Genomic DNA, 72,089 nt, shown 5'->3' with positions numbered 1-72,089 from the left:
ATGGGATAGGTACACAAAGAAAGAAACGGGGCTACAAGGGGTGGGGCAAGTTATACCTATTGATGTTAGGCGGTGTCAAGCACACGAACTTGCGATGATCGAGGTGGTGTCGATGATGGTGTCGAAGTTGCGCCGGAATCCGGGGTGCCAAAGGTGTCGTCGCGGTGTTGGTGTAGGCGCGGAAACGGAATAGACAACCAATGCACTCCAAATCGAAAACCGAGCAAATTAAGTTAATGCCCGAAAAGTTGGGTCAAAACGAGCGGTCAAAAGTTGGGCTCCAAAAATCGTAAAAAATTAGATGTGGGTTATGTAGATTGTCTGGAGGATGTTGTTAAAATTTGGAATCAAACAGGCTCCGAAAGTTGTCAAAATTTGGGGCAAAAAGAGGGGCGTCGGGGCGGAACTTCCGGCCTTGTTTTTTTAGATAAAAGGCCTAAAGGGCCCGACTTTAAATTAATAAAGCCCTCAACCGGCTAGGATATAATGGTGTTGCTTACACGCACTTGAACAAGTTTAAAAGGAAAGCAAAGCCCTATAGGAACTAAAAGCACCGGGAGCCGCAAGCAGGTCCGAAGCAACAACAGCAAGTCCTGGAGCGCCCCTGCACATCCAGTGCAGGTTTGGACATTGGCAGGAGTTAACCTGCGTCCCTAGACTGCCCAACCTCTGCTGTGGGGGAGACTACACATTGACACTCGGAACCGAATTCCATGAGGTCGCGCCATCGAAACACCATCTTGCACAAGCCACGAAGAACTGCCACGGACGGAAGGGACATAGGCGGAAGCACCAGCACCAAAAGGATGAAGAACCGGCTCAAAGACCACCTCGCCGTGCTGCTGACGGAGGAGGGACCATTCCCTCCTCACCCAGGCTCGAGGGTGTCGACCCAACAGCAAAACAGGACAGAGAAGAGGTTTAGCACCCAAAAAGCTTTGAACTTGCTGGGAAGCGCCTCCGACCTTGCCAACACCAAGCCCACACCGCACCATCGTCAAAGACTCCAAACTATCAACCCCTCCGTCCCGTCATCCCAAAGCGGTGCCTCCAATGAGGAGAACGATGCGGAGCGCCGTCGTCGCTTGGCCAAAGCCTAGGTTTTCACCCGGGGTGGAGGGGAAGGAAGAGGTAAGGTAACCTCATCCGCCCTTCAAGAAGGAGAACGGCAACCAAAGTCGTCGTTGCGGATGTGGCTGACGAAGCCAGCCAAGAGTTTCCCCCGGAAAACCACCTGAATGCCTCGCACGGATGCGGATCAGACAGTCCGAAGACCATCTGAGCTGGATCTGGCGCGGAGAAGAAGAGCCATGGAGACATCAACAGAACAGACATAGAAAGCGCCAGGGCACGACTACACCGCGACAAGACTTCCGCCAGCTCCTCGCCGTCCACACGACCTAGAAGACCAGCTAACACCAGCGAGCGCCACCCGCCTTCCGATCGACGCTGCCACCCACCGTCTAGAGCCGCCGCCCTGGGAACCACGCAAGGCAACCCAAAGAACTGAAAAGCACCGGTCTTCACTGCCGAGAGGTCTCCGGAGACCGGAGATGCCGGAGATGGGGATCCCCTTCCAGATCGACGGCAAGCAGCCCCCTTGGCTGCTAGCGTCAGGGATCTGGGACGGAGGTGGGCAAGCACAAGGGCCCGGGGCCCCTGCCCCGGCCCTGCACACGGCAGCCAGATGGCCACCCTGCCCGGCCTCGTCAGAATCGCCGCCCGGAACCGCCGCGCTACCATGGCCACGTACGGCCCCGCGTCGGGTCGGAATCAACCCCCGCAGTCCGATCTGGACCCTGCGTGCGTCGCCCGCCGACGACCGCAATGAAACGTCGCCATGCCGCGAGCACGCGCAGCACCTGGAGCCTCCACGCCGCGGACGAGCCGCCGCGCCACCGCGCCCCGACCAGCACGGCGCCCCCGGTGACAGCCTCGGCCCGCGCCGCCACCGCCGCGCGAGGGGGAAGGAGAGGCCTCGGCGACGCCTGCTGGTGGCGGCGAGGGAGGGAGGAGGAGGAGGAGGAGGGTGGGAGAAGGAGGCGGCACCTAGGGTTTCGCCCTGCCGCTCGCGGGAGCGGGCAGGGACGAAATGAGTCTTGGTTCTCGATTACGGGATTTCTCAACTTCCGGCCTTGTTCCGGTCAAGTTCCGGAAATAACGTGAAACCTGTCCAGGGGTTACTGTGAGCAAAATATGCAATTTCGGAACTTGGGCGGATGTTGGGCGGAAGTACCGGCCGAGCGGATGTACCAGTGACTTTGGTCGGAACTTCCGGTCTTGGAAAGAAATCGTTCGCTGCGCGGAAGCTGGAGGAAAAATGGGGAATCAAACGAAATCTTTGGGCAAAGGATACAGAGGCGCGTTGTGGCTTGCGCGTGGTGATGCGGAACTGTGATCGAGCGTGTGGGGTTTGGAGTGAGGAGCGGCCAGGGCACGTGGTGGTGGTGTGCGCGGCGCGCGTTGGTGCCGATCGAGGCAGGGGCGGTGGGTGGCCAGGGCGAGCGGGGGTGGCGTGCGGCGTTTAGCGTTCGGTGGTTGGAGGCCGTGGGCCTTGGAGCAGAGCTAGGTGGGCCAAGGTGGGAGTGGCGGCTGGGCCTGAGGCGTGGCCGTGCAGTGGAGCGACGTGGCTTGCGGAGGCGTTCCAGGATGGCGCTGGTGGCGATCGAGCCTGGGAGCTTGGGCGTGCAGCGGCGGTGGTTGCAGCGAGGAAGATGGAGCTAACCCGATTTTGGGATTTTTGGCCGGGCGGAAGTTCCGCAAGGAAAGGCCGATAGTCTCGGAAATGCAGAAAATTTCGGATCTGAATCACAGCGACGAACTGCACGAACTTGGGGCGGAAAATGGGACGAACAATGTCGGATTTGGCGAGAAATAGATGGAATTGACTGGGGAAAATTGGAGGGATGGTAGATCAACACCAAAAACAATAGATCTGTGGACCAAAACCACAAAAAACGCAACAAATCCTGAGATCCAAATTCGAGCTATTTTTTGGGGCAGAATTTTTGGGGAAATTTTTGGGGAAATTTTTGGGCGAAATTGGTGGAATCGGAGGGTCAAATCCGTGGCAACCTTTGCTCAGATACCATATGATACAGGCTAAGACATAGGGTGTGCCCGATCTTCACGGATTGACCCGGGTGAGTCTGATTGCGGAGGGGGGTTCGCGGGGAAGTGGATGAACGCGAAGAACTCGATACAAACACACGCACACACACAAATCGGTTATCCTCGTTGGCCCGAACCACCAACCGATAGAATTGCGAGAGAAAGAGGAAAGGTAGAATCTCTTGCAAAAGATCGACAAATCCAAATAGAATTCCCAAAGAGCAAAATACCAACTAAGAATAGAGTTGCAAAGCAAGAGATTCTCAATTGATAGAATTACTAGAATGGAAAAAGATCCGGATAAGGAGGGATACAATAGATGGTTAATCTAAGGTGGGGGTTTCCCAAATCCACTAAGGGATAATAGAGGCATAATCCAATTCATCTAAACATCATCTCTCCCTCATGAAGGTGGGGGTAGGTTCCTGTTTATAGGTAGGGAGCCGAAGGGGTAAGTTACAAGCCAAAGGGGTTGTGATCTGGCTGAGGTTCGACAGGCCGGAAGTTCCGGCTCCTGGGGGCGGAAGTTCCGGCCATCATGAGCGGAAGTTCCGGCCGCAGCTCTTTAGTGCGAGCCTCTTAGGTCTTGACAGTGTCTGGGCGGAAGTTCCGGCTGTGTCAGGCGGAAGTTCCGGCCTGGAGCGTCCAGCTCCTCTTTCTCCTTCTCTTCCATGCTTCCGTGACATCGGCCTTGCGTCCTCGGGTCTCCATGGCATCCTCTCTTCCCTCCGTACTTGTCGTCGAGTTCCTATCATCAAGGTATGACGGAGTATGAAGTAGTATATCGTTCCACATAGGCGATTGTAGGCACGCATAAAGGAGAAGATTCACCTTTGCGTGTCGTCTTGGCAATGAGGCATATGATGCGGTGAAGACCGAAGGTCGGGCAGCATCAGACGGCCTTGAAGACCGACGGAGCATCACGGGGAACCACCTCCCGCGGACTCAAGTACTGAAGCGCCGCCAGTATCTCCCCCGCGCATTGGATGATGCGCGTGGTCGCAGCCTGCAAGCACTCACGCGGGGTCGCCGACTCCACAAAGTCACACTGGCCTGAAAACAAAAATTCACGAAGTCAGCGCTCGCCATACAATGTACTCGCCACACTCGAGGACTGGCCCCCGGTGCGGACTCGCCACGCTCGGGGACTAGCCCCCGCTGCGGGCTCACCACGCTCGGGGACTGGCCCCCGCTGCGGGCTCGTCACGCTCGGGGACTGGCCCCCGCTGCGGGCTCGCCACGTTCGGGGACTGGCCACGCTGCAGACTCACCACGCTCGGGGACTGGCCCTCGCCGCGGACTCATCACACTCGGGGACTGGCCCCCTGCCGCGGGCTCGCCACGCTCGGGGACTGGCCCCCGTTGTGGACTCGTCACGTGGCAGGTTCCTACGCAACCAAGACCACCACAATGCACTTGAAGAGGTCAAAGATACTTACCAAGGAGTTGCCATGACATCTCGCGTACAAACGCCTCGAAGCTTGTCTTCTCTCCCTGCAACGCAAGGATTGTGGCCTCCGAGGCCTCCTTCTCCGCGGCAAGATCCTTGGCCTGCTGCACCTTCAAGGCCGCGAGATCCTCCCGCAACGTCGCCGCCGATGCTCGAGCTGCATCTCTAGCATCCTGCGTGGCCGCAAGCCTTCCCTTGTTTTCATCAATGACGTCCTCGAGCTCCTTGCCCTTATTTTCCAGGACCTTGGTGAGGTTCGCGGCTTTCGTCTTCGCCTTCTTCGTCTCTTCTTCAGCCGCCTTCGCCCGAAAGTCGGCTTCACGGTAGAGGGACTCCTTGACGTACCCTTCGCGCGCTTCAGCGAGCGCCCTCTCACGCGCCTCTGCTACAGACGAACGATGAATATGAGAAAACAATAAAATAAGAGAGGAGCAGAATCACAGTACTTCACCGACCACGAGAGGGAGACAACTTACTACCAATGGCAATTAGTTGGCGGTTCTTCTCGGAGGCATCCTCCACCAGTGTCGTCAGTTGCCTCACCTCAGCCTGCACAGACACACAAGTTCACAGGAAGTCGTCCGGTTATGAACGAAACATAAGACTCGACTCGCCCCTTCAGCCCAAGTCGACCCTCGGGGACTGGGGGGAACCGTACTACAAGCCAGGCAACGCTTACCACGTGGACGTCACTGAGCGCCGCGTGCAACTCTATGAACGATAGGGTCGAAAGCGGCGGCCGGCGAGGCTCGTGCACTTTGTATCCCCGCACTACCGCCTCAGTCGACGGTGCCTCCTTCGCCGGCGCATCAGGTTCGCTGGGACGAGCCGGGTCCCTCGTGGCCTTCGTACGCCGCTCCTTCATCTTAGCCTGGGAACCGCTTCCCCCGGTAGCGCCTCGCTCCTTCTCCACCACGGGAGGGACGACGTCCAGACCCTGAGCCATCGCCGGCTTGGTCTCCGCCCCCTTGGCCTCGACACTACTCGCACTCGCCGAGGCACCGCCCCCAGCGACTGGCCCGACTAGGCTGGCAGTCGTACCCGTCGCCTTACTCGCGGCGACGGATTGCTCCCCCGACGAGGCCAGGCCCGCGGGGTCAGCTGTCGCTTTCTTCATCTCGGCGGCCTTCTCCGCTTCGGTCGCCCTCGTAGTCGCTGCTCCACCAGCTGAAACGACCTTCTTCAGGACCTTCTTCTTGGCCCTGGAAGGAATCAGTGTGAGCTTCTCATCGGCTCGGCGAAGAATGGGCAGGACGATGTAAGACATGCTTACTTCACCGTCGGGAGCGCCTTCACGCCAGGACCTACTCGAGCCCCGGCATCAAGCCAGGCCTTGAGGGGCCGCTGGAGTTCAGTGGCGCCCTCAAGAACGGTCTGGCCCAGCCGCTTGGACCGCGGTTCGTCGGCCCCTTTCGCGGGCCCCTTCCCTGATACGTCTCCAACGTATCGATAATTTCTTATGTTCCATGCCACATTATTGATGTTATCTACATGTTTTATGCACACTTTATGTCATATTCGTGCATTTTCTGGAACTAACCTATTAACAAGATGCCGAAGCGCCAGTTGTTGTTTTCTGCTGTTTTTGGTTTCAGAAATCCTAGTAAGGAAATATTCTCGGAATTGGACGAAATCAACGCCCAGGGGCCTATTTTGCCACGAAGCTTCCAGAAGTCCGAAGACGAAACGAAGTGGGGCCACGGGGTGCCCAAACCCTAGGGCGGCGCGGCCCCCCCTGGCCGCGCCGGCCTGTGGTGTGGGGCCCCCGTGCCCCCTCCTGACTTGCCCTTCCGCCTACTTAAAGCCTCCGTGACGAAACCCCCAGTACCGAGAGCCACGATACGGAAAACCTTCCAGAGACGCCGCCAACGCCGATCCCATCTCGGGGGATCCAGGAGATCGCCTCCGGCACCCTGCCGGAGAGGGGAATCATCTCCTGGAGGACTCTACGCCGCCATGGTCGCCTTCGGTGTGATGTGTGAGTAGTCTACCCCTAGACTATGGGTCCATAGCAGTAGCTAGATGGTTGTCTTCTCCCCATTGTGCTATCATTGTTGGATCTTGTGAGCTGCCTAACATGATCAAGATCATCTATCTGTAATTCTATATGTTGCGTTTGTTGGGATCCGATGAATAGAGAATACTTGTTATGTTGATTATCAAAGTTATATCTATGTGTTGTTTATGATCTTGCATGCTCTCCGTTACTAGTAGATGCTCTGGCCAAGTAGATGCTTGTAACTCCAAGAGGGAGTATTTATGCTCGATAGTGGGTTCATGCCTCGCATTGACACCGGGACAGTGATGAAAGTTCTAAGGTTGTGTTGTGCTGTTGCCACTAGGGATAAAACATTGATGCTATGTCTAAGGATGTAGTTGTTGATTACATTACGCACCATACTTAATGCAATTGTCTCGTTGCTTTGCAACTTAATACGGAGGGGTTCGGATGATAACTCGAAGGTGGACTTTTTAGGCATAGATGCAATTGGATGGCGGTCTATGTACTTTGTCGTAATGCCCAATTAAATCTCACTATACTCATCATGATATGTATGTGCATGGTCATGCCCTCTTTATTTGTCAATTGCCCAACTGTAATTTGTTCACCCAACATGCTGTTTGTCTTATGGGAGAGACACCTCTAGTGAACTGTGGACCCCGGTCCAATTCTCTTTCTTGAAATACAATCTACTGCAATATCGTTTCTACTGTTTTCTGCAAACAATCATCTTCCACACAATACGGTTAATCCTTTGTTACAGCAAGCCGGTGAGATTGACAACCTCACTGTTTCGTTGGGGCAAAGTACTTTGGTTGTGTTGTGCAGGTTCCACGTTGGCGCCGGAATCCCTGGTGTTGCGCCGCACTACATCCCGCCGCCATCAACCTTCAACGTGCTTCTTGGCTCCTCCTGGTTCGATAAACCTTGGTTTCTTTCTGAGGGAAAACTTGCTGCTGTGCGCATCATACCTTCCTCTTGGGGTTCCCAACGAACGTGTGAGTTACACGCCATCAAGCTAAATTTCTGGCGCCGTTGCCGGGGAGATCAAGACACGCTGCAAGGGGAGTCTCCACTTCTCAATCTCTTTACTTTGTTTTTGTCTTGCTTAGTTTTATTTACTACTTTGTTTGCTGCACTAAATCAAAATACAAAAAAATTAGTTGCTAGTTTTACTTTATTTGCTATCTTGTTTGCTATATCAAAAACACAAAAAAAATTAGTTACTTGCATTTACTTTATCTAGTTTGCTTTATTTACTGTTGCTAAAATGGCCAACCATGAAAATACTAAGTTGTGTGACTTCACAACCACAAATAATAATGATTTCTTATGCACACCTATTGCTCCGCCTGCTACTACAGTAGAATTCTTTGAAATTAAACCTGCTTTACTGAATCTTGTTATGCGAGAGCAATTTTCTGGTGTTAGTTCTGATGATGCTGCTGCCCATCTTAATAATTTTGTTGAACTATGTGAAATGCAAAAATATAAAGATGTAGATGGTGACATTATAAAATTAAAATTGTTCCCTTTCTCATTAAGAGGAAGAGCTAAAGATTGGTTGCTATCTCTGCCTAAGAATAGTATTGATTCATGGACTAAATGCAAGGATGCTTTTATCGGTAGATATTATCCCCCTGCTAAAATTATATCTTTGAGGAGTAGCATAATGAATTTTAAACAATTAGATACTGAACATGTTGCTCAAGCTTGGGAAAGAATGAAATCTCTGGTTAAAAATTGCCCAACCCATGGACTGACTACTTGGATGATCATCCAAACCTTCTATGCAGGACTAAATTTTTCTTCACGGAATTTATTGGATTCAGCTGCTGGAGGTACCTTTATGTCCATCACTCTTGGTGAAGCAACAAAGCTTCTTGATAATATGATGATCAACTACTCTGAATGGCACACGGAAAGAGCTCCACAAGGTAAGAAGGTAAATTCTGTCGAAGAAACCTCTTCCTTGAGTTATAAGATTGATGCTATTATGTCTATGCTTGTGAATGGTAGGCCTAGTGTTAATTCTAATAATGTTCCGTTAGCGTCATTGGTTGCTCAAAGAGAATATGTTGATGTGAATTTCATTAAAAATAATAATCATAATGATTCTAGGCCATATCCTGCTAATGGTAACTCTTATGGTAGATATGCTTCACCTAATGAAGAAAAGATGCTAGAAATTGAAAGATCCACCAAGAGCTTTATGCAATCACAATATGAGCAAAATAAATTGTTTACCAAAACTATGAATGAGCAATCTACCTTGTTGAAGAATATAGGGAATCAACTTGAAAATCTGAATAGGGAGATCTCGGGGTTGCAAACTAAACTTGCTAATGCTGAAAACCGAATCTCATACATGTCTGCATCACAATCTTCTTTAATTAATAAAATGGCTGCTAAACCTGAGGATTTAGATGATAAAATTACTACTACAGCAAATGCCATCCAAGTTAGAATTAATGAGAATATAAGATTAATGGCTGAACTGCGTGCTAGGTGGGATAGAGAAGAAAATGAAAAACTAGCTAAAGAGAAGAATGTAGCTAAAGTTTGGACTATTACCACCACTAGTAATGCTAATGCTACACATGTTGCTGCACCTCCTACTAATAATAATAAAAGAATTGGTGTTAGCAATGTTTCCACTTCTAATGCAAAGCGCGAGAAACTGCCTGAAACTGCTAAAACTGCTGAAACTGCTTGTGATAAAGTCGCTGAAATTTTTCCAACATTGGGGATGATGATCCCATTGCTTTAGATTATAATGGTTTGAATTTTGATGATTGCCACATCTCTGAAGTTATAAAGTTCTTGCAAAAACTTGCTAAAAGTCCTAATGCTAGTGCTATAAATTTGGCTTTCACACATCATATTACAAATGCTCTCATAAAAGCTAGAGAAGAGAAACTAGAGCGCGAAGCCTCTATTCCTAAAAAGCTAGAGGATGGTTGGGAGCCCATCATTAAGATGAAGGTTAAAGATTTTGATTGTAATGCTTTATGTGATCTTGGTGCAAGTATTTCTGTTATGCCTAAGAAAATTTATGATATGCTTGACTTGCCACCGCTGAAAAATTATTATTTGGATGTTAATCTTGCTGATCATTCTACAAAGAAACCTTTGGGGAAAGTTGATAATATTCGCATTACCGTTAACAATAACCTTGTCCCCGTTGATTTTGTTGTCTTGGATATTGAATGCAATGCATCTTGTCCCATTATATTGGGAAGACCTTTTCTTCGAACTGTTGGTGCTATCATTGATATGAAGGAAGGTAATATAAAATATCAATTTCCTCTCAAGAAAGGTATGGAACACTTCCCTAGAAAGAGAATGAAGTTACCTTTTGATTCTATTATGAGAACAAATTATGATGTTGACACTTCGTCTCTTGATAATACTTGATTCACACTTTCTGCGCCTAGCTGAAAGGCGTTAAAGAAAAACGCTTATGGGAGACAACCCATGTTTTTACCTACAGTACTTTGTTTTTATTTTGTGTCTTGGAAGTTGTTTACTACTGTAGCAACCTCTCCTTATCTTAGTTTAGTGTTTTGTTGTGCCAAGTTAAGCCGTTGATAGAAAAGTAAGTACTAGATTTGGATTACTGCACAGTTCCAGATTTCTTTGCTGTCACGAATCTGGGTCCACCTCCCTGTAGGTAACTCAGAAAATTAAGCCAATTTACGTGCATGATCCTCAGATATGTACGCAACTTTTATTCAATTTGAGCATTTTCATTTGAGCAAGTCTGGTGCCATTTTAAAATTCGTCAATACGAACTGTTCTGTTTTGACAGATTCTGCCTTTTATTTCGCATTGCCTCTTTTGCTATGTTGGATGAATTTCTTTGATCCACTAATGTCCAGTAGCATTATGCAATGTCCAGAAGTGTTAAGAATGATTGTGTCACCTCTGAATATGTTAATTTTTATTGTGCACTAACCCTCTAATGAGTTGTTTCGAGTTTGGTGTGGAGGAAGTTTTCAAGGATCAAGAGAGGAGTATGATGCAACATGATCAAGGAGAGTGAAAGCTCTAAGCTTGGGGATGCCCCGGTGGTTCACCCCTGCATATTCTAAGAAGACTCAAGCGTCTAAGCTTGGGGATGCCCAAGGCATCCCCTTCTTCATCGACAACATTATCAGGTTCCTCCCCTGAAACTATATTTTTATTCCATCACATCTTATGTGCTTTGCTTGGAGCGTCGGTTTGTTTTTGTTTTTGTTTTGTTTGAATAAAATGGATCCTAGCATTCACTTTATGGGAGAGAGACACGCTCCGCTGTAGCATATGGACAAGTATGTCCTTAGTTTCTACTCATAGTATTCATGGCGAAGTTTCTTCTTCGTTAAATTGTTATATGGTTGGAATTGGAAAATGATACATGTAGTAATTGCTATAAATGTCTTGGGTAATGTGATACTTGGCAATTGTTGTGCTCATGATTAAGCTCTTGCATCATATTCTTTGCACCTATTAATGAAGAAATACATAGAGCATGCTAAAATTTGGTTTGCATATTTGGTTTCTCTAAGGTCTAGATAATTTCTAGTATTGAGTTTGAACAACAAGGAAGACGGTGTAGAGTCTTATAATGTTTTCAATATGTCTTTTATGTGAGTTTTGCTGCACCGGTTCATCCTTGTGTTTGTTTCAAATAAGCCTTGCTAGCCTAAACCTTGTATCGAGAGGAAATACTTCTCATGCATCCAAAATACTTGAGCCAACCACTATGCCATTTGTGTCCACCATACCTACCTACTACATGGTATTTTCCGCCATTCCAAAGTAAATTGCTTGAGTGCTACCTTTAAAATTCCATCATTCACTTTTGCAATATATAGCTCATGGGACAAATAGCTTAAAAACTATTGTGGTATTGAATATGTAATTATGCACTTTATCTCTTATTAAGTTGCTTGTTGTGCGATAACCATGTTCACTGGGGACGCCATCAACTATTCATTGTTGAATTTCATGTGAGTTGCTATGCATGTCCGTCTTGTCTGAAGTAAGAGAGATCTACCACCTTATGGTTAAGCATGCATATTGTTAGAGAAGAGCATTGGGCCGCTAACTAAAGCCATGATCCATGGTGGAAGTTTCAGTTTTGGACATATATCCTCAATCTCAAATGAGAAAATTATTAATTGTTGTTACATGCTTATGCATAAAAGAGGAGTCCATTATCTGTTGTCTATGTTGTCCCGGTATGGATGTCTAAGTTGAGAATAATCAATAGCGAGAAATCCAATGCGAGCTTTCTCCTTAGACCTTTGTACAGGCGGCATAGAGGTACCCCTTTGTGACACTTGGTCAAAACATGTGCATTGTGATGATCCGGTAGTCCAAGCTAATTAGGACAAGGTGCGGGCACTATTAGTACACTATGCATGAGGCTTGCAACTTGTAAGATATAATTTACATGATACATATGCTTTATTACTACCGTTGACAAAATTGTTTCATGTTTTCAAAATCAAAGCTCTAGCACAAATATAACAATCGATGCTTTTCCTCTATGGAGGACCATTCTTTTACTTTCAATGTTAAGTTAGTTCACCTATTTCTCTCCACCTCAAGAAGCAAACACTTGTGTGAACTGTGCATTGATTCCTACATATTTGCTTATTGCACTTATTATATTACTCTATGTTGACAATATCCATGAGATATACATGTTACAAGTTGAAAGCAACCGCTGAAACTTAATCTTCTTTTGTGTTGCTTCAATGCTTTTACTTTGAATTATTGCTTTATGAGTTAACTCTTATGCAAGACTTAATTGATGCTTGTCTTGAAGTGCTATTCATGAAAAGTCTTTGCTTTATGATTCACTTGTTTACTCATGTCATATACATTGTTTTGATCGCTGCATTCACTACATATGCTTTACAAATAGTATGATCAAGGTTATGATGGCATGTCACTCCAGAAATTATCTGTGTTATCGTTTTACCTGCTCGGGACGAGCAGAACTAAGCTTGGGGATGCTGATACGTCTCCAACGTATCGATAATTTCTTATGTTCCATGCCACATTATTGATGTTATCTACATGTTTTATGCACACTTTATGTCATATTCGTGCATTTTCTGGAACTAACCTATTAACAAGATGCCGAAGCGCCAGTTGCTGTTTTCTGCTGTTTTTGGTTTCAGAAATCCTAGTAAGGAAATATTCTCGGAATTGGACGAAATCAACGCCCAGGGGCCTATTTTGCCACGAAGCTTCCGTAAGTCCGAAGACGAAGCGAAGTGGGGCCACGGGGTGCCCAAACCCTAGGGCAGCGCGGCCCCCCGGCCGCGCCGGCTCGTGGTGTGGGGCCCCGTGCCCCCTCCCCGACTTGCCCTTCCGCCTACTTCAAGCCTCCGTGACGAAACCCCCAGGACCGAGAGCCACGATACGGAAAACCTTCCAGAGACGCCGCCAACGCCGATCCCATCTCGGGGGATCCAGGAGATCGCCTCTCGGCACCCTGCCGAGAGGGGAATCATCTCCCCGGAGGACTCTACGCCGCCATGGTCGCCTCCGGTGTGATGTGTGAGTAGTCTACCCCTGGACTATGGGTCCATAGCAGTAGCTAGATGGTTGTCTTCTCCCCATTGTGCTATCATTGTCGGATCTTGTGAGCTGCCTAACATGATCAAGATCATCTATCTGTAATTCTATATATGTTGCGTTTGTTGGGATCCGATGAATAGAGAATACTTGTTATGTTGATTATCAAAGTTATATCTATGTGTTGTTTATGATCTTGCATGCTCTCCGTTACTAGTAGATGCTCTGGCCAAGTAGATGCTTGTAACTCCAAGAGGGAGTATTTATGCTCGATAGTGGGTTCATGCCTGCATTGACACCGGGACAAAGGATGTAAAGTTCTAAGGTTGTGTTGTGCTGTTGCCACTAGGGATAAAACATTGATGCTATGTCTAAGGATGTAGTTGTTGATTACATTACGCACCATACTTAATGCAATTGTCTGTTGCTTTGCAACTTAATACTGGAGGGGGTTCGGATGATAACCTGAAGGTGGACTTTTTAGGCATAGATGCAGTTGGATGGCAGTCTATGTACTTTGTCGTAATGCCCAATTAAATCTCACTATACTCATCATGATATGTATGTGCATGGTCATGCCCTCTTTATTTGTCAATTGCCCAACTGTAATTTGTTCACCCAACATGCTGTTTGTCTTATGGGAGAGACACCTCTAGTGAACTGTGGACCCCGGTCCAATTCTCTTTACTGAAATACAATCTACTGCAATACTGTTCTACTATTTTCTGCAAACAATCATCTTCCACACAATACGGTTAATCCTTTGTTACAGCAAGCCGGTGAGATTGACAACCTCACTGTTTCGTTGGGGCAAAGTACTTTGGTTGTGTTGTGCAGGTTCCACGTTGGCGCCGGAATCCCTGGTGTTGCGCCGCACTACATCCCGCCGCCATCAACCTTCAACGTGCTTCTTGGCTCCTCCTGGTTCGATAAACCTTGGTTTCTTTCTGAGGGAAAACTTGCTGCTGTGCGCATCATACCTTCCTCTTGGGGTTCCCAACGAACGTGTGAGTTACACGCCATCATTCCCCTCTGGAGGCGAGGTCATCTCTTCTTTCTCCTCGCCCTCCAGGGCACCTTCCTCCGGAGGGATTTGCGATGAAGAGGTCGCTCCTCTCTTCTAACCGCGAGGGAGCCAGACGAAGTCTCTCTCCTCGGAATCCGATTCGGTGTGCTCCCCCTCATCCTCAACCTCGTCCTCCTCGGCCTCCTCGCCTTTGGTCATCTCCGGAGGCTCTTTCCCCGCGAGCGGGGGAAGGTGGTTGGCGATCTTATGCCACCTATGCGCCCCAATCAAGAGAGCATGTTAGAAACCTCGCCGACCCCGGTCATTCAACTCATCCACTAAAAGGGAAGATCGATGCCTGAGGCGCCGGCCTATCCTCGGAGAAAGGTTGCATCCCGTCGTCGAGAGAGGTGAAGGAGGCTTTGGTAACCTTGGCGAGTGCCTTCCGGTACTCATCCTCGCTGAAAGAACATCTCCCACATATTATGTTTTGGAGTGTTTGATGTCAATATATGTGATACACTAATGTTTGATGAAGTGGTGCAGAGATTACATGCATACATGTTTGTGAGTGTCTTGTGTGGAAACACAAGTCAAAAGGAAGCTGTCAAGGATATACCAGGCCGGATAATCCGGGCCAGATATTTGCAAAATATCCGACCCCTTTTTTTGGCTAAGGACTCAAGGCATTTCGGCTCAGTACTGCCCCGGACATTTCACCGGACTTTTGACCGGAAACTCCCCAGGCCGGACATTTTGGACCGGATAATCCGGGCTGGATATTTGCAAAATATCCGGCCCCCAAAATTTGGCTAAGGACCAGAGGCGACGCGGCTCAGTACTCCCCTGGCATGAGGCCGGATTTTTCACCGGACATTTGACCGGAATTTCCATCAGGCCGGATTTTTTGGGGGGGGCGGATTATCCGACACCAACTTAGGCCGGATTATCCGGCCCTCGAAAGCTCCCAACGGTTGGATTTTGAGAGGGGGTATTTATATCCCCGTTCTTCTTCCTTCCAACCTGCTCAATCATTGGAAATATTCTGCCAAGCTTCAACACCATTAGATCTCCTCCCTCACCCAACCAAAGCTCTTGATATTTGGAAATTTGAAGAGAAGACACCAATCTACATCCTCACCGAAGCGATTTACATTTCCCCCCTCATATGCTTGGGGGCCCTCTTGCTAGTGTTCCTTTTTGGATCCCTAGTTGATTGTTGTTGATGTATTGTTGTTGATGTATTGTTGTTGATTGTTGTGTTGTTACAGATTTGGGAGTCTCCAATTTGGTTGTGGATGTGTGCCCCAAGAACCTTGTAAAGGCCCGGTTTCCACCTCGAGGAAATCCCTTAGTGGAAGTGGGCTAGGCCTTCGTGGCGTTGCTCACAGGAGATCTGAGTGAAGCCTTCGTGGCTGTTGGTTTGGCTTTCGTAGCAACCACACTCCTCCAAACGTAGACGTACCTTCTTGCAAAGGAAGGGAACTACGGGAATCATCTCCGTGTCTCCGCGTGCTATACTCTCGGTTACCTCTATCCTATTCTATCTTCTTTATATTGCGTAGCTATATCGTGCTTAGTTGTTAGCTTTGTCATATAGGTAAATTCACTTAGTTGCATATATAGAGAATTTACCTTTGTGTCAAGCCTAAATTGAAAAAGAACTAAAATTTGGTTAGCACCTATTCACCCCCCCCCCTCTAGGTGCGGCATACGATCCTTTCAATTGGTATCAGAACCTCGGCTCTTATTTTGGGCTTAACCGCCTAAGAGTATGCCGGACGACGAGCCTACGGAAGGGGCCGCTAAGATGGTCTCCATGGATGATATCAAGTCGTTGGAAACATCCTTGAGGTCCTCCATGGAAGCTCAAATGGAAAGCATGAGAAAAATGATTTCCGAGCTTTTGACTCCGGTCCCTCCCATGGCTCCGACTGTAGAGGTAAAGGAAAGGGGGAGTTAGAAGAGGGAGATGCTTCTGCATTACCCTCCTCTACCAAACCCTTGAATGGTGATAACTTAACCACTATTAAATCCCCCATTGCATCTCCTAGGAGAACTAGTGGAGGTGAGAGCTACAATCGAGTGGCTTCGCCTTTCTTATCTCCCGATATACCGGTTCCCCATCCTCATATAAACATTTGGGGCGACCCACCTAAGTTTAATGTTAAAGATTTTGATACTTGGCAATTTGAGTTTCGTTCTCATGTACGCAGTGCCTCCAATGAACTTTGGAGAATCATCGTGGAAGGCTTCAAGCCCTACAACCCCGACAAGTTGACTAGAAGAGAAGCGGTCGATAGTCAACTCAATGACACTGCTTTGCACATGATTCAAACTAGTGTGGGGACAAAGGAATTGTCTCGTGTTCGGAATTTCACCACCACCAAGGAAGCTTGGGATGGTTTGGCCGCTAGTTGCATTGGAAGTGATAGCATGAGAAGGAACAAGTACAATTCTCTTCGGAATCAAGCCGAAGGATTCTTGAGGCTACCGGATGAAGATCATGAAGTCATGTATTGAAGACTTCTCACCGTTGCCGATGCTTTCCGGAATGTGGGTGCCACCCACATCAATGACTTCTGGATCAAGGATAAATACATCGATTGCATGATGCCATTTGAACCCATTGATGTCAAGACTCTTGTTGGGAGAGAATGCTTTTCCTCTCTCACTTCTCAACAAGCCGTGCACGAGATGCAAGCTCTCAAGGTACTTGAGCAAAACTTTCGTGATTCTCGCAATCGAGCTCTTGGGATGTCAAAAGGGTCCAACCTTGCCTTGGCGGTCAACTCCATGGAAGATGTGAACCCTCAAGAACCATATAGGGCATCTTGGAGTATGTCCTATCCGGAAGACTTGGAACTCCACTACAATGATCACATGGCATTCCATGCAAAAACCTTTTGGGTTGACCCATCCAAGGCCAAGGAAGACAACATCAAGAGAAACAACTCAAGTGGTTTCACAAGCTCGGGCCCAAAAACAAGATCTTGCTACAATTGTGGTGACAAGCGCCATTTCATCGCTCAATGCCCCTATGAGCATAGGGAAACTAATGGTGGAAGGATCATTCCCAAGGACAAGAGCAAAGATTCAAAGGGCAAAGATTCAAAGGCCCCCAACAAGAAATTCTATAACAAGAGCAAGAAGGGCAAGAGGCCCTCAAGGATTGTGCTAGTGACTAAGGAAGAATATTCTTCCGATGAAGTTGAAAATTCTAGTGATGAAGAAGAAGAAAGCTCAAAGGAAGTGGCCGCCATTGTCACTACCAACATTCCCTCTTCATCTCTCTTTGAATCCCCCAATGAGAATCCTCATATCAAGAATGCACATTGCTTCATGGCAAGGTCCACTTTGGACACATCTATTGTGCTATCAACTCAAGAAGAATATACCTCCGGAGATGATGATGTTGATGATGAAGAAGATGCAACCTCAAATGGATTGGTTGCTCCTGCCTCCCTCTCCACTAACTCTTCATCACCAAGTGAATCCCCCAATGAGGTCATTCATGTGGAGGAAGAAAGTTGCCTCATGGCTAAATCTTCCGAGGTATCATCTCCTAACCCCTCTATGCCTAACATTTCAAATGATCTAGGGGTTGATCTTGCTAGTCTAAAAGTGAAACAAGAAATGCTAGATTTTGATGAGTTCATTCTTAACTTACAAGGTGACACTAGAAAGCATGTTTCCAATCTCATGATTCGTATAGCACAACTAAATGATACTCTTGAGAAAAATGTCAAATAGAGAGACTCTCTTGAAATACATGCTCTTAAAAATGCTCTTGAGGAAAGTAAAGAAACCATAGCTTCTATTGAAGAGAGGCTAGAAAATCTTGAAGAGCCTTAAGATAAAATTAACAAGCTCACCAAAGCTAGAGATCTTGCTAGAGCTAAGACTAAAGTGCTTATAAAGGAAAAAGCCAAATTTGGTGTTGATCATGAGAAACTTGTGAAGGATCTAGATGAACTAGACAAGGCTCACAAAGCCTTGAAGAGTGAATACTCTCTCCTCTCCAAGTCGAATGAGCAACTTCAAATTAGGCTTGCTTCATATGACATACCTAGTACCTCTACTCCTTCATGTGATCATGCAAATATTATTGAGGAAAATGCTAGGTTGAAGGATGAACTTGCTAAGGCATCCTCTCCCCAAAGTAAACTTTCCTTGGATGATCTTTTGAGTAAGCAAAGGTCAAACAATGGGAAGGAGAGACTTGGTTATAATGCCAAGGCTAAGAAGGCAAACAAGCAAAAGGCCAAGCCCGCACAAGAGAAGAAGAAAGCCACCACTAATGGTGAAGCCCCTAAGGGAAAAACCATTAATGATGATGATGCGTGAATTGCTAACCCTCACTATGTTCTATTTAAAGATTATTATGGTGATGTTTATGCTAAATATGTTGGCCCATATTATGGTTATGTTTCTTGGTCTATTTGGGTCCCAAAGACCCTTGTTGCTAACAAAAGAGGACCCATTGAGAAATGGGTACCTAAATCCAAGAATTGATCTCATGTAGGACTATGCCGCCGGAGGTTCAAAATGGGTACTTGATAGTGGATGTACAAGTCATATGACCGGCGGCAAGAACCTCGTCAAGGAGTTGAGGCCCAATATAAATAATATCACCGTCTCCTTTGGCGATAATTCTACATCCGAGGTATTGGGTTTTGGCAAGGTTGTGGTTGCACACAACATTATTCTTGTGGATGTCATGCTTGTCAAAACCCTTGGTTACAATTTACTTTCCGTTTCCGCCCTTGGCAAGATGGGTTTCGCCATCTTTATTGATAATGATATTGTGGTCCTCTTGTGGAGCAAGACTCTAAAAGTCTCTTTCGTTGGGTATCGCGAACACAACTTGTATGTGGTGGACTTTTCGGGGACCACCACGACAAGTGCGATGTGCCTATTCGGAAAGGTGGATGTGGGTTGGTTGTCATCGCCGCTTGGCCCATGTCAACATGAGAACTTTGCAAAGTCTTCACAAGGGGAACCATATTGTGGGACTAATGGAAAATGTGTCTTTTGCCAAATATCATGTTTGTAGGGCTTGTGTTGAAGGCAAAATGCATGACTCTCCGCACCCAAGCAAGACTATTATCTCTTCCAAGAGGATCTTGGAGCTCCTTCATGTGGATCTCTTTGGTCTTACCTCTCATGCAAGTCTTGGTGCGAAGAAATATTGCTTAGTAATTGTTGATAACTATTCAAGATACACTTGGGTCTATTTTCTCAAGAATAAAGATGAGACTCAACAAATCTTCATTGGCTTTGCTACCAAGGTGCAACGCCAACACAATCTCCTCATTATGGCAATAAGAAGTGACAACGGCCCCGAGTTCAAGAACTATACACTCAATGATTTTCTTAGTGATGAGGGGATTCGACATCATTATTCCGCTGCATACACCCCTCAACAAAATGGTGTTGCGGAGAGGAAGAACCGGACTCTTATGGATATATATATGGCAAGATCTATGTTGGCAGAGTATAAATCCTGCCATAAATTTTGGGCCGAAGCCATCTCCACCGCTTGCCACTCCTCTAACCGGCTCTATCTCCGCAACGGCTTGAACAAGACTCCATATGAAATACTCACCGGGAAAAAGCCTAATATCTCATACTTCAAGGTGTTCGGGTGTAAGTGCTTCTACAAAATCAAAGGAGTTTGTTTATCTAAGTTTGCTCCTAAAGCTTTGGAGGGTATATTTGTTGGTTACGGTGCCAAACCTCACACTTATAGAGTCTTTGATGTATCCTCTGGGATTATCATCGAATCTTGTAGTGTGAAGTTCGAAGAAAATGATGGCTCCTAAGTGGGGCAAGTTGATGTTTGTGCAGGTGATGAAATACCTCAAGATGCCATAGTAAGAATGGGTGTGGGATTTTTCCGCCCCGTTGAGGGACACGGTGTGGCGTCTCGGGAAGGACTATGCTCTACCACGGTGGAGCCCTCATCTTCTCAACATCAACAAACCCCATCTAGTGAATCAAATGATGCACCAACCCAAGAACAAGACCCTCCCTCTTGTGTGCAAGATAAAGGTCAAGATCAACCAAGCATTCATGATGGCTCCAATGAGGATCCATTCAATTTGTGTCATTCACCTCCTAATGTCCAAGATCAAGCACATGATGTTGAGCACTCTCAAGAAATTGAGGAAGCTCAAGTTGAAGGTCAAGACGGGGACCCAAATGATCAATTTGATCAAATGATACCTCCAAGGCCAAGAAGAACCAAGGAGGAGATCGAGGCCCGTCGTCTAGCAAGAAGAGAAAGGAATCTTTAAATTCGTGAACACACACATGACAAGGTCCTTGGTGATGTAAGGGAAAGTGTTTCCACAAGAAGGCGATTGGCTAATTTTAGCAATCATCATGCTTATATCTCCTTAGTGGAACCCAAGAAAGTATTTGAAGCCCTTGAAGATTCGGATTGGTTGGAAGCTATGCACAAGGAACTCAACAACTTCAAGCGCAACAAAGTGTGGACCTTAGTTGAGAAGCCAAAGGGGCGCCGCAATGTTATAGGCACCAAATGGATTTTCAAGAACAAGCAAGATGAGTTTGGAAATGTTGTGAGGAACAAGGCAAGATTGGTGGCCCAAGGTTTCTCTCAAGTTGAAGGAATTGACTTTGGAGAAACTTATGCTCCGGTGGCTCGCCTTGAGTCCATCCGTATCCTTCTTGCTTATGCATCACATCATAACTTTAAGTTACAACAAATGGATGTGAAAAGTGCATTTCTTAATGGTCCTTTGCATGAAGAGGTTTATGTTAAGCAACCCCCGGGGTTTGAGGATCTCAACTTCCCTAACCATGTCTATAAGCTTGATAAAGCACTTTATGGTCTCAAACAAGCTCCTAGAGCTTGGTACGAGCACCTTAAAGAATTGTTGGTAGACCGTGGGTTTGATGTTGGGCTAATCGATCCCACTCTTTTTACTAAGAGGGTCAATGGGGAGCTTTTCGTTTGCCAATTATATGTTGATGATATTATCTTTGGCTCTACTAACAAAGCTTTTAATGATGAATTCTCAAAGCTTATGACCGATAGGTTTGAGATGTCTATGATGGGAGAGATGAAGTTCTTCCTTGGTTTCGAGATCAAGCAATTGAGGGAAGGAACCTTCATCAATCAAGCAAAATATCTCCAAGACATGCTCAAGAGGTTCAAGATGACCGAGTTGAAGGGAGTAGCCACTCCTATGGTTACTAAATGTCATCTTGCACTTGATCCCAATGGTAAAGAGGTGGATCAAAAGGTATATCGCTCCATGATTGGATCCTTGCTTTACCTTTGTGCATCTAGACCGGACATAGTGTTGAGTGTTGGTGTGTGTGCAAGGTATCAAGCTTCTCCTAAGGAGAGCCACATGATGGCTCTCAAAAGAATCTTTCGATTTTTGGTTGATACCCCAAGATATTGTATTTGGTACCCTAAAGGCTCAAGTTTTATTCTCAATGGATACACCGATGCGGATTGGGCAGGAGACAAGGATGATAGGAAATCCAATTCCGGGGCTTGCCAATTCCTTGGTAGGTCCTTGGTGTGTTGGTCTTCTAAGAAGCAAAATTGTATATCTCTCTCCACCGCCGAAGCCGAATATGTTGCCGCCGCAAGTGGATGCACTCAATTGTTCTAGATGAGGCAAACTTTAAAGGAATACAATGTCAGTTGTGACAAAGTGCCTCTTTTATGTGACAATGAAAGTGCCATCAAGATTGCCTCTAATCCGGTGCAACATTTAAGAACGAAGCATATTGAGATCTGGAATCATTTCATTAGGGATCATGTTGCCCATGGTGATATTGAGCTTATCTATGTTCCTACCAAAGATCAACTTGCCGATATATTCATGAAGCCTCTTGATGAAGAAAGGTTTTGCTATTTGAGGAATGAGCTAAATATCATTGATTCAAGGAGTATAGCTTGACCATCTTGCAAACACACCTTTATCTCAAAACTTTATTTGGTTTAGATGTGCGCATGGAAATAGGGGGAGTGCAGTTTAAATTATTGAGCTATCCATCCCCCCATAATGCCAACATTAAGAAATCATTCTCTTTATATCATATGTTGATATGTGAGCTTCAATGATGAGTAGTGGTTTGGGCCCAAGATATATCTTCGCGGTGCCATGCCACAACACTCATATATGGTGGCCTAGGCCACCACACTCTTCTTTGTGAAGAGTTGGAGTTATTTGGATCTTAATGATTTTATTTGACACACTCCTTGTTCTTATGGGAAATCACTCTAGTTTGGCCTTATTCGCTCGTATCTTGCAAACTTGAGTGATCATGTACCATTAACAGTTTGAGCTTTCTAAACCCAAGCCTACACTCATCTATAAGCCATTTCCATCTTGCTCATATGTCATGTTTTGGTAAAAACTTGGAGTTTGAGGATTTTCGGTCGGATGATCTAGGTTGACCCATCTTATTGGTAAATATGCATCTTATATGTGACGTGATACATTATTGCATCACATATGGGTTTATGCAAATAACCAACAAAAGATAGGCAGGATTTCTGGTGTTCTGGAATTTTCCAGAAAACCGGATAAACCGGCCCCAGGGCACACCGGAAAATCCGGCCCGGCCGGATTATCCGCCCTAACCTAGGGCCGGATTATCTGGCCTGGGCAGGTATTGAAGGGGTTGAGGACGAGGCCGCGGGGGCAAACGGTTCACAACCAGCCCCCACGCGCCTCTCTCTCCTCTCTCTCCCCTCAAGGCCGCCGGAGCTCCTCCTCCTCGCCGGAGCCGCCCTGTCCGCTCGCACTCGGAGTTTTTGGGTGGATCAGGTGCCCCTCCTCCCTAGCTCTCATCTCCTCCAAGTGGCTCCTCCAATGGAAGAGGGTATGACTCACAATCCCTAACCCTAGGTGTTGTGATATGTATGTGTTATTTTCTTGGTGGAGATGGTGTTTAGTTGTTCCAAATCGTGTGTAGTATAATCCTTTTGCATGCTATGAGGCCGATCTGGTTTGTACACAAGTTTTGCTTGAGATCTCTGCAGAATCGCAGGGGCCAGCCGGATTATCCGGCCAGGTCGGATTATCCGCCCCTCGGGGACCCCAGATTATCCGGCCTGGAGCTTTGTTGCTACTGCAGTTCTGCTTCAATCTGTCATGTCTAAACTATTATCGACTCATAGCATGTTCCTCGAGTACATTACTGTATCAATGCATGACTTATGCGCATTATCTTCTCTTTGCTATCTGTCTTTGTCTTTCACAGGTGGTTCTCGGAGGCGCTCTAGAACTACAAGGTCGAGCGATGAGTTTGCTCCGAATGCTCCTCGCAAGTCAGCTACTCTTAGGCGAAAAGGCAAGACTTCTAGGGAAAACTACAAGACCATGGATATTGTATCTTATGTTGCTATCCGTCAGAAGAACTGGTATGAAGACGTTGAGAGGGATCAAGATATTGAGGACAAGCGTTTCTGGTGCTTGGAACAAGAGTACATCTTCAAAGATATATATGAACCGATGAAGAAAGTTAGACATATGAAAGCAATCAATGTGGAGTATCTGGCAGTGAACAATCATTTTGAAGATGCTATTTGGGTCACAGGAAGAATGGGCCTGCAGGATCTTATGAAGATTCAATGTGACTACAGTCCGGAGTTGATCAAGCAATTCTTTGCTACCCTTGCTTTCAAGAAGGATGAAGCACGGACCTTGCAGTGGATGACTGGCTCTACCCATTGTGAGGCATCTTTGGCCCTGTTTGCTTCGATTCTTGGTCTTCCCTCGGAAGGTGGTCATCGCCTTCATGGCCCTCAGAAGACGGATAAGATTGTGCTTTATGAGCTTTATGATGCGACTGGTGTTGTTGGTTCTACCAAAGGGCTCCTTCCTATATATGGCCAGCTGCTCCGTTTCTTTAGAGCCACCATCTCTCCAAGTGGTGGAAACAAGTCCTTATGCTCCTCATAGTCATCATCATCACTCAGGAAGGCATTTCCTCCCTGAATGTCTTCTCCTTCTCCCTCGAGGTCCCTCAGTTGTTCCTCTTGCGCCTTGACAGTGGCCTCCAAGGACACTATCTTCGCGCGGAGGCGAGCGATGGTGTAGTCCTTCTTGGCACGCTGAAGGCGGAGTGTCTTGCGCTCATGGGTAAGAATCCTGATGGTGTCGGTCTGCTGTGCCATGTGGGCGTGAGTCTGGTTGGCGTAGTGGCGGGAGTTGTCCAGCTCCTTCTGGGTCTCGTGCAGCATGAAGTCCAGATGCTCCACATGATGGTTCAGTTCGGGGTGAGACTACAGGTCCATGGGTCCTCCAATGGAGTCATGCCTTGCGAGGTGAGCAAAGCGAGCCCCTTGGATTGCCATCGCGTTCTGCCCGCATAGATGGGCAAGTGCTTCCTGAAGAGCACGAGCGAGTCCGTCCACCCAGTTGTTCTCCCTTATGGAGAACTGGATCCTCTCGGACCGGGGAGGCTCCATCTTGCCCCTCAGATCAGCGGTGACGATCCACTGAAGTTCCTCTCCGGGCTGGTCGTTGACTTGAGTTCCGAAGAACTCCGGGTGCGGGCGTCCAAGGAACTCCGATAGGGCATCTAAGTCCCTCTCGAAGATCAAGTTCCCGCCATTCCCCAGCTGGTAAAACTTGGTGTTGCTCACTTGCTCCATCTGTAAGAGAATTAGATGAGTAAGTTAGAGAAGTGCAAGTGTGTCAAAATTTTATGTAGAATTACAAACAAAAGGTAGAGCATGAATTTCCCTTTTGTAAAAGATCTCAAGGGTAAGAGGGTGAGTAAGTTTTTCAAAGGTATTCAATTCATTTGTTTTCGAAACTAAAATTTTCAGACGTCCATTCTAACTAAGGTCTCCTAAGGTCAAACCTGGCTCTGATACCAACTTGTTAACACCCGAATTTTTGAGTCCAGATGCCTATTATGCCATACATCGCAATCCCAGGAAGATTTTTTTTGCGAGACATAACAGTTGATATCATAGAGTCATCATTCAATACAAACCATAGTCTTCTTACAACAATAGATCACATGATCCACACTTACAATAATAGTTGATCTAATGATCAACAAACACAACACATAGCGGAAGCGAATGAGTAGTAGTCCATCTAATCCACAGGCAACGCTTGACGTTAGGAGATGATCCTAATTATCGTAGATGTCCTGCTGTCCATCGTCCTAATACTGCTGCTCCTCTTCATAGTATGGCCATTGGAATAGCCAGGGACACAACCATGAGTACTTTAAAGTACTCGCAAACTAATACTAGTGTAAGTACTATCAATTTGATTAAGGGGGTGCTAAGCTATAGGTTCATTTGCATAAAGCCAATTTTATTTCATAAACCTTATTAAAGAAAGACTCCTCATTTGCCTAACTTAACTCAAGTGGGAACATTAGTGTCATTCCCACAACCATGTTGTTCTCAAGTCAAAATCACCATCCACTTCACCATTCATTTTTGGAAACATCTGACAACGGAACAATATGGCCTTTCCAATCGTCCGTAACCGTGGACACGGCTATTCGAATAGATTTACACTCTGCAGAGGTTGCACACTTGTGCCACAACTTTTGATTACATCCGTCAGGGATAACCCTGAATAATCATAACTCAGTATGCGGATCATCAGCCATAACCTTTCACTTACATACTCTAGTGTAGGCACCTCTCCCCATGAGTTTGGCCTCCCGGTGATAGCCAACTGTTATCCCGGGAACTGCACAGGGCTTGGGTCGTACATTCACCTCATTTCACGTCATTTCACTTTCAACGGAGGCAGCCTCGACCTAACCTCTATGACGCTTGTTTAGAGGGAACCCATACTAAAGTGCATAAGTTTCTAGTTAAGCCTTACCCATAATCAGGTATTGTGTGGGTACTAAAAAATTGGAAAGGTATCGCATCCAAACCCAATCATCAATTTTTGTCAAAGCCACCAAGTCATTCATGTCATATTCAACTTCAAAATCTTTCAATAGAATGACTCATCATTCAAAGGTTTTCAAAGTCATTGGTTTTCACATGTTCCCATCTAGAGTAGTCATTTTTAGTTTAGCACTAGCAACTAGTCATGAGGGGTGCTAATCTAACTTGTATTTCTCTAGGCTACTTTTGATGTTCTTATAACCCTCTATACTTAGACCCAAGTTAACTATAAAGTAAGCTTTGATAAATAAAGTAAAAGCTTGCAAGAATAAAAAATTGGGATTGGATCCTTTAAACAAAAATAGAAGTGTAATGGTGCCTTGCTCTTGTAGAGCTTTGCACTTGGGAGCTTGCAAGAGTATAGCTTGCCTTGAGTGGTGTATTGATCAAAGTGTTCTTCTTCCTCCTCGTAGACCTCCTCCTCCTGGTATTCCTCGGTACTAGCGTCTATAAACAGATACGAGGTATACAATCACCAAACAATTCTTAAGGGCTAGCCTAAGCACACAAATGATTCACACCAATTATTCTAGCATCACACATTAATCACAAGAGTTGGTTAACTTGTGTTTTAATAAACTTGTAAGAGAAAATAATTTCCTCTCATTGAATCTTCATTTCCTCAAATAATAACGTATGATCATATGTTGACCAAGGTCAACACTTCATCAATATCATTTGGGGAAAAGGCCATGCCTTGTTATTTTTGCTACTTTAATTCTACAACTCATATAGGGTTAGAACCAGTGTAGTTATTTAGATCTTTTCCTAAGCTTTCCAAATATATAAAATTCGTTGAATTTGGTTCAGTAGATTTGAAACTATTTAAGTTTGAATTTGGCATCTGCAAGGAAATTCAAATAAATCACAAATTCTATTTCAAACGCTTGGGCTTAGGCGGGAAACGAAACTGGGCCGCAGTGGGAAAAAAGACTTGGGCCAGCCCATCTACGCGTCTCGCGCGAGTGGGCTTCCTGACAGTGGGGCCCGCTGTCAGCGAGACTTAAAGGGCGAAACGGTACGAGCAATGGGAGGCGTAGGATTAGAAGGAGATCCAACGGCGCATGAGCGTCGTCTTCTCCAGCGAGAAGCGAACTCACTGGCGGCGAGGGTATGGGGTCGGAGAGCCTACCGGTGCTCCGGCGATCGTCGGAGGGGTGCGTGGCGGCGTTGGAGTGGACGGCGAGTCTCCTGGTACAGATGGCGTTGCTCGGGGTGGCTCCAATCGACGGCTCGGTGCTGCGGGTACTGGCGGGCTCCGGCGTCAAATTGAGGTGGCTCCGGCGATAATGTGGCTAGGGCTTTGTTCGAGGAGGAGCAGAGATGGGAGGAGAAGCTGTTGGTGTGGAGAATGGAGGCACGGGAGTGCCCTATTTATAGCGTCGGAGGGGTGCTGCGGGTGCCCGTGGAGGTCGATCATGGCGCGGCCGTTCTGGTGAGCGAAGGGGCAAGGTAAGGACGGAATGGTGCAGCTGGCATCATGGCGAGTCTCGCGTGCTAGCTGGCGCGACGAAAGTGCGACGGGATGGCTCGGGATGATGCCGTGTCTGCGGCGGTACTGGCGGCGGACTTTATGCGCGGGCGGCGGCGACAGGGCGCACGCAGGGGCTTGAGCGTGTCTAGCTTGTAGCCGTTGGCGTGGAGATGCTCGATGCAGAGATGGAGGGGCAGGGAAGGACGGATGCGGCGGCGCGTGCTGCTGCTCTGGCGCGTCCAGTGCACGGTGAGTGTGCAGGCTAGCATGTCCTGGACGCTCTGGGCACGTACGGGGCTGGCCAATGCCGGCCTCTCACGTGCCAGGGTTTGGCATGGGCTGGTGCAGGGTGGTCTGGAGATGCTCTGTGACAAGGTTAAAGAGAGGGAGAGGACCAGAGATGGGAGATGGCATGATGGTGTGCAAGGGTGCACGACATGGCCATGTCTAGCTGTGCTCCTTGCTTTAATCACCAGAGCAATGGCATGATTTGATGCAGGGGAAATAGGAGTACAAGTTTGATGCAGGTTGGTCTCAAGTTTAGGCAAAGATTCATTGGGTAATAGCATGTATGCAAAAAAGCAGATTCTAGCCTGCCATGTGTTTGATGAAATGGCCGCAAGAACATTTTTGTTGAATTTTGCAAATCTTTTTGGTGGAGTTGATTTGAATAATATTTGGAGCCTAGTGGTGGTGGTGGTGTGCAAAATGGTGGTGGTTTGTGAAATTTCAAAATGGGTATGATCTACACTTTGTTTTAATGTTGCCACTTGTCAACCTTATACTAAGCAATAGGGACAGAATCAACCATGATGGTCAACACACAAAGTGTTCACCTTGATATGCTCTTGGATGAGGTGGAAAGAGTTGGGAGGGTTAGGTTTAAGATTTGCTTAATAATAGGGCTCAAAGTGGGTAACATATTAATAGTAGCAGATTTGACCATTATCATATGTCACTCGCATTTGAATTTTCCTTTGCTTTGATTTGTGTTTATTTGATTCAAAAGTGTTTGTTATTGGTCTAGGGAGGTTTCCCAAGCATTGTCACAATCCATTATGGCCTTGGTTGAGGATTTGCAAAAATGGCCATAAGCCATATGTGAGGTTTTGCCATTTCTTTCTTATTTCTTTTTCTTCCTCTCTTAGTGCTCAAGATCATGTTCTAGGGTTTTAGAATCATTGTTAAGCTCACACACAATAATTAGGTCAAAAACACAAGAATTAAACATGGGCACTATGCATAACACAAGAGTTAATAAAAGTTTTTTGTTGGTTCTCAAATTTGAATTTGGGAAACTCATTCTTCTATTTATTGAAAACTTGGGATGTTACACTACTCGACAAAGGTTATATCCGCATAAGCCTTAGTCCTTGTGTTGTTCTATTATTCTTGTTCCTAAGAAAGATGGTACATGGCGTATGTGCATAGATTGTAGAGCTATAAACAACAATACTATTCGATATCGTCATCCTATTCCCCGTTTAGAGGATATGTTAGATGAATTGAGTGGTGCTGCTGTGTTCTCTAAAATTGATTTGCGTAGTGGTTATCATCAAATTAGGATGAAAGAAGGGGATGAGTGGAAAACAGCTTTTAAAACAAAATTTGGTTTATATGAGTGGTTAGTAATGCCTTTTGGTTTGACTAATGCACCTAGCACTTTCATGAGACTGATGAACCATGTTTTGCGTGATTTTATTGGCAAGTTTGTGGTTGTGTATTTTGATGACATATTAATCTACAGCCGCAATGAATCTGATCATACTATACATATTCGACATGTTTTGCAAGTGTTGCGTGATAATAAACTCTATGGTAATCTTGAGAAGTGCACATTTTGCAAATATAAGGTCATATTTCCGGGTTATGTTGTCTCTAAGCATGGAGTAGAAGTAGATGTGTCTAAAATTGAAGCTATTCAAAATTGGCCTACTCCCATGAATGTGAGTCAAGTAAGAAGTTTTCATGGTCTTGCTGGGTTTTATAGACGATTTGTGCCCAATTTTAGTACTATTGCTGCACCTTTGAATAAATTGACTAAAAAGGGTGTTGTCTTTGAGTGGGGCGTAGCCCAAGATCATGCTTTTGATGAACTGAAACGATTGTTAACTTCTGCACCGTTGCTTCCACTTCCTGATTTCAATAAGCAATTTGAGATTGAATGTGATGCTAGTGGTATTGGAATTGGTGGTGTGTTGACGCGAGAGGGTCACCCAGTTGCATATTTTTCTGAGAAACTTTCTGGTGCAAAGTTGAACTATCCTATATATGATAAAGAATTGTATGCTTTAATTAGAGTTCTTGAGGTTTGGCAACATTATTTATGGACAAAAGAATTTATCATACATTCTGATCATGAAGCTTTGAAATATCTGAAAGCCCAATCTACTTTGCATAGGCGTCTTGCTAAGTGGGTTGAGTTCATTGATTATTTTTCATACACTATTAAGCATAAGAAGGGAAAAGATAATATTGTTGCTGATGCTCTATCTAGGAAGAATATGCTATTAACTCAACTTGATGTTAAAATTCCTGGTTTAGAGATACTACGTGATTTGTATGCCACTGATCATGATTTTGCTGAACCATATTGCTTATGTCCTCTTGGTAAGGCATGTGAAAAAAATCACATACATGATGGGTTCTTGTTTAGAGCTAACAAACTATGTGTTCCAGAATCGTCTGTGCGTTTGCTCTTATTGCAGGAATCTCATGCTGGAGGTTTGATGGGTCACTTTGGGCGTGAGAAGACGCTACTCATGTTCGCTGATCATTTTTATTGGCCAAAGATGAGGCAGGATGTGGACATGTATGTGAAGAGGTGCATTACTTGCAATAAGTCCAAGTCCAAGCTGAAGCCTCACGGTTTGTATACTCCATTACCGGCACCTACTACACCTTGGGAGGATATTAGTATGGATTTTGTGTTGGGTTTGCCGCGTACTAAAAGAGGCCATGATTCTATATTTGTGGTAGTGGACAGATTTTCTAAAATATCACACTTTATTGCCTGCCACAAGAGCGACGATGCGTCACATATTGCTAACCTGTTTTTTAGGGAGATTGTACGTCTACATGGTGTCCCGAAGACTATTGTTTCTGATCGTGACGTGAAGTTTATAAGCTACTTCTGGAAGACGCTTTGGAGAAATCTGAGGACAAAGCTACTTTTCAGTACAACTTGTCATCCCCAAACTGATGGTCAAACTGAAGTGGTGAATAGAACATTGTCACAACTGTTGAGATCCATGATCAAGAAGAACCTGAAGGAGTGGGAAGAGTGTTTGCCGCATGTGGAGTTTGCTTACAACAGGGCGGTACATTCTACCACAGAGTTGTGTCCTTTTGAGGTGGTGTATGGTTTCAAACCCATTACTCCGCTTGATTTGTTGCCTCTACCCATCCATGAGAGAGTCAATATGGAGGCATCCAAGAGGGCAGCTTTTGTGAAGAAAATACATGTGAAGACTAAAGAGTTGATAGAGAAGAAAGGCAAGAGCAATGCTGCAAGAATGAACAAAAAGCGCAAGGAGATGTTGTTCAAGCCTGGTGATATGGTCTGGGTACATTTTCGCAAGGATAGGTTCCCGAAGTTACGGAAGTCCAAGTTGCTTCCTCGTGGTGCTGGTCCTTACAAAGTGCTTGCCAAGATTAATGATAATGCATACTCGATAGATCTTCCACTTGATCAGTAATTCTTTTAGTGTTGCTGATTTGACACCATATGACGGAGAAGACCTTGGAGCGTCGAGGTCGACGCCTTTTGAAGGGGGGGAGATGATGAGGACATCCCTACTACACCACTACCTCCGTCATTACCAAATGAAGATGAACCTGCTGTGAAGCTCAAGTCCAATGAAGTTCGGATTGGACCTATTACAAGGGCTCGTGTGAAGCTACTTAAACAACATGTGAACTTGTTCCTAAACCATACTTTAATTGATGAGAACTTTATACTGCCTAAGTCCTGTTACTTATGTATGATCAGATATGAAGAGGAGACAAGCATCGCACGAGGAGGAGAGGAGCAGCTGGACGTGAAGAAGGACGTGAAGCTGGACATGTACGCGCGAGGGAGGAGCGGGAGGCATGCGCGAGAGGAGAAGACGAAGTCCAGGCCGGCCCAACACCCGGTCAGACCGGCCACCACACCGGCGCGCCCGGTCCCTGGCCCGGTCCGACCAGGCGGCAGACCGGATCCACCCCGGCGCCAACCGGGCGCCCCACTGACGTCAACCGGACGGGTTACCGCGCGACACTTTCCCCGTCCGGCCGGCACCCGGTCCCTAGCCTGGTTTGAACCGGCCAGCCCGGTCCCAGGCCCGGTCGACCGGCCCCCAGACCGGCCGTGTGCGAGTCTGTCTCGACCAGATCTATTCTGGGTCAGTTATTCTTGTATTTTTCCGACCAGAAGTCGTCCCGGACGCCTATATAAGTGCACAGGACGCACCCCTAGCTGCTTTAGACCACGTTTAAGATAAACCCTAGTTCTTAGTTGTTTGTTCTGCAAAACTATTGAATCCCCTACACCATATTGCTTGATTTGGTGTAGATCTGAAAGTCTTGTGTGATCTGTTGTTCCATTGAGAATTAGTAGATTGCAACTTACCGCTTCGTGGTAGGCGGCTACGTGCGCAAGTGTGTGGAGTTGCGAATATCTTGCAGGGTTGAGAGCTGTTGCATTGGCAACAGAGACCAATCGAGAGATCTCGTTGCTCATACAAGTTATCATCCACTACATCGTCGTGTTCATCCGCTGTGTTCATCCCGTGATCATCATCACCACCGTTGCTTACTGAGAAGGTCGGGCCAACCCTTATCACATCTAACGTGAACTTGCAATGGGATTCATTTCTGTTTATATGTGTTCATTTCCTTTGCCAGATGCTCCACCAAAATTCATTCATGACGTGATGGCTCCTCCCAAAGAAAATAAGGGAAAGCAAGCCAGCAATAGCAAGGAAGCAGCAGCAAGATCCAGGGCAGTGAAACATCTCGTGAGCGTTCAAAAGATCCTCAAATTCCAGTCCATCGGTGAGGATCATCAGAGCATATCTGGACAAGGACAAATAATTTTAAAACCAAATTCTAGCTGATTAACCTTTCTTCAGAACTAACGGCATGCTAGTCAAAAGCATCAATGCATACAAAGTGCAAAAAAATATTAGGTGAGCATTCTAACCTGTAATAAAATACTTTTGCAACAATTTAGATATACCGAGAATGATTCCGCTGGACAGTTTTGTTTGCAGTGAATATGATGCTAGTATAGTTACTAGTAACATGTTATGACATGTGTGTTACAACCATGTACCTTCATCAATGAGGAGACTAGTTGATGTATGTTTATAATTATATGTATTGTTTAACTGCACACACAATTCGTAAATAATAATTCCTTCCAATATCCGTGCAATATCCTCACTTAATAACACTTCAGTAGTTACGTACTTGATCCATCCATTCTATGTATCATCATCTCCAGTGCATGCCTAACTCCAGTTTGGTCGCATCTGGGAGCCTACAAAGAGTTCGATGAAATGCTAGAAAGCCTCTAACATGCTGGTATTGTTGTCTGGCATCTGCAATTGCGCAGTGTGCAGGTAACCGGGGGGGGGGGGGGGGGGGGGTAAAGGGTGGATATGGGTGACATCATTGCAGAAAATGCTACTAGTTAATATGTAGGCAAAACTATTAAAGATCAAGGCTTTCCAGACGATGTTTGATATCATGCTAGGTCAAGATGCCATGTCCATGTTTGATATCATGCTAGGTCAAGATGCCATGTCCTGGAACACTTGGACCATAGGGCATATGCAGAATGAACTTGCCAACAGTGAGATATATGGAATTCTCAACACTATCTTTTGGCTCAATCTAACCATTTCATTTCCAGAATCATTATCCCCAATATGTATGCAAGATGATTGGGTTCGAGAAGATTTAGTTTGATCAAATTTGAAGTTTTCATCAGCTTGCTAGTCATGCACGTTTTAAGTGTACCATTCTCTCTTTGTTCCTTGCACCAAGTTTTGACTGCTGTTTTGTAAAAGAAAAAAAGTCCGATTTAGCTCATGTTTGTAAAGGTTTCTCATGCATCACTACAGTTTTCACCAGTAGTGCGTGTTTCGCAATTCATTTAGCTTGCATGTCTTTTCAGATGTTAAAAGCCCAGCAGAGTTGTGTATCTACACTATTTAAAAAGGAGGAACATGTTCCTTATTCTGCCAACCTTTCAATACGTCAAGTTTTGGTCGTCAACCTCGTCCGCTTATTCCAGCATTCCATCATCCCGCGCGGGCCCAACTGGGCCAAAGCCCAGCTAACTTGAGTGGAACGGGAACCCTAGGCACCCGAAACCCTCGCTCCTCACCCGGGACGCAATCCTCACGCTCGCGCAGCCCGCCTCCATCTCCACATTCCGCCGCCCGCCCGCCGCCCCCTCCTCCCTTTGGCAGTAGAGAGCAGCTGCCAACAGCATCCCCACATCCCTCGCCAAGGCCTCCGCGCGGCCAGGTTCTCACGGTGCCGTCGCCTCCACAGCCCCCGACCACCGACCTCTCGACCACCCCATCTCCCGGCTTCTCGATCTGATCAACGCCTTCCTGGACAGGAGCTCGCCCCAGCCTCCGTACAGGCCGAACTTCCGCCGGCCTGTGCAGGAGCTCCCGGTGGCATGCTCATCTACTCGACGCCGGCCTCCCGATCTGCTCGCCACCGGCCTGTGCAGGAGCTCACCGGCGGCATGCTCATCTTCTTGTTATTTTTTCAGAATCTAATTGCACCCGGATTGGCAAGAGACATAATAATCTCCCATCGTCTGAATCTTTCATCTTTTAAATCGGGAAGCACCTTGCTATTATTTTGGGGTAATCTGAATTGTTCATCTATCTGTAATCTTTGCACACTAAGGTCTGTAGTTTTACATATGATGTGCACATATGATTTGTGTACTTGAGTAGCACCACATGAATATATCCGACAAACTGTTGGTCTGCTATGCAGTTGAAGATATGTTGGGTTTTATTTCTTAAGAGTATTGATTCGTTTGTGTCAGGTTTAGATGTATACATAGGCTTCCCCTTAATTTATACAATTTGGTATTCCTTAAATCACTTATTATATGGTGAAAATCACTAGAATTGTGTAAGGATCTGGTATCCTGCATGCATGGATTAGTTGCCATATTGATCAGTTTTCTTCTCTTCCGTTTTTTGAAGATTTTTTAACCTTTGTTAATGCGAGCTGGTACATATGTTCAACTGACCCATTTCAAAAATAGCTACCACCTACTCTTATCCTTTATTTGCCCTAATTGGTTGAAATTCTTTAATCTATGGCAGGCCATACTTTTAATTCATGTGCCTACTAGATTTAGGAGTTTTATAATAGAAGGTTCTTCTTACTTAAGTAATAATTCTCACCTTTATGTCATTGTTTCAATCTATGGCGGCTGTAGCGGTGTCGACGTCGGTGGCTGGCTCGCCCAGATCAGACCTGGAGGACCACGGACTTGGAGGCCATGCACGATGCCGTGGTTGCAGCTAGAACGTGAGGATGCAAATGTGCGAGCCTGCATGACACAGGTGAACTCTAGGCTCACCCGGTGCGTGTGTCTTGGCAAGTCAGCTGTTGGCGGTGGTCATCAACTCCTCTACACCTCCACATGAGACATGCCGCAGGTGAATTCCCTTTCTAGATGTGTTGATTGTGAGTTTTGATTCACTTGTTGAGAACGATCTGTCATGGTAGGTATAGAGCTCATTTTTCACCAATATATAAGTAGGTCGACTCAATCCATGGTAGATACTGTCAAGCCGAGGCAACCGCCCATGCCCACCACCGAGGCCCTGTCGCGCCTTATCCGAGAGGACGATGCTGGTGCCGCCGAAGTGGAGTAGAATGGCATTTGTGCCACTCCCATCACCTAATCCACGCCCCCATTTGGCTCTCATGGTTAGCTAATTTTTGTCGCCTTTCCTCTGCCGATTAGGGTGTTTAGCTTGCTCTAATTCGATGGTTGTTCATTTCATCTAGATTTACTATGATTCAAAGTTGAGTGAACTCGTTGGCGTGCTTGCCTGAAACCTAGCTCAGATTTCTGACATGTGATTGTGAAGCCGGAGTATGTGCTTTCCTCTAACCTATTTACCTATCTTTGACTAATGACATGTGAAATGTTATTACATAGACAGAGTGTCGGCCGTCTCTAACACGTGTTGCTGTTGTTAATTAGTGCAGACGTGGCAGGACCATAGTGTAGGAGCCAGGAATCAATCCGGCCTCATATGGATCCTACAGCGATGACAAGGTAATGTGAACAACAACAAGTATTTTCTTAATCTTATTTTCTGGTTCTTAGAAAGTTATTGTACTCTATGTAGGCTAAACAGAAGTGTCGTCGGCACTGTAGAATATCAGTTTACCTATAAGAGATCTTTGGATTTTTTGAGGGGTTATGGTGTTTTGCGAATTATGGTTGGATTATTACTGTTCGTGTTGTACCACTCCAAAACGCATGTGTGAATAACATTTTACTGTCTGAGTTCTGAAACATCGGTTCCTTGTGTGCATGGACGTCTTCCTCCCCTTCCGCTGTAGAAGCTTTTAGTATGCTTCACATTTTTGAAGGGCATGCATTTATTTTTCCTGTACTGTTAGTACCTTCCAGCGGTAGGTTAATTGTAGTTGGTATTTATAATCAATTGTCTGCATCGAATTATTTATTTGTTCAGGACCATGAAGCGCCAAATGATGTATTTAATCAACGTAATGGCAAATGCCATTTTCCTTGGCTACCAAACAGCATATGCTCTATATGCTCTCATTAATATGCTTTCATCTCATGTCTCATTTTTTTTATGTTGAATCTGTTTTCAGCTTCATAGTAATTTGGAATCGCTGAATGCCAAACTCAGCCAGCATGCCTAATAAAGCATAAAGCTCTTATTTTCTACTGTTAGCACTGTCTATTGATGTCAGGTCCATAGTGCACGAGTTGAGATTGTCAACACCGCTTCCCTATCACCGAACATGGCGTATCAGGTCATCTAGCACCTCTCCAACACCTGCTTTATATAATTATCTTTTGCCTTTTTTATAGACTTATTGCTCCTTACGTTTTACTAAAAATGTAAAATAGTTAGCTAAACCTTGAAATAATAGCCAACACCTTATTTTTCCCAATTACAGAATTAAAAGATTCATTTTTTACTATTCCCGAATGTGAAGTGCCATGATTATCTTATTTCAAAATATTTTCTATTTGATTTGCCTAGATTTTCATAGCATAACAGACACTGATTGGAAGTAAGAAGCTAAAAATTGGACACCTGTACATTACCGACTCGTAAATTACTGCATGGTGATGGAGTTTGTTTCGGGGCAATAGGTCCAATATCATATCCACTTATTGTTTTTTCACAAAAAATGTTGTTTGTTGGTTGCATTTCTATTCCTGACTACAGGTTAGGTAAATTATGTTTATGACTCGCTCTCCGAGCCATTGAGATACTTGCACAACTGAAGGATCAAAGGAGTATACTAATCATTGCCACTGATACAAATTTTGGAATGTGTACTTGCATAATAAACAATATAGTGCACTTTGACTTGAAAAGTGAAAGTTTACTTGTCAATTTGAGGTATCGTCAACCCCCAATATGCAAGGTAAGAAGCACAATTCTTATTATTTTGTCCTATTGTTTGTTTTGCACCGTGTGGCTAGACTATTGCTTCTTCTCTTATGTGTGCTATTTCTATGTTTGGGAATCCATACTATATAATATTGACTTGACTTACCAAATTGGACACCAGATAGTGATATTTTTTTAGCATCCTATCCCCCATACTTGCAGTCTGCTCCTTGCTACACATAGTGCTTTTTAAGATAATCATATTAACATTTGCTTCGGCTGCTACATAATTGTTGATAGAACTTGACATTCATGTAGTCCAGAATGTACTCCTGCTTACGCAATTGATGAGTTCATCTTGAAAATACACCTATGATTAAGATTTACCTTATGGACACCTTTGTTGACAGTGGAATGAACATATGTACGTTCGAGCTCATCACATATGAAGAAGTATATGCAGATTCACATTGTGGTGTTATTATTGGTGGGTAGAAATCAGCCATGATGTGAGCCATCATAAAAGGTATATGCGCAGAAGTTATTGTTCATTTCATCTAGATTTACTATGATTCAAAGTTGAGTGAACTCGTTGGCGTGCTTGCCTGAAACCTAGCTCAGATTTCTGACATGTGATTGTGAAGCCGGAGTATGTGCTTTCCTCTAACCTATTTACCTATCTTTGACTAATGACATGTGAAATGCTATTACATAGACAGAGTGTCGGCCGTCTCTAACACGTGTTGCTGTTGTTAATTAGTGCAGACGTGGCAGGGCCATAGTGTAGGAGCCAGGAATCAATCCGGCCTCATATGGATCCTACAGCGATGACAAGGTAATGTGAACAACAACAAGTATTTTCTTAATCTTATTTTCTGGTTCTTAGAAAGTTATTGTACTCTATGTAGGCTAAACAGAAGTATCGTCGACCGTAGAATATCAGTTTACCTATAAGAGATCTTTGGATTTTTTGAGGGGTTATGGTGTTTTGCGAATTATGGTTGGATTAGTACTGTTCGTGTTGTACCACTCCAAAACGCATGTGTGAATAACATTTTACGGTCTGAGTTCTGAAACATCGGTTCCTTGTGTGCATGGACGTCTTCCTCCCCTTCCGCTGTAGAAGCTTTTAGTATGCTTCACATTTTTGAAGGGCATGCATTTATTTTTCCTGTACTGTTAGTACCTTCCAGCGGTAGGTTAATTGTAGTTGGTATTTATAATCAATTGTCTGCATCGAATTATTTATTTGTTCAGGACCATGAAGCGCCAAATGATGTATTTAATCAACGTAATGGCAAATGCCATTTTCCTTGGCTACCAAACAGCTTATGCTCTATATGCTCTCATTAATATGCTTTCATCTCATGTCTCATTTTTTTTTATGTTGAATCTGTTTTCAGCTTCATAGTAATTTGGAATCGCTGAATGCCAAACTCAGCCAGCATGCCTAATAAAGCATAAAGCTCTTATTTTCTACTGTTAGCACTGTCTATTGATGTCAGGTCCATAGTGCACGAGTTGAGATTGTCAACACCGCTTCCCTATCACCGAACATGGCGTATCAGGTCATCTAGCACCTCTCCAACACCTGCTTTATATAATTATCTTTTGCCTTTTTTATAGACTTATTGCTCCTTACGTTTTACTAAAAATGTAAAATAGTTAGCTAAACCTTGAAATAATAGCCAACACCTTATTTTTCCCAATTACAGAATTAAAAGATTCATTTTTTACTATTCCCGAATGTGAAGTGCCATGATTATCTTATTTCAAAATATTTTCTATTTGATTTGCCTAGATTTTCATAGCATAACAGACACTGATTGGAAGTAAGAAGCTAAAAATTGGACACCTGTACATTACCAACTCGTAAATTACTGCATGGTGATGGAGTTTGTTTCGGGGCAATAGGTCCAATATCATATCCACTTATTGTTTTTTCACAAAAAATGTTGTTTGTTGGTTGCATTTCTATTCCTGACTACAGGTTAGGTAAATTATGTTTATGACTCGCTCTCCGAGCCATTGAGATACTTGCACAACTGAAGGATCAAAGGAGTATACTAATCATTGCCACTGATACAAATTTTGGAATGTGTACTTGCATAATAAACAATATAGTGCACTTTGACTTGAAAAGTGAAAGTTTACTTGTCAATTTGAGGTATCGTCAACCCCCAATATGCAAGGTAAGAAGCACAATTCTTATTATTTTGTCCTATTGTTTGTTTTGCACCGTGTTGCTAGACTATTGCTTCTTCTCTTATGTGTGCTATTTCTATGTTTGGGAATCCATACTATATAATATTGACTTGACTTACCAAATTGGACACCAGATAGTGATATTTTTTTAGCATCCTATCCCTCATACTTGCAGTCTGCTCCTTGCTACACATAGTGCTTTTTAAGATAATCATATTAACATTTGCTTCGGCTGCTACATAATTGTTGATAGAACTTGACATTCATGTAGTCCAGAATGTACTCCTGCTTACGCAATTGATGAGTTCATCTTGAAAATACACCTATGATTTAGATTTACCTTATGGACACCTTTGTTGACAGTGGAATGAACATATGTACGTTCGAGCTCATCACATATGAAGAACTATATGCAGATTCACATTGTGGTGTTATTATTGGTGGGTAGAAATCAGCCATGATGTGAGCCATCATAAAAGGTATATGCGCAGAAGTATGATGTGAACGGTTCTTCTGTTCGCAGGTGGAATTGTGAGCTCGCTCTCTCGACCACGCGTGGGTCTACTGGGATGGGAATAATTTTTTTTTCCAGTTGCATGCATTTTGGGGAAAAGAGAAATATGGGTGACCATTAAGCCGCACATATTGAGAAAATGAGTTTATTAAGTGTTTACACCATATCATGTGACTCTTTCCGAATGGTTGTTGATTAAACCATGTAACATATATAGTTGTTGAGATGTATAGTTGTTGAGATGGCAATCAAGATACGCTTATGCAAACCTGTGGAATAGTAAACAATTGATCTTCATGTAGAATCATTCGTACCCTGCTAGAATCCAAAGCAAAGAGAATCTAGAGGGGACATGTAGTAGAGCCAATGAAGCATACCCAAAAGGTATGCAAAAGCAGTATCAATTGTGTAATCTTGGTATTCTGGCCAGAAACTCTGAGGCTTAGAAGAAACGTGAATCATCTTCCAAAATATGCTTTCACTGCTGCACTACATGGAAAGAACAACCATATGTGCAAAACAAAGTATCAGTTTGAATTGGAAGATAAATTGAATGAATCTTCCGAGCATTCATATAATTTGATCAGGAATATAAAGAAGCTAATTAAGTTATAGGCCTATCCTTACATTGGAAGGGAACAAACAACAGAGACAAAATCTTATAGTAAACAATTAAGTCTGCATCTTATCTGATAGATCATTGATTGCCCCATAATAAGTCACACAGGAATACAACCGAATCAAAATCACCTTCAGAAGAAACCATGTATGCACTTTGTCCCGTGGATCAGCCACTATACCCAAAAAAAAACACATAGATGATCAAAGGTGTGCCTGTCTCCCACGATTGCCGCCACGGTCTTAGTGTCAGCACACACATCGATTCACTGTTTTTGGTTGCTTTCCTTCAACAGCAAGTGTCGAGTACAATGGAATGGTAACAAGGTTAAGGCACACAACTATCAGGATAGGCGAGGAAGATGAAGCCAATTTGGATTGTCCTGTGCGTGGAATAGGATAAGCGAAGACATTGGCCATCTGGCCGATATTTTTGAGAAAGGAAGATGCCATCTTCATATGAGAGCGGAAGTAGATGAGCAGTCACAATGTTGAGTGGAGCGCAAAGGGACCAAAGGAAACGACCGGTTTAACTCCATGTAGAGAAGAAATAATGGTAGAGAAGAAATAATGGTGGAAGAGAGGGAGTCATGTTGAAGTGCATCATGCAGAAATAATAAGTAGGCATCAACACAAACTGCATGGATGAGAAATGGCTGTTATGGTGGGCCCTCTGAGGTGGCATAGCTGCATGTTTAGAGAAATAGGTAAGTGGGGATGAACTACTTAGTTATACTAGAGGATACCCCCGCCCGTTGCTGCGGAATTCACGTTGGGTTTTTTTTAGTAGCACTAAAAATGTATTACTCTATTTTTGCGGGATATCCAGCATGTTAAATGACTCAATATATATTTGCATAAGAGCGCGGGATATCAACATGGCAAATGACTCAATACAGATTTGCATAAGAGAAGAAATGGATGAAAGGAAGAGCAAAGAGGAAAAAGGAAGATTGGCACTATTGTTATTATTTAAAACACGATATTGTATCATAAGTTAGAAATCAATGTACACTATTTTTAAAGGAACTTCTTTGGCTATAGTATAATTAAAGATTGTCAAAGTCTCTTGATCTGTTCGTGAACCAACGGATATGAAACAGATGAGTAATGACTAATGAATTGAGGAGAGGAAGTGGAGGGCTGACTTTTCTTTCTGGCCCATGTCGGGTGCCTCTTCGAGCCTTCTTAGTGACGCCCCATGTAGAGAACTGGAGGGGATCGCTAATTGGGTTGACGTGGCTTCATAGGAGGACAGAAAAATGGGGTCAGCTATTTAGAAAGAGAAGATATGATGAGCTGTCACCATGTTCTTAGGTTTTGCATTGTCTCGGAGCCTCCAGTTTATGTGGAAGCAAGTTATTATGGCAGATGAAGTAATTTTCGAGAATGATCTAGCTATAAAGATTGTCAAAGTAGACATATAGAAGGTGTATGTCAGCACAAAAATTTGACAATAATTTTAAAACTGAAGCGAGGAGGAGGTGCGGAGCAATGAGAGGAAACGCCAGGAGGATCTAGGGGTAGTTCGATGCAGCAATGACAAAGATTTTGCTATTAACAAAAGTTCCTTATGATAGCGATGTGACATGTGTTATGACACTACTACTCCATATATAAAATTCTAATCAAATCATCATACTATTCAAATTAGAATTCCCAGTTATATATTGCTCCTCATAAAATTCTCAATCTGCGGAATCATATCACCATACTATTAAAAAATCCAGAAATCTATTGCATCCATCCCAAGACAAATAACATAACAGGTGTAGTCTTTTCTTGGGTAAAGTATCACAGTGGGATCTTGTTGCATGCAAGGTAAGTGAATTTCATACTATCAAGTTCTTCGTGATTTCTGCAAATGGTTTTTTCTGCATTATAATAAGCATTCAAAACCATTTGCAGTTAGTTTTAATTTGGAGTTGGAGAAAACACCGAACGCAAAGCAGCGTGTAGTGGTGTTGTTGTTGAGGTAGGGGTTACTGGAACCAATGGGGAGAGACACGGGGAAAGGCAAGGGAGCTAGAGAAAGATTCACAAAAGCAATGATCTATGATCGCAACCGTGTTTTACTTAATTTTTCTTTGGCTTGCATGTGCTAAAGAGGTTTGAGGAAGCTACCTAAAAAAATTAGCATCCGCAACACCTCCTACCCATGGAGTTTTTTACCCCAGCTATTATTGAAGATTTGCTAAGCCCCTTTTATATGTTTGACACAGAAGGCTACAATCTAGGGGTGTCTCCAGATATTTATGAATATCAAAGTGTTGTTTTGACTAATCAAAAAAGAAGCATTCCTTTAGTTAGACTTGTGTTTGCAACACACACATTTTGTGAGACAATAATACATTCAAAAGGAGTGGTTGTTGAGTTAACAGTTATGACGGCCTGAACACGCTTATGGACTGGCCGCGGAAGAAAAGAAGAGCTAGAACTTGGAACCACATAGAGGCACAACAATGTTACCTTGTTATTGCTTCGGTGTTATCGTGTTGTATAGTATCTTTCCCTGATTTGTTTCAAATTTTCATAGCGAGTTGTAATTATATATGTATATTAAGAAATAAAATTTGAAGACCCGTGGCAACGCACGGGCATTTTCTACACTATTTAAAAAGGAGGAACATGTTCCTTATTCTGCCAACCTTTCAATACGTCAAGTTTTGGTCGTCAACCTCGTCCGCTTATTCCAGCATTCCATCATCCCGCGCGGGCCCAACTGGGCCAAAGCCCAGCTAACTTGAGTGGAACGGGAACCCTAGGCACCCGAAACCCTCGCTCCTCACCCGGGACGCAATCCTCACGCTCGCGCAGCCCGCCTCCATCTCCACATTCCGCCGCCCGCCCGCCGCCCCCTCCTCCCTTTGGCAGTAGAGAGCAGCTGCCAACAGCATCCCCACATCCCTCGCCAAGGCCTCCGCGCGGCCAGGTTCTCACGGTGCCGTCGCCTCCACAGCCCCCGACCACCGACCTCTCGACCACCCCATCTCCCGGCTTCTCGATCTGATCAACGCCTTCCTGGACAGGAGCTCGCCCCAGCCTCCGTACAGGCCGAACTTCCGCCGGCCTGTGCAGGAGCTCCCGGTGGCATGCTCATCTACTCGACGCCGGCCTCCCGATCTGCTCGCCACCGGCCTGTGCAGGAGCTCACCGGCGGCATGCTCATCTTCTTGTTATTTTTTCAGAATCTAATTGCACCCGGATTGGCAAGAGACATAATAATCTCCCATCGTCTGAATCTTTCATCTTTTAAATCGGGAAGCACCTTGCTATTATTTTGGGGTAATCTGAATTGTTCATCTATCTGTAATCTTTGCACACTAAGGTCTGTAGTTTTACATATGATGTGCACATATGATTTGTGTACTTGAGTAGCACCACATGAATATATCCGACAAACTGTTGGTCTGCTATGCAGTTGAAGATATGTTGGGTTTTATTTCTTAAGAGTATTGATTCGTTTGTGTCAGGTTTAGATGTATACATAGGCTTCCCCTTAATTTATACAATTTGGTATTCCTTAAATCACTTATTATATGGTGAAAATCACTAGAATTGTGTAAGGATCTGGTATCCTGCATGCATGGATTAGTTGCCATATTGATCAGTTTTCTTCTCTTCCGTTTTTTGAAGATTTTTTAACCTTTGTTAATGCGAGCTGGTACATATGTTCAACTGACCCATTTCAAAAATAGCTACCACCTACTCTTATCCTTTATTTGCCCTAATTGGTTGAAATTCTTTAATCTATGGCAGGCCATACTTTTAATTCATGTGCCTACTAGATTTAGGAGTTTTATAATAGAAGGTTCTTCTTACTTAAGTAATAATTCTCACCTTTATGTCATTGTTTCAATCTATGGCGGCTGTAGCGGTGTCGACGTCGGTGGCTGGCTCGCCCAGATCAGACCTGGAGGACCACGGACTTGGAGGCCATGCACGATGCCGTGGTTGCAGCTAGAACGTGAGGATGCAAATGTGCGAGCCTGCATGACACAGGTGAACTCTAGGCTCACCCGGTGCGTGTGTCTTGGCAAGTCAGCTGTTGGCGGTGGTCATCAACTCCTCTACACCTCCACAGGAGACATGCCGCAGGTGAATTCCCTTTCTAGATGTGTTGATTGTGAGTTTTGATTCACTTGTTGAGAACGATCTGTCATGGTAGGTATAGAGCTCATTTTTCACCAATATATAAGTAGGTCGACTCAATCCATGGTAGATACTGTCAAGCCGAGGCAACCGCCCATGCCCACCACCGAGGCCCTGTCGCGCCTTATCCGAGAGGACGATGCTGGTGCCGCCGAAGTGGAGTAGAATGGCATTTGTGCCACTCCCATCACCTAATCCACGCCCCCATTTGGCTCTCATGGTTAGCTAATTTTTGTCGCCTTTCCTCTGCCGATTAGGGTGTTTAGCTTGCTCTAATTCGATGGTTGTTCATTTCATCTAGATTTACTATGATTCAAAGTTGAGTGAACTCGTTGGCGTGCTTGCCTGAAACCTAGCTCAGATTTCTGACATGTGATTGTGAAGCCGGAGTATGTGCTTTCCTCTAACCTATTTACCTATCTTTGACTAATGACATGTGAAATGTTATTACATAGACAGAGTGTCGGCCGTCTCTAACACGTGTTGCTGTTGTTAATTAGTGCAGACGTGGCAGGACCATAGTGTAGGAGCCAGGAATCAATCCGGCCTCATATGGATCCTACAGCGATGACAAGGTAATGTGAACAACAACAAGTATTTTCTTAATCTTATTTTCTGGTTCTTAGAAAGTTATTGTACTCTATGTAGGCTAAACAGAAGTGTCGTCGGCACTGTAGAATATCAGTTTACCTATAAGAGATCTTTGGATTTTTTGAGGGGTTATGGTGTTTTGCGAATTATGGTTGGATTATTACTGTTCGTGTTGTACCACTCCAAAACGCATGTGTGAATAACATTTTACTGTCTGAGTTCTGAAACATCGGTTCCTTGTGTGCATGGACGTCTTCCTCCCCTTCCGCTGTAGAAGCTTTTAGTATGCTTCACATTTTTGAAGGGCATGCATTTATTTTTCCTGTACTGTTAGTACCTTCCAGCGGTAGGTTAATTGTAGTTGGTATTTATAATCAATTGTCTGCATCGAATTATTTATTTGTTCAGGACCATGAAGCGCCAAATGATGTATTTAATCAACGTAATGGCAAATGCCATTTTCCTTGGCTACCAAACAGCATATGCTCTATATGCTCTCATTAATATGCTTTCATCTCATGTCTCATTTTTTTTATGTTGAATCTGTTTTCAGCTTCATAGTAATTTGGAATCGCTGAATGCCAAACTCAGCCAGCATGCCTAATAAAGCATAAAGCTCTTATTTTCTACTGTTAGCACTGTCTATTGATGTCAGGTCCATAGTGCACGAGTTGAGATTGTCAACACCGCTTCCCTATCACCGAACATGGCGTATCAGGTCATCTAGCACCTCTCCAACACCTGCTTTATATAATTATCTTTTGCCTTTTTTATAGACTTATTGCTCCTTACGTTTTACTAAAAATGTAAAATAGTTAGCTAAACCTTGAAATAATAGCCAACACCTTATTTTTCCCAATTACAGAATTAAAAGATTCATTTTTTACTATTCCCGAATGTGAAGTGCCATGATTATCTTATTTCAAAATATTTTCTATTTGATTTGCCTAGATTTTCATAGCATAACAGACACTGATTGGAAGTAAGAAGCTAAAAATTGGACACCTGTACATTACCGACTCGTAAATTACTGCATGGTGATGGAGTTTGTTTCGGGGCAATAGGTCCAATATCATATCCACTTATTGTTTTTTCACAAAAAATGTTGTTTGTTGGTTGCATTTCTATTCCTGACTACAGGTTAGGTAAATTATGTTTATGACTCGCTCTCCGAGCCATTGAGATACTTGCACAACTGAAGGATCAAAGGAGTATACTAATCATTGCCACTGATACAAATTTTGGAATGTGTACTTGCATAATAAACAATATAGTGCACTTTGACTTGAAAAGTGAAAGTTTACTTGTCAATTTGAGGTATCGTCAACCCCCAATATGCAAGGTAAGAAGCACAATTCTTATTATTTTGTCCTATTGTTTGTTTTGCACCGTGTGGCTAGACTATTGCTTCTTCTCTTATGTGTGCTATTTCTATGTTTGGGAATCCATACTATATAATATTGACTTGACTTACCAAATTGGACACCAGATAGTGATATTTTTTTAGCATCCTATCCCCCATACTTGCAGTCTGCTCCTTGCTACACATAGTGCTTTTTAAGATAATCATATTAACATTTGCTTCGGCTGCTACATAATTGTTGATAGAACTTGACATTCATGTAGTCCAGAATGTACTCCTGCTTACGCAATTGATGAGTTCATCTTGAAAATACACCTATGATTAAGATTTACCTTATGGACACCTTTGTTGACAGTGGAATGAACATATGTACGTTCGAGCTCATCACAGATGAAGAACTATATGCAGATTCACATTGTGGTGTTATTATTGGTGGGTAGAAATCAGCCATGATGTGAGCCATCATAAAAGGTATATGCGCAGAAGTTATTGTTCATTTCATCTAGATTTACTATGATTCAAAGTTGAGTGAACTCGTTGGCGTGCTTGCCTGAAACCTAGCTCAGATTTCTGACATGTGATTGTGAAGCCGGAGTATGTGCTTTCCTCTAACCTATTTACCTATCTTTGACTAATGACATGTGAAATGCTATTACATAGACAGAGTGTCGGCCGTCTCTAACACGTGTTGCTGTTGTTAATTAGTGCAGACGTGGCAGGGCCATAGTGTAGGAGCCAGGAATCAATCCGGCCTCATATGGATCCTACAGCGATGACAAGGTAATGTGAACAACAACAAGTATTTTCTTAATCTTATTTTCTGGTTCTTAGAAAGTTATTGTACTCTATGTAGGCTAAACAGAAGTATCGTCGGCACTGTAGAATATCAGTTTACCTATAAGAGATCTTTGGATTTTTTGAGGGGTTATGGTGTTTTGCGAATTATGGTTGGATTATTACTGTTCGTGTTGTACCACTCCAAAACGCATGTGTGAATAACATTTTACTGTCTGAGTTCTGAAACATCGGTTCCTTGTGTGCATGGACGTCTTCCTCCCCTTCCGCTGTAGAAGCTTTTAGTATGCTTCACATTTTTGAAGGGCATGCATTTATTTTTCCTGTACTGTTAGTACCTTCCAGCGGTAGGTTAATTGTAGTTGGTATTTATAATCAATTGTCTGCATCGAATTATTTATTTGTTCAGGACCATGAAGCGCCAAATGATGTATTTAATCAACGTAATGGCAAATGCCATTTTCCTTGGCTACCAAACAGCTTATGCTCTATATGCTCTCATTAATATGCTTTCATCTCATGTCTCATTTTTTTTTATGTTGAATCTGTTTTCAGCTTCATAGTAATTTGGAATCGCTGAATGCCAAACTCAGCCAGCATGCCTAATAAAGCATAAAGCTCTTATTTTCTACTGTTAGCACTGTCTATTGATGTCAGGTCCATAGTGCACGAGTTGAGATTGTCAACACCGCTTCCCTATCACCGAACATGGCGTATCAGGTCATCTAGCACCTCTCCAACACCTGCTTTATATAATTATCTTTTGCCTTTTTTATAGACTTATTGCTCCTTACGTTTTACTAAAAATGTAAAATAGTTAGCTAAACCTTGAAATAATAGCCAACACCTTATTTTTCCCAATTACAGAATTAAAAGATTCATTTTTTACTATTCCCGAATGTGAAGTGCCATGATTATCTTATTTCAAAATATTTTCTATTTGATTTGCCTAGATTTTCATAGCATAACAGACACTGATTGGAAGTAAGAAGCTAAAAATTGGACACCTGTACATTACCAACTCGTAAATTACTGCATGGTGATGGAGTTTGTTTCGGGGCAATAGGTCCAATATCATATCCACTTATTGTTTTTTCACAAAAAATGTTGTTTGTTGGTTGCATTTCTATTCCTGACTACAGGTTAGGTAAATTATGTTTATGACTCGCTCTCCGAGCCATTGAGATACTTGCACAACTGAAGGATCAAAGGAGTATACTAATCATTGCCACTGATACAAATTTTGGAATGTGTACTTGCATAATAAACAATATAGTGCACTTTGACTTGAAAAGTGAAAGTTTACTTGTCAATTTGAGGTATCGTCAACCCCCAATATGCAAGGTAAGAAGCACAATTCTTATTATTTTGTCCTATTGTTTGTTTTGCACCGTGTTGCTAGACTATTGCTTCTTCTCTTATGTGTGCTATTTCTATGTTTGGGAATCCATACTATATAATATTGACTTGACTTACCAAATTGGACACCAGATAGTGATATTTTTTTAGCATCCTATCCCTCATACTTGCAGTCTGCTCCTTGCTACACATAGTGCTTTTTAAGATAATCATATTAACATTTGCTTCGGCTGCTACATAATTGTTGATAGAACTTGACATTCATGTAGTCCAGAATGTACTCCTGCTTACGCAATTGATGAGTTCATCTTGAAAATACACCTATGATTTAGATTTACCTTATGGACACCTTTGTTGACAGTGGAATGAACATATGTACGTTCGAGCTCATCACATATGAAGAACTATATGCAGATTCACATTGTGGTGTTATTATTGGTGGGTAGAAATCAGCCATGATGTGAGCCATCATAAAAGGTATATGCGCAGAAGTATGATGTGAACGGTTCTTCTGTTCGCAGGTGGAATTGTGAGCTCGCTCTCTCGACCACGCGTGGGTCTACTGGGATGGGAATAATTTTTTCCAGTTGCATGCATTTTGGGGAAAAGAGAAATATGGGTGACCATTAAGCCGCACATATTGAGAAAATGAGTTTATTAAGTGTTTACACCATATCATGTGACTCTTTCCGAATGGTTGTTGATTAAACCATGTAACATATATAGTTGTTGAGATGTATAGTTGTTGAGATGGCAATCAAGATACGCTTATGCAAACCTGTGGAATAGTAAACAATTGATCTTCATGTAGAATCATTCGTACCCTGCTAGAATCCAAAGCAAAGAGAATCTAGAGGGGACATGTAGTAGAGCCAATGAAGCATACCCAAAAGGTATGCAAAAGCAGTATCAATTGTGTAATCTTGGTATTCTGGCCAGAAACTCGAGGCTTAGAAGAAACGTGAATCATCTTCCAAAATATGCTTTCACTGCTGCACTACATGGAAAGAACAACCATATGTGCAAAACAAAGTATCAGTTTGAATTGGAAGATAAATTGAATGAATCTTCCGAGCATTCATATAATTTGATCAGGAATATAAAGAAGCTAATTAAGTTATAGGCCTATCCTTACATTGGAAGGGAACAAACAACAGAGACAAAATCTTATAGTAAACAATTAAGTCTGCATCTTATCTGATAGATCATTGATTGCCCCATAATAAGTCACACAGGAATACAACCGAATCAAAATCACCTTCAGAAGAAACCATGTATGCACTTTGTCCCGTGGATCAGCCACTATACCCAAAAAAAAACACATAGATGATCAAAGGTGTGCCTGTCTCCCACGATTGCCGCCACGGTCTTAGTGTCAGCACACACATCGATTCACTGTTTTTGGTTGCTTTCCTTCAACAGCAAGTGTCGAGTACAATGGAATGGTAACAAGGTTAAGGCACACAACTATCAGGATAGGCGAGGAAGATGAAGCCAATTTGGATTGTCCTGTGCGTGGAATAGGATAAGCGAAGACATTGGCCATCTGGCCGATATTTTTGAGAAAGGAAGATGCCATCTTCATATGAGAGCGGAAGTAGATGAGCAGTCACAATGTTGAGTGGAGCGCAAAGGGACCAAAGGAAACGACCGGTTTAACTCCATGTAGAGAAGAAATAATGGTAGAGAAGAAATAATGGTGGAAGAGAGGGAGTCATGTTGAAGTGCATCATGCAGAAATAATAAGTAGGCATCAACACAAACTGCATGGATGAGAAATGGCTGTTATGGTGGGCCCTCTGAGGTGGCATAGCTGCATGTTTAGAGAAATAGGTAAGTGGGGATGAACTACTTAGTTATACTAGAGGATACCCCCGCCCGTTGCTGCGGAATTCACGTTGGGTTTTTTTTAGTAGCACTAAAAATGTATTACTCTATTTTTGCGGGATATCCAGCATGTTAAATGACTCAATATATATTTGCATAAGAGCGCGGGATATCAACATGGCAAATGACTCAATACAGATTTGCATAAGAGAAGAAATGGATGAAAGGAAGAGCAAAGAGGAAAAAGGAAGATTGGCACTATTGTTATTATTTAAAACACGATATTGTATCATAAGTTAGAAATCAATGTACACTATTTTTAAAGGAACTTCTTTGGCTATAGTATAATTAAAGATTGTCAAAGTCTCTTGATCTGTTCGTGAACCAACGGATATGAAACAGATGAGTAATGACTAATGAATTGAGGAGAGGAAGTGGAGGGCTGACTTTTCTTTCTGGCCCATGTCGGGTGCCTCTTCGAGCCTTCTTAGTGACGCCCCATGTAGAGAACTGGAGGGGATCGCTAATTGGGTTGACGTGGCTTCATAGGAGGACAGAAAAATGGGGTCAGCTATTTAGAAAGAGAAGATATGATGAGCTGTCACCATGTTCTTAGGTTTTGCATTGTCTCGGAGCCTCCAGTTTATGTGGAAGCAAGTTATTATGGCAGATGAAGTAATTTTCGAGAATGATCTAGCTATAAAGATTGTCAAAGTAGACATATAGAAGGTGTATGTCAGCACAAAAATTTGACAATAATTTTAAAACTGAAGCGAGGAGGAGGTGCGGAGCAATGAGAGGAAACGCCAGGAGGATCTAGGGGTAGTTCGATGCAGCAATGACAAAGATTTTGCTATTAACAAAAGTTCCTTATGATAGCGATGTGACATGTGTTATGACACTACTACTCCATATATAAAATTCTAATCAAATCATCATACTATTCAAATTAGAATTCCCAGTTATATATTGCTCCTCATAAAATTCTCAATCTGCGGAATCATATCACCATACTATTAAAAAATCCAGAAATCTATTGCATCCATCCCAAGACAAATAACATAACAGGTGTAGTCTTTTCTTGGGTAAAGTATCACAGTGGGATCTTGTTGCATGCAAGGTAAGTGAATTTCATACTATCAAGTTCTTCGTGATTTCTGCAAATGGTTTTTTCTGCATTATAATAAGCATTCAAAACCATTTGCAGTTAGTTTTAATTTGGAGTTGGAGAAAACACCGAACGCAAAGCAGCGTGTAGTGGTGTTGTTGTTGAGGTAGGGGTTACTGGAACCAATGGGGAGAGACACGGGGAAAGGCAAGGGAGCTAGAGAAAGATTCACAAAAGCAATGATCTATGATCGCAACCGTGTTTTACTTAATTTTTCTTTGGCTTGCATGTGCTAAAGAGGTTTGAGGAAGCTACCTAAAAAAATTAGCATCCGCAACACCTCCTACCCATGGAGTTTTTTACCCCAGCTATTATTGAAGATTTGCTAAGCCCCTTTTATATGTTTGACACAGAAGGCTACAATCTAGGGGTGTCTCCAGATATTTATGAATATCAAAGTGTTGTTTTGACTAATCAAAAAAGAAGCATTCCTTTAGTTAGACTTGTGTTTGCAACACACACATTTTGTGAGACAATAATACATTCAAAAGGAGTGGTTGTTGAGTTAACAGTTATGACGGCCCAGAACACAGTTATGGGACTGGCCGCGGAAGAAAAGAAGAGCTAGAACTTGGAACCACATAGAGGCACAACAATGTTACCTTGTTATTGCTTCGGTGTTATCGTGTTGTATAGTATCTTTCCCTGATTTGTTTCAAATTTTCATAGCGAGTTGTAATTATATATGTATATTAAGAAATAAAATTTGAAGACCCGTGGCAACGCACGGGCATTTGTACTAGTAAATAAATAAATTAGACCAAAAAACGGAGACTAGGCACTATGTTTATTGAACACTAACTAGCACATATTTATTTGATAGATTAAAACACACTGCATACACAAATATCAGAAGAGTGCTTCTTTCACTACACTAGTTCTGTTGGATCACTGTTCAAAATTCTGGGGTTGACAAATTTCGTTCCAGGACCATAGCCCTTGTCTGAACTTGTTGGCTTGTTATAGTTTCGTGTATAGATCCAGCAAATTTGCTGGTTGAAGTGAGCTGACAAGCATCTTGAAGTGAAACATCCATTGTGATGCATACATCAAGGGTGGAATGAAAATTCTTCTTTTGCAGTTGCCGAATGGTCTAATTGCAGTATGACTTCAAAATAGTTTATCTCCCGGTGTGGCCTGAAAATAGTAGCAGAACTATAATCATGGAATAATTAGGGATGAAAATAGAGCTTGGATAAACATTTGTTTTCATATTCTGTTGTGGAAACAAAAACAAATACAGAAACCCTTGAAACAGAAAGGGAACTAGGTATTGTCGAAAACATATACAGATCGAATATGATGTGGGAATGGAGTAATGCAGATGTTCTCCGAAATCAAGAAAACCATTGGATAATTAAAAAAAATCAAGCATTTAAGTGAATCAACAAAATTATTCCCTAATACGAGGAAATAGGGGAAGGCCGAACCATGAAAGCCTACTAGAATTTATGAATGGCATTTAGGGTCTGCAGGATTTGCAATTTACGGGCCAAAATGTGCCTCCGCGGACCATGTTGGAGCTAATCTTGTTATTGGTGTCAAGTTTAGAGTTTTGTCCTGTTTATTTTCGTGTCGAAAGCACCGTCAGTCTTCACAGACGAAACTGCGACCGTGTGTGTAGATAAGCTTAATGGTTTGGTTTAGATAGGAATAAGTCCAAGTAGAGGATAGCTACAAGTGTGCTGCCTTAGCCTGGTCGTGTGTGACGTTGAAGTGAGACGCGCAAAATCGTGTGTGTGCATGCAGCGAGTAATGGAGCAGAAATAGGATCAAGTAGTTGAGTAGCTTCACCGTGTGCTGTGTGTAGGCTATATATAGCCTTGTAATCAGATGAGTCCTGTAACGAGAAAGTGAGAAAAGATGTAGCGTTTGTGCATGTCAAGGAAAAAGTGTTCGTTGGCAAAGCCCCTGTCTTCTTCTTCCTTGGCGCGTGCGTGTGTGTGTTTGTCCCTGTCTGTTCTTCAGAGCTAGAGAGAAGAAGATCAGTAAGCTGCAAGTTCCAGCTCTATCAATTGGTATCAGAGCCTCGTGCGATCGAGGTCGGAGTCTCCATCATCGTGAAGCTGCGTCACGAGCGATGGAGGAAGGTATGCTGCCCGGTAAGTTGCGTCATCTGCGGCAAGGAGGTGATGGCCAAGGTGCGGGGGCCATTACCGCGAGAAGTTCATCGTCCATGTCCGAGTCGTTGACAAGGTGGGTCGTCGACGGCAACATGGAGGCGAGTCACCGGCGAGGTGTGGCACCGGTGGAGGACATGGAGGCTAGTCGCCGGTGAGCTGCGACACCGGCGGCAAACTTGTGGCTGCGAGCGTGTCACGGCGGCGCGCTCATGGTGAAGACCTAGGAGGTGCGTCTCTCGGTGAGGCCAACGGTGACGACGGCAATCGGCGTGACAAGATGACATTGGCGGCCATGTGCGAGGTGCACCGAAGACATCGAAAACCATGGCTTCAAGAGAGGAATAAGCAATAACAAGATTAGGGAGGTGATTGTTGGAGCTAATCTTGTTATTGGTGTCAAGTTTAGAGTTTTATCCTGTTTATTTTCGTGTCGAAAGCTCCGTCAGTCTTCACAGACGAAACTGCGACCGTGTGTGTAGATAAGCTTAATGGTTTGGATTAGATAGGAATAAGTCCAAGTAGAGGATAGCTACAAGTGTGCTGCCTTAGCCTGGTTGTGTGTGACGTTGAAGCGAGACGCGCAAAATCGTGTGTGTGCATACAGCGAGTAGTGGAGCAGAAATAGGATCAAGTAATTGAGTAGCTTCACCGTGTGCTGTGTGTAGGCTATATATAGCCTTGTAATCAGATGAGTCCTGTAACGAGAAAGTGAGAAAAGATGTAGCGTTTGTGCGTGTCAAGAAAAAAGTGTCGTTGGCAAAGCCCCTGTCTTCTTCTTCCTTGGCGCGTGCGTGTGTGTTTGTCCCTGTGAGTTCTTCAGAGCTAGAGAGAAGAAGATAAGTGAGCTGCAAGGTCCAGCTCTCTCAGACCAGACCCCTTATAGGCAAAGAGCATAACAGCATATTTTCCCGAATGTGTGGTTATGCTGCTTGTCTATGCGGGGTCTACTATGCGCGATACCGTATGAAATCCGCAAACTGAACAACATAGCAGGTTTTGCATTGTTTCACCACATGTGTGACATATTTTTGCCAAAATGCAAACATGATCGCAATATAAAATAAAATTTGATCATTTTAAACATCACACAATACAACAAGAATCCTTATTAATTACAACAATAGTTTGAATCCAAATAATTAAACAAATGATTTTGATCACAAATAATGGTTCAAATCACACATTAACGAATAGAAGTGCCACACTATCGACTGTTGTGCCTAAGCCAATGGTGCTGAACGAGATCAAGCTGAAGCTGCTTGCACGACTAGGCGTTCTCAATGTTGTGGAATGTCTCAAGAAACTAGATAACGCCCCGCGCGTTGCTGCGGAATATTTTTCCCACATATCTGATTGTGTACTCATGGAAAAAGAATGGAATAGTGAAAGAAATGGCGCCGTAAGGACAATATTTTTCCATAACCTGGTACTTCTTATTAATAATGATGCATCACATGTCCATGTACAGTGTAAAAGGTTCCATTTACACCTGTATGCTCAGTTAGAAAGTCACAAAAAAATGGCCCGCCATGCTAATTAACTAACATCTACTATCGTATGCATCAAATTAACAATCTGTTTAAACGCCAGTATGCGATCAACGCCGGAAATCCAAACACCTCATGCCGGTAGAGGGTCACATTCCTCAAAACCTCGTGCGTCGATCTAGTGTTTTGTATCACCGCCGATGGAGAGGGAAGCCCCGTTAAAATTCCAAAACAAAAATAATCAAAGCACTAATATATTAAGAGGCTCATTTTAACCTTTGGGTCTGGTTCTGCAGCTACGAAAATGATTATTGCGGTGTGCGCCATAGATCCTGCAACGTTAGTCTGTACAATCATAATAAATATGAGATCTTGGAAAAAAAGCCAATTAAATGGAGACACGGGATTTCCATTGGGCAACTATCAGTTTCAGAAAGTTTACCTGAAAATCAAAGCGAGAAGCTAGGCTGAAGGGAAGCTAATGACATCAAGTCACCCATTGAGATACACTGAATATGAAAGTACCGCATAATTGGATATTCATTTCCCGCATCTGGTAAACTGATTCAAATCACGTTAGTAAGATGTTGGAATGTCGTTCCTATGTATAGCAATAATCACTTCAGATATCATGTGCAACCTGGGAAGGAATGAATAAATACCACACAAAATCTCAAGATAAGGTAGCGAGCCACACTTGCCAACATGTTATGCACTATGTTAAATTCTTCACACTCGAAAAAACTCTGTTAAATTCTAATCCAGTTACTAAACTCTGGTAAAATTTATGCAACCTGCAAAAACAAATTGGAACCTGCAAAATTTATGCAACCTGCAAAAATAAATGGCGGAAACAACTCAGAAATACATTCATGGAAAGAAGGACATCTGGGACATGTTTTCTACATATACCAAAGATTCACTATATGGAAGATTCACATCTGATATACTTCCGCCATGCAATGCCCATGTTTAAACTGTTTTTCTCTTTTCTTTGTCACTCAAATAAAAGACTCTCGGTTGATGGAGTGGTAGAAAGAAGTCACTTCCACTGCATGCGTATTTGGTATTTTTCTTCACTATAACCTGCATGATGTGAAAGGAAGGTATTTTAATCTGAATGGAACATATTGTTCTTATTCCGAAGGGCGTTTGCTTCAGTACAACCCCCTCTCCCAAACTCACAGCAAACTAAAACATATGAACGGCTGAGATCACTTGATACCTCTTCGTTATTAATACTAAGTGGGTATACCTAGCCCGGTAAAAACCCGTATGGCCCAAAATTACATGAATATGTATCGTACGTATAGATACGAATATCAGGTAGAGGTCCTAACCAGCGGGAGAGAGGCACGGCAAGCAGCGGCGTGCCGGCGACGAGGCACAGCGATCTGTCTGGCCAGGACGGAGTCAATCATGGCAGAATTTCACATCATAGCAATGCCAATCCACGCCTACCTCCACATCCTCATGCTCCGCCTGGTCTTTCAATTCTGCATCCGGCACCACGTCGCGGCTCATGTCAACGAGAAGCAAGTTCTGCTCCAGATCAAGAGCACGGCGCTCGCGTCATGGTACCTCACGTCCTCCAACGCCTCCTCTCACTGCAGCTGGGCTTTACATCTCCTGCGACAGCGCCGGCCGAGTGATCTCCCTCTCCCTCCCGAACATCACCGTCTTCGGCCCCGTCCCTAACGCAATCGGCGAGCTGAGGAGCCATGGGCGTTGTCGCAGCTCAAGAACCTCACTTACCTCATCCTCGACGAAACGGCTTCACCGGCGAGGTGCCGCGGGCGTTATGGCAGCTCAAGAACCGAAACCGTCGCGACGGAGATCGGCGAGCTGACGCGGCCAGCTCCAGATGCTCACGCTCGAACTGAATCAGTTCAGTCTCGGCACACTACCTCACTCGTTCAAGAACCTGACGAAGATGGACATTGTCTGGCTTGCGAGCAGCGGCCTCACCGGCGAGTTCCGCGGCTACGTCACGGAGATGTCTGAGATGATGTGGCTCCAGAATCCGAATTTCACACCAACGGCTTCTCCGGCGAGACTCTCCCGGTTGTTGTCCATGGAGTTCGTGTGGTTGTTCGAGAACAAGCTCATCGGATCCCTCCCGGCAGAGCTCGGACATCCAGATGGACGAGAATGACCTCTCCGGCCTAATACCGGCGGGTGTCTTCCAGAACCACGGGCTGTGGATCATCACCGCGTCCAGCAACCGCCTCAACGGCTCGATCCCGGCTAGCCTCGCCAGCTGCCCCGCTTATAAGCCTCCAGCTCCAGAACAATGATCGCGGAAGGTCTCTGTATCTGTATACCTACCGGGTTTGGATATGGGTTTGTATTTGGGCTTAGAAGCCCAAACTGAGTTTGGGGGAGGGGGTTGTACTGGAGCAAACCTCATTTCGAAGTCATGCAAAAAAAAAACTGAATATATGTGGCCATCTAAATAACCGATTCTTCTAGTTCAAGCATATTAGCGATCGCTAGTATTCACTGAAGTGGCACGGTTGGAAGTTGCAAACTGACCAAGCATGCGTATGACTGACATTTGCTCCGGAGAAAAGGTTAAAGGTAGGATGGTTGATACAGTAGTACGTACATAGGTGTGCATTGCCCATCTAGAATCTGATTGAGAGAGTACACGCACCATCGTACAGACTGGTTGAATCGGTCGGTTCAGGTAGGCGCGTGCCTCGTTCCAGGCGTTGGAGCTGCTGGAGCTGTGAGATTCTGGCACTGCATGACCGATCGCTTCATGTGGGTGCTCGAGTTCAGAACAGACGATTCAACGGCTTCATGATAGGGGCCTTCATGATAGTTCAGAACTTGCGCTTCAACTGCATGAACAGTCAACTTTGACATGTTGTCAAATCTCTCGTAGACTCCTCTGATCACATACGGAAGATATTGAATTACTCACAAACGCCCCAAGAAGTATCTTATGAAGAGAAGCATCACCAAACAAAGAAAATATATGCGGATCTGCATCACACGGAAAGAAATAGTAGACATCTAGGCTTATCCCGATATACAACAGAAACAAAGACCAGAGGATTAAAAAAAAAGTAGGAAACCATAAGCGTGATGAAGATTGCGGGGTGTCAGGCTCCTGCGATTTGAGAGTGTCCAGTGTTTACCGGTTAGCCGGAAGAGCAGAACAAAGGCAATGAGGAGTTCGCAGCAGGATTCTTGGAGGAGCCATTTATAGATCGAGAAGTTGTATCGCCGACGGATTCGAACAGGCAAGAGGACGTAGCCAGAAATTGGAATGAGGAGAGAACCAACCTGAGGTTGGGTGGTTAGGAGGATGACTGTATCCCCAGCCCACCAGAGTTCAAACCCCAGGTTTGACATCTGTGTGTCTCATAAAGGCGGAATATTCATTCAGTGGGAGGCGACGTTCCCGTCGACAGCGAGGCGCCTGTGGTGACTTCGTCAATTTCAAGATCTAATCCGCCGGCTCAGTCTTCCGGAGGTGCTCATAGGGGTAGGGTGTGCGTGTGTGCGTTCATAGGGGTGAGTGTATGCGCGTGTATGTGAGCGTCTGCGTTTGTACTGTGTTCCTCAAAAAAAAAAAGAAATTGGAATGAGGAAGGGGACGGGGCACATGCTAGGCGAGGAATAAATGACCAAATGGACACGGAAGTCTCAATGATTGGGGAGTAAATCAATCGGCTTCTTGGTATGGATCAGTGGAAGAGGAAGCAGAGAAGATAAATGGGTAGAGGAGCTGAATCGGTGCATAGCTTAAGTATGCTGTCACTCGGCAAAGCAAAGAAAAAGATAAAGGGGCAAAAGAAAATAAATGGTGACGTGGACATGGGATAGCTGATCTGGTGGGCCTGCTGAGGTGTCATAGCTGCATGTTGAGATAAATAAGATAGTGGGGATGATCTTCTTAGTGATATAGGATGCTTGGATTTTGTCTGTGTTTCTTGTTGGCTTCACCCAGGAACAACATTGTCAAAAAAGAACTCCAAGTTTAAACCCCTCTCATCGTTGATGATCATATTGTGAAGAATCACACAAGTGATCATGATGTCATTGAGGATTTCTTTGTCCCGAAACCGACTGGACCCCAAACTATAGCAAACCTAGCTTGCAAAACACCGAAAGCTCTCATGATATTTTTCGGAGTGCCTCTTGTGCCTTCGCAAATTCAGATTCAGATTGGTTGTCCGGATTGCTAATGGTCTTCACAAATGTTGCCCACTTGCTTCCTCTTGTTCTTTCTATCCTTGAGATCCTTGGCTGCAAGCAGCATAACCATTTGCTCCATGTTGTCGTCGAGCAACTCATCCAAATTGGATTCATCAGAGTCCAACGAATCCTCCATCAAAAACAACTCGCACGGGCTCTATGGCATATAGGGCCGCGACTGCGATCGAATACTTCAAAAGGGAGGAGATATGCGTACCTTCGCGGTGGAGGCGGATTCGTGGTGGTGGCTTGGGCACAGTTAAATCGTCTCAGTGGCGTGGGCCGATTCGGTGCGACACAACGATCCGCGTTAGTGCACCGGGCTTCTCGTAATGGAGCGACACGGTGTGGAGACTACCACGCAGACACGCTTGAGCTCTCACCGGAATCCATGGCAGCAACGACTACGGCTGGGTTCCGGTCGATTGGGAAGCCGATGGCCTCCCGTGAGTGGGGAACAGTACGGCGGCGCGGCAGGCGGGTTTCTACCGGCTATAATCGGAATGGGGAGCAAAGATGCGGCCAGGATATTAGGCGGCGCGCGACGGCAGCGGAGGAGGAAGGGCGGGCACAAGCTGAACTGTCACCGTGCGGCTAAATGGCCTTCGCGCCAACGCTTTCAGCCATCAAAACTGTTCTTCTACGGAGGCCGCATTTACCGACCCCTCAATTGTTTTTACGATTTTGGCAAATTTACGAAGCTGGTTCTGGCACTTTTTTCGATCAATAACCGTAAACGAGCAGCTTTTTACGGATCGGATCATTATACTGGTATGCTAGAGATGCTCTAATGAGATTTATTAGACTGGCACATGCACGTTAAACCTAAACCTAAAACCGAAATTACGTTTTTGTCTCTGTTCTATCGGAAAATGTTGTTCCGTTTCTGTTTCCATTTCGACCAAAAAAATTTGTTTCCGTTTTGTAAAATTCCGTTTCCGCTTCAGTATTTTCATTTCGTTTTTCCGCAAAAAGTCGGAAACTTTTCGCTCTGTTTTCATCCGTAGGCAGAATGAACAAATGGTACATGACAGGCATTCGGCAGTCCAGAGACTAGCCATTTTTCATTGTTATTGCTTATGAGGGCTGCTCCGGTGCTCCCCCTAAAGAAAGTTGAAAGGTTATAGTTTTTTTTCGGTGTTGGGTCCGCCGAAACTCATATACAGCCCATGTATACCCGTCTGTATTGATATGGTATGTGTACATTGCGTAAGAAAAAAAAGGTCACGTGAGCAAGTTTTTATAGGACATTTTTATGGCACACGCAAGTGACCATAGATACGTACAAAAACAAAGTATAACACAACGCGGGACATACAGTCCTGTAGAGGGTTGTACGAATGGTGGACCTACACTGAAATTACGATCTTGTCCCCGCTTACAAACATGTATGAAAAGATTTCCACTATTGTTGTGTTTGACGTGCCCACAATTTTTTTCAGAGGAGGAGCACCGGAGTAGAAGTGATTACTTAATAGTACGGAGAGAATTAAGCACAGAGATACATCCTGGTTACACTAATCTGATATGGATATGGATACATCCTGGTTACTTATTAGAAGTGATTACTTATTAGTACGGAGAGAATTAAGCACAGAGATACCTTCAGCTCCTCCTGGGTTCGACACTCAAATACTTATCAAATTGTACTGCGGTGATCCTCTGCACTTGGAGGTTATCAATGGTCCGCAGTAGCGGTCGTGGTACGCATTGATGATGGCCTCACGGTCGCCAAGGTCGTTGCCACACAGAAGCGGCGGAATGGCAAGCCCACCGTGGTTGATGTTCCAGACGGTGGGCAGGCACCAATCTACTAGCACTAGCATCCCGTGCTCGAGAGATTTAGTACCAATAAGCATTGCCCTTATTTGTCAGATTTAGCTGACATATGCTTCTGGTGTACATGGAGGTATGACTTCTTGCAGTACTTCGACACGGGATAGAGTTGTGGCCACAGGCTCCACCACTGTTACGGTGTCAAGAACCTTTTGGATATATAGAGAGTTTTTTTTCAAAATAGAAACCAAATGAGATGATTTTTTTACGTGGAAACCCCTTGTGCAAAATACCACAGACACACAAAGTTACAACTTCACTATGGTGGAGAATTATTACAAGCATAAGATCACAAACCCCATTAGGTGCCACTACGGGGGTATATGTCAGAGGGCACGAGAGGGCGGAAGCTAATTGCATTCAGTCGGATGTTGGAGGAGAGGTGCGATACGGAGAGGAATGCCACACAAGGTGAGGGAATACGATGATTGCAAGCGCCCCAACACTGACCAGGGGAAAAATTAGAAAACCGTGATATACTCCCTCCGTTCTTTTTTAATTGACTCAGATTTAGTACAAATTTGTACTAAATCCGAGTCAATTAAAAAGGAACGGAGGGAGTATTTTGTAACGTTGCCACGTGACTTTCAATGCCTTTCGTGTCCAGGGCCGTTCCTGGCAGTTCGGGGGCCCTAGGGTGACCCATGAGTAGAGGCCCTTCCTTATACCAAAGTTGTACTGAAAGATGAATATGAACTTTGGGCGCGACATTCTAATGAATGTCATACTGCATGAGCCATGCACCAGCGAGATCGACGGGTGCGTCGTTCATGCCTGGTGGCAACTTAAATTTTTGTCGCTTATAATTGAACATATTCCTTCTTAGAAGAACTTGCCTTGGTCTTGATTTTTTTTGTCCCTTGATCTGTTTTAGATCCAATCTATCACTCATCTGCTATTTATTTATTTATTTTTCACTCCTTGGGAAATACTTTCTAGATGGGAATTTACTAATACTAAACAAATTGAAAAGTATTTGTAGTTTGTTTCAGCTAAGGAACGACAATAACTTTATTTTACACCAGTAGAGACCAAAACAATAACATTAGTTAATCCAGGAATATTCAACTAGATGAGACGTCAAAAGCACCTGAAAAGAAAAACATAGGAATTGTTGTAAAATAAGCATGGAGCATAAAATTTATAGATACGTTTGAGATGTATCAAGTATCCCCAAGCTTAACTCCTACTCGTCCTCGAGTAGGTAAGTGATACAAAAAATGATTTTTGAGATGACATGCAACTATCACAATTTTGATCAAGCTTTTGTAAAACATTTTAAGCTGAGATCCAAGTACTATAAACATAGGCATGATAGATATAATTCTAACAATATAACATAGCAACTATGTTATAACATGAGAAGTAACTCAAACAAATGATCATAAATAATTATGCAATGAAAGCAACTATTTGTTTATGAGCATAGATAAAACATAGCAAAGTGATATTCAGCTTGTCCTTTATGAAATAGCAAAACATAGATGCTAGGATACCTTTAAAGTTCAAAGGGTGACTAGATACAAGTAATTTAAGAACAAGCAATAGCATAATCATGAATGAATCAATAAATCTTGGGACTATGCACATTATAGTCAGAATGACAACTATGCTCTTTTAATTGGTGCATCAAGCAGGAATATGAAGACTCAACATAAAAGTAAATGAAAGGTCCTTAGGAGAAGGAAGTAAGAATCAATATTTTTTTATGGAGCTTTCAAAAAGGTATGATACTTATTAGCTTTGAGCTCTCATTGCCCCTATCATAGGCATCTTCTCTAGTTAAAGTTAATGTGAGGGCAAAAATGAGTCATATGCTTGACAAATCATAAGTTGAAAATCTCATGCCTCTTGAATACGATTACCTACACCTCATTCTACTCAACTTAGGTCCCAAATAAGTTCTTGTCATTGTAAGTATACATGTATTATTAAGAACGCAACAGGGGTACCTCTTGTCCTATGATAGAGAACTACTCTTTCATACAAGAGAAATCCCATACCAAAATGACAAGACAAATAGACAATGAGCATCTCAGCAATCCTTTTATTTAGTATGAGTATAGCTTTTTATTGAAGATGCTTCATAGAATGCTCACTATGGAATGTTGTAAACTTCCACCATGAATGATGCATGGCTTAGGTTAGCGGCCCAGTGTGCATTTTATTTCTCATAGTTAGGCATCCATAAACAAAAGATCATGACATCAACTAAATAAGAATAGGTGCAATGTTGAAAGCGTGCCCCATGAAAGCATGGTTGTGCCAACTCTCAAGTTACATGTTGTAAGCATATAATCTACATAAGATAGTCACAATGGTTCAAGTTTATTAAGTTCAATAAAATAAATGTGCTATCAAGTTCGTGAGAGTTTTACTAAGTAATTTTCTCATAATTAATGTGAAAGATAGATAAAAACATGATGAATATACTTGGAATAGAAATAATGCTAATAGGTAGATATGGTGGACACAATTGGAAAACTTTGGTTTTTAGTGGTTGGATGCACGAGTAGAGCTTCATAACAGTACATGCGAAGGCTAGCAAAAGACTGGGAGCGACCAACTAAGAGAGCAATAATAGCCATAATCATGCATAGCGTCAAAATGATATTAATCAAAGTATGAAGTGATATCACAAGTCAAAAACTAAATGATCATAGAGATTTTAGTTGACCGTTTTGTAGTCATAACATGGTGTAAGCATGTGCCAAGTCAATCCAATAAAGCATCAAAGGAGAATATCACAATATAATGATTCTTATGATAAAAACAACGCATGATTCTTGCAATGGCACATTAAGCACTCTCAGATATTTGAGACAAGTCATGATGCAGCAATAAATATTAAGTATATCATAAAAATAACATCCAACATGACATGCCAAAGTCTATGCCACAGTCTAGACAAGTTTCCATTTGCATCACTATAAGCATGAAACTTTTTACTCGTCTCCAATACCAATCAATTTATTTGAAACAACTTTCATAGATAAAAATCAATATGGACCAGAGAGCTAACTGTTGGAGATATGCCCAAGAGGCAATAATAAAATGGTTATTATAATATCTTTGAGTTTATGATAATGTTTACGTACCATGCTATAATTGTATTAACCAAAACATTGATACATGTGTGTTATGTGAACAACAAGGAGTCCCTAGTAAAACCTCTTGTATAACTAGCTTGTTGATTAATAGATGATCATCGTTTCATGATCATGAACATTGGATGTTATTAATAACAAGGTTATGTCATTATGTGAATGATATAATGAACACACCCAATTAAGCGTAGCATAAGATCACGTCATTAAGTTATTTGCTATAAGCTTTCGATACATAGTTACCTAGTCCATATGACCATGAGATCATATAAATCACTTATACCGGAAAGGTACTTTGATTACATCAAACGCCACTGCGTAAATGGGTGGTTATAAAGGTGGGATTAAGTATCCGAAAAGTATGAGTTGAGGCATATGGATTAACAGTGGGATTTGTCCATCCCGATGACGGATAGATATACTCTGGGCCCTCTCGGTGGAATGTCGTCTAATGTCTTGCAAGCATATGAATAAGTTCATAAGAGACCACATACCACGGTACGAGTAAAGAGTACTTGTCAGGAGATGAGGTTGAACAAGGTATAGAGTGATACCGATGATCAAACCTCGGACAAGTAAAATATCGCGTGACAAAGGGAATTGGTATCGTATGTGAATGGTTCATTCGATCACTAAGTCATTGTTGAATATGTGGGAGCCATTATGGATCTCTAGATCCCGCTATTGGTTATTGGTCGGAGAGAAGTCTCAACCATGTCTACATAGTTCACGAACCGTAGGGTGACACACTTAAGGTTTGATGTCGTTTAAGTAGATATGGAATATGGAATGGAGTTCGAAGTTTTGTTCGGAGTCTCGGATGGGATCCAGGACATCACAAGGAGTTCCGGAATGGTCCGGAGAATAAGATTCATATATAGGAAGTCACTTTCCAAGTTTGGAAATGATCCGGTATTTTCTCTGGAAGGTTCTAGAATGTTCTAGAAGAGTCCGGAAGAAATAAGGATGGAAGGTGGAGTCCCAGAGGGACTCCACCCACCTTGGCCGGCCAACCTAAGGGAGGTGGAGTCCCAAGTGGACTCCCCACCATGGTGGCCGGCCACCCCACCAAGGAAAGGGGGGAGTCCCACTCCCCCTAGGTTTGGTCATATGGAAGGTTTATGTTGGGGTCTTATTCGGAGACTTTGACCTAATCCTTGGGGCTTCCACCTATATAAAGAGGAGAGGGGAGGGGCTGGCCGGCCACACCAAGCCATGAGTTGGCCGCTGTCGGGGGGAAGACCCCGGGTAGGGCAATGGACGCGGAGCAGCCGGCTGACCACTGGCCGGCTCGCGGCAAAGGCCGGCTGAGGAGCAGCCGGCTGGAGCCGTGGCCGGCTGGTCCGGAAGCCGGCTGGCTCTAGGTCCTAGTCGGCTTGGCTACGGCTGCCAACGCTGTAGCTGGGCCGGCTTCTACAAGCCATATCCGACTGGGGGTTTGTACCTCAGACCGACTCGAGGCTGGCGAGTCTTGCACTAGAAGGAACCGGGCTGGTGATCCGGGTTCGTAAAGTCCACGCTGAGTTCATCTTCCGTAAAGCGCGGGGCACTGTGGAGCAATAGTGCCACGTGCCGGACAGGCCATCATGGCACACGTCGATCCGTACTGGCTACAATGGCTGATGGCGACAGGGACACTTCCTCTCCATACCGCTGACTTCGGCAGCCGGATGGGACAGGCCATGAGGCCTCAACGGCTCCTGACGTCAGTGCCTCGGGAAGGAGCGGAAGCCGGAGCCGGCCAAGCCGGCCAGTAGACTATAGGGTCTTATATGTAAAGTGCCGGTGCCTATATAAGCCGCACTACCCCTCTCGTGCAGGGGATCGATCATTCTCACCTCACTTCCACCCTTAGCGCTGCCCTGTGAGAGAGACTCTTGTCTTCCTTAGCCTCCCAGGAGCAGCCGGACACAGCTCAAGGAGCAACATTGTATTGTGTGATCATCATATACATCCCTAGCAGGAGTAGAGGTGTTACCTCCATCGGAGGGCCTCGAACCTGGGTACGTCGCCGTGTCGCTCGTCCCCATACCCGCATCCGGATACCGCCGTGAGATCTCTTAGGAGCCACCTTCGTTAGCCACCCTATGGCATATGCCGTGACGATACCACGACATTTGGCGCCCACCGTGGGGCCTTCAGCATCCTCGGCCGGTGTCTTCATCCGGACGGGCCTCACCATCACCACCGGCGAGCGAGTCGCTTCAGGCTTGATCTGGAGATTCGGCTCCCTCGACTGCGTCAGCGACAACGCTGGCTGCTTCGCCGACCGGCCCTTCCCAGCCGGCGGCAGCGTCATCTCCTTCGGCGGCCACGACGTCTACGTCGCCACCGTCGCACCGCCGCGCTACCCGCGACAGGTGCTGCGCTGCGCAAGCCCTCCTCCGCAAGCCGGCAGCAGCGCTCCCGCCAGCCCCGCCGTCGTGCAAGTCATGATGGCTGGCAAGGAGCTCCCCACCAAGAACCCGCGCACCCGCGGCCCCAACCTGGAGCGCAACGTCGACCCCAACGCCTCCGGCTCGGGCCCGAAGGCGCCACCACCACCGTCCCGGCTGGACGAAGTCCGGGCGAAGCTGAGCTCTCCGCTCACCGCAGGCGCTGACGCCACCGCCATAGAGGCGGACTTGGAGGCACACCGCCGGCTCCTCCTCCAGCAGGCCGACGAGCTGGCTACTGCCAAACGCCAGCTGGCCATCACCCAGCGCGAGTACGACCACGCCCATGGCTTCACGCCAGGCGGCAACAACCCCAGCCGAGCCGGCATGATCCGCCGGCGAGGAGGCGACCTAGGCGCCGAGATCGAGCGCGACGGCGCGGAAGCGCCGGCTCCGTCCGTGGAGCTACCCGTCTACAACACCCCCGACAAGAACATCCTCGCAGCCGAAGCCGCTGCGAAGGAGCTAGCCCTCCTCGAAGGAGAAGAGCTGCGCCGCCAGACGCAGCGCGTAGCTGACCTGTGCCGGGCTGCAGCTGAGCAGACCAAGGACCCCAGGTATGGTGCTTCGAAAGCTCCTCCCGTCCGCGCTGCTGCAGGAAACAGCAAGGACCCCCACAGGGACACGGCCGAGTCCGCCTCGCCCGCACCAAGCCGGCACAGAGACTCCCGCGACACCCGCGCAGGTTCAAGCCGGACAAGCCGACTGGACGGCGGCCACAGTGGCCGCAGCCGGCCACCACCAAACCGGAACGAGGAGCATGACTCCGAGCTGGCGGCGCCAAGGCGCCAGCACAGGCCGGCTCCAGAGCGAACCGGCACCCGCCAGCCGGCACGTTCCCGGCTGGGCCCCCGCATCGAGCCCGTCGACGCCAGAGACCGCCTCGATCGGCTGGTCGAGTCCCGCATCGCGGAAGAGGAGGCGCTGGCTTGCCCCAAGTGCTTCGGGCCCCGCATCGCCAATGAGCCCATGCTCGACGGCTTCCAGCTCCCCTGCGACACGCCCAAGTACGACGGCACCGCCAAGCCGGAGGACTGGCTGCAGGACTACTCCACCGCAGTCGGCATCTCCAGAGGCAACAAGCGCTGGGCGGTGCCCTACTCCCCCCTGATGCTAGTCGGCTCCGCCCGCACCTGGCTCAACAACCTGCCAGCCGGCAGCATCAACGGCTGGCTTGATTTCGAGGAGGCCTTCATCAGCAACTTCACCGGCACCTATCGCCGGCCGGGTCGCCCCCAGCAGCTCGAGATGTGCAAGCAGGGCCCGGACGAGACGGATCACGCGTACCTGACGCGCTGGTGCGAGATGCGCAACTCCTGCGAGGGCGTGCACGAGATCCAGGCCATCAGCTTCTTCATGGGCGGCTGCCGGCCCAACACCATGCTGTGGCACAAGCTGCGCCGCAGCGAGCCCAAGTCCATGGCCGCCCTCATGGCCATCGCCGACAAGTACGCGCTGGCTGAAGAAGCCGGCAAGGCGACGACTGAACTAGCGCCGGCACCCTCCAGGCGGGACCACCACAAGTCGGCTGAGCACAAGCCGGCAGACGGCGCCTCTCATGGCAGCCGGCGGGACAACTACCGCGGCAAGCGTCACAGCGACCAGCCGGACCGCCGGTACGGCTCCGCCCATGTAGCAGCCGTGGTAGACAACGCGGCAGGCGGCAGCCGCCGCCAGAAGCAAGACCGGCAATGGAAGCCGAAGTACACCTTCGAGCAGATGCTCGACTCGCCGTGTAAGTACCACAGCGGCAAGAACCCCTCCAACTACACCACCCGCGACTGCCACTTCATGAAGCGGCTGACAAGCGGTGAACCTCTCCCGCCTCCACCCCCGCCCCCTCCAGCCGGCGCAGAGAACGCCAACCTCGAGCACCACGAGGCTAACCAAGTGCACCATGGCCGATACCTGGCCAAAGAGGCTACCTACATCATCTTCACCTCCGAGCCCGAGGACAAGACGAGCCAGCAGAGCCGTTCCCTCGAGGTCAACGTGGTCATACCGCCGGTCCCCCAGTACCTAAACTGGTCAGAGCAGGCCATCACCTTTGATCGCCGCGACACACCAGCTGTCCTGCCGAAGCCGGGCAGCTACGCCATGGTCCTCGACCCCACCATCGGCACGACTCGACGCAGCGTGCGTTTTTCGCGCGTCCTCATCGACGGCGGCAGCAGCATCAACATCCTCTACCGCGACACCGCCCGCAAGCTAGGCATCCAAGAAGCCGAGCTGCGTCCCACCCCCACCGTCTTCCATGGCATCGTGCCAGGCCACTGCTGCTAGCCGATCGGCCGGATCACGCTGGAGGTGATGTTCGGGAAGCCGGATCACTTCCGCACCGAGAAGATCGAGTTCGAGGTGGTGGACCTCGTCAGTCCCTAGCACGCGCTCCTGGGTAGGCCGGCCCTGACCAAGTTCATGGCGGTGCCCCACTATGGGTACCTGAAGATGAAGCTGCATGGCCCTAAAGGGGTCATCACCATAGCCGGCGACTACCGCCGCTCCATGGACTGCGCCACGCAGAGCTCCAAGATGGCCCAGACGCTGGTCATCGCCACCGAGAAGCAGATCATCCACGACGCCGTCGCCCTCGCCAAGGCCGCGCAGACAGACATGCCGGCTGCAGGCAACCCGGCTGGGACGACTCACTTCCAGCCGGCCGACAACACCAAGAAGATCCTGCTGGACCCGGCGCAACCGGACAAGTACGTCACCATCGGTGCCGGCTTGAGCAAGAAATAGGAAAGCGAGCTCACCAGCTTCCTCCGTGAGAATCGGGACATCTTCGCATGGACTCCAAGAGACATGCCGGGTGTGCCGAGGGAGTTGGCTGAGCACCACCTCCACGTCCGGCCTGAAGCCAAGCCGGTGAAGCAGCCTCTCAGGCGCTTCGCCGAAGAAAGAAGGAAGGCCATCGGTGAAGAAATCGCCCGGCTGCTGGCAGCCGGCTTCATCATGGAAGTGCTGCACCCGGACTGGTTGGCGAACCCGGTCCTGGTCTTGAAGAAGAACGGCTCCTAGCGCATGTGTATCGACTACACCAGCCTGAACAAGGCGTGCCCGAAGGACCCCTTCCCCCTGCCGCGCATAGATCAAGTCATAGACTCGACTGCCGGCTGCGAACTGTTGTCTTTTCTAGATGCCTATTCAGGCTACCACCAGATTCCTTTGAATCCGGATGATCAAATAAAGACTTCGTTCATTACCCCGTATGGGGCTTATTGCTACACGACTATGCCGTTCGGCTTGAAAAATGCAGGCGCCACCTACCAAAGGTGCATGCAAAAATGCTTGCAGGATTAAATCGGCAGAAACGTTCACGCATATGTGGATGATGTCGTTGTAAAGACCAAGGAGAGGACTACCCTCCTTGATGATCTGAGAGAAACCTTCACCAATCTGCGAAGATTCCGGATGAAGCTCAACCCGGCCAAGTGCACATTCGGCGTGCCGTCTGGCCAGCTCCTTGGCTACCTCGTCTCTCAGCGAGGGATCGAAGCCAACCCGGAGAAGATCAGTGCCCTGGAGAAGATGGAACTACCGCAGTGCCTCAAGGACGTCCAGAAGTTCACTGGCTTCCTGGCTTCCTTGAGCCGCTTCGTCAGCCGGCTGGGGGAGAAGGCACTGCCCCTGTATCAATTGCTGAAGAAGTCGGACAAGTTCACCTGGTCACCGCAGGCGGACGAGGCCTTCCGTGACTTGAAGCGCGTGCTCTCAACCGCACCAATCCTTGCAACGCCGGCTTCAATGGAGCCGATGCTGGTGTACATCGCAGCCACCAATCGAGTGGTTAGCGTTGTCCTGGTGGTGGAGCGCAAAGAAGCCGGCAGAGAACAACTGGTTCAGCGCCCAGTCTACTATCTCAGCGAAGTGCTCTCCCAGTCGAAGCAAAACTACCCCCACTACCATAAGGTCACCTACGGCGTATACATGGCGGCCAAGAAGCTCAAGCACTACTTCCAAGAGCACCCCATCAAGGTGGTTTCCACAGCACCCTTGGCGGAAATCATCGGCAGCAAGGATGCCAACGGCTGGGTTGCCAAGTGGGCCCTGGAGCTAGCCGCCCACACCATCCTCTACGAGGCTCGCACGACCATCAAGTCGCAGATCCTCGCGGACTTCTTCGTCGACTGGGCCGAGATGCAATACTTGCCGCTTGTGCCGGATTCCACACATTGGAAGATGCACTTCGACGGCTCAAAGATGCGCAACGGCTTGGGAGCCGGCATCGTCATCACCTCTCCCAAGGGAGACCGGCTGGACTACGTCATGCAGATCCACTTCGTCGCATCCAACAATGTGGCGGAGTATGAAGCGCTCATTCATGGGCTGAAGCTGGCCAAGGAGATCGGCGTGCGTCACATACTTTGCTTCGACGACTCCGACTTGGTTATACAGCAAGCATCTGGCGACTGGGACGCGAAGGACGCCAACATGGCCTCGTACCGCTTCCACGTCCAGCAGCTATCCGGCTTCTTCGACGGCTGCGAATTCCACCACGTGCCACGGGCAAACAACGAGGCGGCTGACGCCTTGTCCAAGATTGGCTCAACCCGGCAAGCCATTCCGCCGGGTGTCGCCTTGGCGGTTCTCAAGAAGCCGTCCATCACACCGTCACCGGACTCAGATTCAATATTCGTGCCGGCTGACCCGGGGGCTGCTCAGCCGAACCCGGGGGCTTCATCGCCCAAGTCGGGGGCTAACAAGCCAAACCCGCCGGCTACCATGCCGAACCCGGCGACTTCTCAGTCCAACCCGGGGGCTTCATCGCCAAACTCGGGGGCTAGCAAGCCGAACCCGCCGGCTAGCAAGCCGAACCCGGCGACCATGCAGTCGAATCCGGAAGCTCCCACGCAGGAGGCCTTGTTGGTTAGCGTATTCGAGATAAGATGCGTACCTTCATGGGCACAAGAATTCCTCTCCTACCTCACCGACGGTGTGCTGCCTGATGATAGAGTCCAGGCCAGGCAGATTGAGAGAAGGGCCAAGGCCTATACAATCATCAACCACCAGCTGTACAAACGCAGCGTAAGTGGGGTGTTCCAGCGGTGCGTCGAGCCGGCTGAAGGGATTGAACTCCTACGGGAAATCCATCAAGGAGAGTGCGGACATCACGC

The 72,089-nt window shown here is 45.4% G+C and overlaps 4 long non-coding RNA genes across 15 annotated transcripts; 3 read left to right on the top strand and 1 right to left on the bottom strand.

Moving 5' to 3' along the window:
• Positions 1-34,148: 34,148 nt before the first annotated feature.
• Positions 34,149-37,612, top strand: LOC139830982 (uncharacterized). The gene is made up of 3 exons (XR_011744688.1): positions 34,149-35,504; positions 35,586-35,673; positions 35,790-37,612. It is a non-coding gene; the product is annotated as an uncharacterized lncRNA (long non-coding RNA).
• A 638-nt stretch (positions 37,613-38,250) lies between these two features.
• On the top strand, positions 38,251-40,391 carry LOC139830981 (uncharacterized). Of its 2 annotated transcripts, none has more exons than XR_011744687.1 (2): positions 38,251-39,375; positions 39,912-40,391. It is a non-coding gene; the product is annotated as an uncharacterized lncRNA (long non-coding RNA). The 2 variants fall into 2 exon arrangements; XR_011744686.1 differs by having other exon boundaries at positions 39,752-40,391.
• Positions 40,392-43,410: 3,019 nt separating this feature from the next.
• LOC127298660 (uncharacterized) lies at positions 43,411-49,354 on the top strand. 10 transcript variants are annotated; one of them, XR_011744681.1, is made up of 6 exons: positions 43,411-44,618; positions 44,723-44,892; positions 44,974-45,061; positions 45,178-46,605; positions 46,982-47,097; positions 47,337-49,348. It is a non-coding gene; the product is annotated as an uncharacterized lncRNA (long non-coding RNA). The 10 variants fall into 10 exon arrangements; XR_011744678.1 differs by having other exon boundaries at positions 45,178-47,097; XR_011744684.1 differs by having other exon boundaries at positions 43,412-44,618; positions 45,178-49,218; positions 49,302-49,354.
• Positions 49,355-55,333: 5,979 nt separating this feature from the next.
• Positions 55,334-58,211, bottom strand: LOC127298662 (uncharacterized). Of its 2 annotated transcripts, XR_007850024.1 has the most exons (4): positions 58,042-58,211; positions 55,828-56,471; positions 55,662-55,730; positions 55,334-55,563 (listed from the first exon to the last, which is right to left on the bottom strand). It is a non-coding gene; the product is annotated as an uncharacterized lncRNA (long non-coding RNA). The 2 variants fall into 2 exon arrangements; XR_007850023.1 differs by having other exon boundaries at positions 55,334-55,730.
• Between the last annotated feature and the right edge of the window lie 13,878 nt (positions 58,212-72,089).

Source organism: Lolium perenne, chromosome 5, assembly GCF_019359855.2.
Source record: "Lolium perenne isolate Kyuss_39 chromosome 5, Kyuss_2.0, whole genome shotgun sequence".
NCBI classification, from domain to species: domain Eukaryota; kingdom Viridiplantae; phylum Streptophyta; class Magnoliopsida; order Poales; family Poaceae; genus Lolium; species Lolium perenne.
Note: the sequence above shows the minus strand (reverse complement) of the source record. Positions and strands in the feature narration are given on the sequence as shown.